We start from the raw sequence: 69,241 nt of genomic DNA, 5'->3' as shown, positions 1-69,241 counted from the left end.
CCCCGGGGGAGTCCCTTTAAAAGGGAAACTGAAACCCTGTCAGCGCCCAGTCCCCCGTCCCACCCCTTCCTCTCCACACTGCTCAGACCCCTCACGTCTCCCATTCAGCCTCTTCCTCCAAATGATCTAGACCCACCTTGCAGCTTTTTGACCTCTCCTCTCACCTGGCCTCCCAATGCACACCCCGTAAAATGAGGACACTGGGTGCCACTTGAGGCTGTGGCCAGGGTTCAGTGGGGTGTTTTGGTGTTGAGACAACCAGTGTGACAAAGCATCATGTCCTAGCTGTGTGGCCGGAGGCCCTCTCAGAGCCTCAGGGTCCTCAGCCCTAAAGTGGTAACGAAAACAGCCAGGTCTCGGGGTAACTGTGAGGCAAGGAGCTAGTGCCAGCAAGTGAAGGCCTTCGACCCCTCACCCGAGGCGCAGAGCACGTGGGAAGCAGCCAGCAGCATTCTCAGGCGCCACCGAGGGAAACGCTGGGCAAGAATGCCGCACCAGCTTGGCCCTCAACGATGTGCCCATCCCCTTCCCGGCCGGGGGGAGAAGGCGGGAGGCCAGGAGCTCCCTGAGATGACATTGCGTCCCCTCCCTCAACGTTCTGGGGTCAGGGGTGGAGGGACTCACCGGGCTGTTCCAAGGATGCTGAATTTTTCAGAGGGAAATTTATTTGGCTCAATCAATTCCTTATGTGGTAAAGGAGTCTGTCTCTCCCCAGAACCCTGAGGATTCTCGCCCTCTCCTCTTGCAACCCCAGAAGTGTCTCACTGGGACCTCCTCTTAGTGACTTTTCCTAGAAAGACATGCTAGCAAGCCCCCTCTAATACATCTGTCTGTCCCCTCCTAGCCTCTCCTCAAACTCTCCTTCCCTCCTGTCTGCACAGGGGGGCCTGATATCCCGGTGACACTCCCTGAGCGCTCCAGGTCCTGCCTCAGGGAGATCAAGCTTGCGGCCTCATCCCCCCCTCTTTTTCTCTGGCTCACTGAATTTTGACTACTGGCTTTTCAGCTCCTTAGAGTGTTGAGCTTCTCCCGCCTCAGGGCCTTTGAACATGCTGTTTCCGCTGCCTAGAATGCCTCTCTCCACTTCTCTACTTTTTGAATTTCTACTCTTCTATCTCTCTCTTTTTTTAAGATTTTATTTATTTATTTGAGACTGAGAGTGAGGGAGAGAGAGAGAGCACGAGCATGGGGGGGTAGTGGGAGGAGCAGAGGGAGAGGGAGAAGCAGACTCCCCTCTGAGCAGGGAGCCGGATGCGGGGCTTGATGCACGGCTTGATGCGGGGCTCCATTTGGGGCTTGATCCCTGGGACTCCGGGATCATGACCTGAGCCCAAGGCAGATGCTTAACTGACTGAGCCACCCAGGCGCCCCTCTACTCTTCTCTTAAAACCCAGATCAAACCACTCCTGAGGACTTCCAGATTCTGCAGGAGGAAGAAAGGCTCTCCCCACCACATAATCCATACCTCTGGGCTTAGGGCTCCCACTACTCTGTAGCCCAAGCCAGGCACCTGACAACCGCCCCCTCCAGCTCATCATCCCCCCTCCTCCACCTCCAGGATGGCGGCCCTTCTCCCCTGTGCCCGGGGCCTACACCACAGCCGCCTTCTCACTTGTCTTCTGCCCCACGTCCAGCCCCTCCACCTGCTCTCCTCTGCCTTGGGGCCACTTTCCAATAGAGGGTGCTCAATAAATATTTATTGGTTGTTGGAATAAATGTGCCAAGGAAGGCACGAAGGAGTGAAAGAAATGTCAAATCGAACATGTCCCCTTGGCTTTAAACCTTGCTGTGGCTTCCTCCTGCCCTCGGGGTATCTGCACCTTCTATTGAAGGTCTTCACCATCTGGTGCCCATGGCACACTCTGGACTGTCCACCAAGCATAACCTTGCCCTCCTTCCTGCTGTTATCAGGCAGTCCCTCTGCCTGGATTGTCCATGCCAGGCAGCACGGAGACACTGGGTCGTTGCAGTCACCCAGGCAAGACACGATGGGGACCTGAACTAAAGGTACAGTGTAAGTGTAGCCCACACCAGCATTTCCAGAGCTGGGCCTGTCCCCGGTGCAGGGGCTTCCAAGTGTAGCTTTGGAGTTAACGTTCGAGATGCCCGTTAGATGCCCCATGGAGATATCAGGCTCGCAGTTAATGGGTCCATGAGCCTGAACTGAAGAGTTTGGGGTGTCCCGAATTTGAACGGGACTTGATGGAATTCACCAGAGAAGGGGTGGCTCAAGAAGATAGCTCCAGGGCGCCTGGGTGGCTCAGTCGTTAAGCGTCTGCCTTCGACTCAGGTCATGAGCCCCGGGTCCTGGGATCGAGCTCCGCATCAGGCTCCCTGCTCGGCAGGAAGTCTGCTTCTCCCTCTCCCACTCCCCCTGCTTGTGTTCCATGTCTTGCTGTCTCTCTCTCTGTTGAAAAAAAAAAAAAAAAAAAGATTCTGGTAGCTTGACTCCAGAGCTCATACTTTAAAAAAAAAAAAAAAGAAGGTAGCTCGAGGGGCTCACCAACATTTTGACTCTGGAAGGGGGGCTAGCAGGGGCATTCAGCTGCCGGCCAGTGAGAAAGGAGGAGGTCCAGGAGCAGGGGTGTCCTGGAGGCTGAGGGAAGCAATGGTTTCCAAAAGGAATGAGTGACCCACCATGTCAAATGCTGCTGAAGGGGGGAGGAAGATAGAAGGAGAGAGGTGTGGGCGGTGTTCAGGGGGCAGTAGGGGTGGAACTTAGGGAAGGACTAAGGACTGAGAGAGTGAGTGTGTGAGGAGGGAGGACTGAGCACAGTGCCCAGGGAGGGTCCAGCTCGGCCAAATGGGGGAAAGGAGGTGCCAAGCTGCACACGGAAGCCTAGAGGAGGAGCGGTGGGTAGGCATGGAAACAGAGAGGTCAGTTTGGGACAGGTTGAGGTGAGATGACTTTGGGATGTCATTAGGATCAATGGGTCTAGAGCAATCTGTGTTGGAGAGGAAGATTGTGTGTGTGTGTGTGTGTGTGTGGGAGAGAGAGAGAGAGAAAGTCTATATGCTGATGACTGAAACCTCTGTCTCTAGCCTAGATCTCTCCAGGACTCCAGAGACCCTTGGAGATAACACTGGATGACCCCCAAGGAACTACGAACACAGGAAAACAGGCCCTGGTGGATTAGAGGGGACAGAGTTGTTGGTGAGAAAATCAGGGAGAGACTGGTCCAGATGAAAGCGATAGTGGCCAGAACTAGGTGAGGCCAGAGGGCAGAGGAGGAGAAGACAACATCCAGAGACAATCAGGGAGCAGAGAGCACCAGAGACAGGGACTGGGTCCCATGTGGAGGGAGAGGGGCTGGAGGTGGAAGGGAGATGGTTCTAGGAGTCTGCTTCTGTGGGGAGCTGGAGTGGGGCTGCCCTGTCCTCACCTGTTATGTGACTGAAGCCCCCACAAAGGGCATGGGATGGTCATACATGGGCCTCATGGGATGGGGAAGGGGGCTGCTGTTGACTGAGTGGATGAGTTAGGGTAGCAGCCCAAAGGCTCCCTCATCCAGCCATCAGCAGCCTCTGCGAGACGTTTGCAGGGAGGCTTGGGCAGGATCCACTCCTGGCCGCAGCCCCAGGTAGAAGCTGGCAGAGTGTGTAAGGGGGGGCACAGGGACAGGTGCCCTGACGCCTTGGACATGGTTGAGGCCCAGAGACTACTCACTGCCCACCAGCATCGATTCTGACACTCCCAGAAGGGCTTTAGGCCTGGAGATGCCATGAAGGGACCATGTCCTACCCTTGCTTTAAACCTGTCCATGGTTCCCAACCTCCTCCTGGAGAATGTCCAACCCCTTGCTTTGGCGTTCAAGGTCTTTGAAGCTCCAGGCCCAGTTAGCCTCATTTTAGGCAGAGCCCCGCTGGCTGCCCGTCTCACAGTTCCCTCAGTGGGCTGAGCATTTCAGCCTGTAAATGACCAAACCTTTCTCTGTGCCCCCCATTCGGCCTGGAGTGCTATTCCCTGTGTGTGCCTACCCAGTGCCTGCCCGCCCGTTAAGATTTAGCCCAAGGAACCTCTCCTGAAGTCTTTCCTGACCTACCAGAGGACTCACTGTGCCCCAAACAAACTAACATCACCCTCCTGTGGCACTTTACTGAGCTGGCCTATGTCTCTGTTTTTCTCTTGCTATGGCACTGTGAGGGCCTGGACAGCAGGAGCCAGGTCTGGTTCCTCCATTCTACCCCACTGAGGGGGCTCGGGGCGGGGGGTGGGGGTGGAGATGGCAGCGGAAGGGCCAGGAGTGACAGCAGATGCCCTCCCAGCCCTGTGGGCTCAGTCTAACCCAGGGTGTGTGAATGGGGAGAATTGAAATGATCACCTCCAAAGTAGAGAGAGCCAGAGAGAGGCAAAAACTGCTTTATTTGGGCAGTGAAGGGCAGAAACATGGAGATCCCAAAGGAGAGGGCAAAGGTGGAGGATCTTCACCCACAGAGAGGGACACAGGATTTTGCGGTGCTCCCAGGACATCTTCCTGCTCATCCTGGCTTGGCTCGAGTCAGCCTCGGGACCATCATGCGATGAACCTGAAGCCTGTCTCTCCAAATCCCTGGAAGACAGACATCTATGACACTCCTCTGGAACCCTGGGGCAGAGGGTGTGTAGCTGGGCACCCCACACTGCCTGGGGTCACACGCAGCTCCGCCACCAACTAGCTGGGTGTCCTTGGGCAAGTCACATAACGGCTCGGAGCCTCAGTCTCCTCCTCTGAGGACACTGGAAATAACAGTGGTACCCACCTCATAGGTTTGTGATAAGTCTTAAAAAAGAAAATGCATGCAAAGTGTTAGCACACTACCTGGCAGAGAGTAAATGAGCAATACATATTAGCTGTCAGGAGATCTGGGTTCTGGTCCCAGTTCTGCCCCATTTTCCTCTCTGGGCCTGCCTGAGTTTCTGTCTATAAAATGGGGTGTTGAAGGACTAAAGGAGAAAATGGATGTGGCAGAGGCTTCTAAGATGAGCGATCACTCTGCCCTTCTCAGGTCCACCTCCCTGCAACCGCAGGGGGGTTATCACTCCCACTCTGTCAGGTCTTTACTGGGCTCTCTGTCCGGGCAGGTCTCCTCTGCCTGGAGGCAGAATGAGAGGAAGGACTGTGGTTAGATAGCATGAAGGACTTCCTGCCTGGCTACAGGATGCTACCCTGGGAAGGAGCCAGAGGTCATGGGACTGAGGCTGCTGGGGAGAGGGCCTGCTTCCAGGGGAATGGCCAGGCCAGGCTAGTGAGGCCAGAGTAGGCCAGGGGGTGAATCAGCTCAGCAGTGACCTCACTTCCAGAGACCCTGGAGGGGCCCTGTTTAAACCTGCCTTTCGATTCCCAAAATCACAGAGACAACAAACAGAACAGAGACACAGCAGCAGGGATACTCCAGGGCAGACAGCCAGAGGCAAGGGGCCATGCAGCAGCCATGGGCTGTTCCCTCCACTCAGAACACTCTTCCCAGGGTCTGGAGCGGCTGCCCCTTCATCCTTCAAGCCTTGATCCAGACTTACCTCCTCAGACAGGACCTACCAACCCATGCATTCATTCAACATTTACTGAACCTCGATTAGGAGTCAGGCACTGTTCTAGACAAGACAAAGTCCCCGCCCCCTCCATATAAAGTAGCACCTGGCCCACCTTGTTCTTCTCAAACCCAGCGCACTATTTATCTCTGACTTCTTTTTATTGTTTCTCTAACCAGAATATAAGCCCCATGAGGGTAGGGACTTCAATAGTTTGTTTTACCAGTGTGAACCCGATGACTCAGAGTATAAACCCGGCACAAACTAAAATAGGCCCTTGATAAGTATTTGTTGAATAAATAAACACACATAGAGATCAGATCAGAGACAGATGGACACCCGGAGAAACAGCCCTGCTCAGAGGCAGATGCAGACATGCAGAGACACACATAGGATGACTGCCAGGACTGTGCCTGCAAGGCCACGCGAGCCTTCCTTTCTCAGGTCATTCAGCTTGGTTGCTAGGCAGGAGCCTTGTTTGGAACTCTTATTTTACATTGTTATTGTTATTATTACTACTACTACTACTACTTTAAAGTAATCTCTGTGGCTAACGTGGGGCTCAAATTCAGGACCCTGAGATCAAGAGTTGCGTACTCTACCGACTGAGCCTGCCTGGCACTCCTCCATTTTACTTTGTTAGGTGCCTTCTGATGAACAGAAATTTTATTATAGTCAAATCTGTCAATCTTGTAAAAACTGTTTCTGGTGGTCAGAGAAAGGAGAGGATGAATAACCCCGCAGAGTCCCACGGCCGGTCCAAGGGGCCCTTCCCACTGTGGCTCAACCCCTCCAGGTCCTGGAGTCAGAGGGGCAGCGGCTGTCGGCGGCCCCACCTGGTGTTTACGCCTCGCCCTCGCCCCACCATCTCCTCTAGGCCCCGCCCCTGGAACTTCGCCCCGCCCCCATCGGCCGCGCCCTCTTTGGGCCCCGACCCCTCACCGGCTCTCACGGGCGCAAGGGAACTAGATGTCTCTTCCTCTTGCCTAGGAATTGGTAGTTAATATTCTGCCATCGGTACTTCCATCTGGAGGGAGGGAAAATTGGGCAGACAGGATGGGGGCAAGGCGCCACCCCTCTCCGGGTCTACGCCCATTTCGCCTAGCCCCGCCCCTTCCTTCCGCGCTCAGCAGCCTCAGGCCCCGCCCTTCAAACCCAGTTCCGCCCCCTCCTCTCGCTCCCAGGCACCGTCAAGCGCAGCCTTATCCAACCCCTGACCGGCTCTGGGCTCTGGGGGTCCGCCCCTCCGCCACAGGCCCGGCCCCGCCCCCTCCAGGGCCTCCGCCCCGCCCCGCGCGCTCACGTGAGGCGCGGGCGCGCGCTGTAGCAGCTGGGCCAGCGCGCCGAGGGTACGTCGGCCAGGCCGGTGGCCCCCGGCAGCAGCAGCAGGTTGCGCGTCGGCCAGCGCCAGGCGGCGCCCGGCGGGCGGCTGCGCTGCGGGCTCAGCCAGTAGTCGCCCAGGCTGCGGCGGGAGGCGGGCGCCGGCAAGGCCGGGCCCCGGCAGCCCCAGAAACACAATTCCTGGTCCAGGCGGTGCGGGGGCGTGGCCCGGGGCCGCCTGCTGGGGAGACGGGGCAGCGGTCACCTCGGAGCACGACGGGCGGGGAGACGGGGGCCGCCTCGGATCCGACACGGCGGGGCCTGCGTCGGAGTCACTCTTGGTCGAGGGACTCTTCAGAGGGACAGGCCCGGACGCCTCCTCCCCCAGCTGCTGGACCAGGCCCCTTTATCCCGCCGGCGCCCTCCCCGGGGCCCCCCTCACCGGGACAGAAGAAAATTCACCACGAAGTGGGCAGTCTCGGTGAATAGCATGGCGTCCAGCCCGCGGCCCGGCTTCGGCCTCTTAAATACCTGCCGGGGAGGAGGGGGGGGGGCCTGAAAGCCCATAGTCCCCCCGGGACGGCTGTTTTTAGCAGGAGGCATCAGCTGGCAGAGCGGGGTGGGGGCAGCACCGGCCCCTCCGGCGGGTGGGGTCTAGTCCATGGTCTGACTTCACCAGCCGCTTTGGTGGGAGGGGGCCAGGCACCAGATTTCCTGAGACACTACTCCCCCCGCCCCCCAGCCCAGGATGGCAAAGGCAGCAAGAGGGGGGCCGAGGACAGTAAGGTCAGCTGCCGGTTAAACCTTCTCCATCCCACCCAGGGGCCTCCAGCCTCTGTTTACAGACAGACCCCTGATGGCATGCTGAGGCAGAACCCACACCTCAAAAGGTGGCCCTGCTCTCCCAGGCATAAGACCCCCCACCTCTGCCCCCCGAGGCCCTCTTGTAAGAGCTTTTTGCCTTGCTCCAGGGCACTTTCAAATGCTAGAGGCAGAAGGCTCCTCGGCCACCTCTAGTTCAGGAGTTCTTATCTGGAGATATTCTATGAATGAACTTTTGGGGATCCAGGACCCCCTAAACTGTGTCAAAGTTCCAAATACACAATATTTCTGGGAAGAATCTAGAAAGGATCCCTGACAGCATGCCCCCCCCCCAAAGAAAAAGTTAAAGGCTCTTGATCTGGTCCAACACCCTCGTTTGGGAGAAGGGGAAACTGAGGTTTAGAGAGTGGTTGAGAAAAGCCAAAAGTAAAATCCAGGTTTCGTACAACTCTGCCTACCCCAACAGGGGGTGAGACAACCCCTCCGTGCCCTTGTTCTGAGCAGAGCATGGGGGTCAGGGCTCAGAGCCCAGGCTGGGCCCTCCTCCCCGACCCCCTGGGGATCCAGAGGAACGTGCTGGCCCAGCTCCCTTTCCCACACGGCCAGTTTGGGCTATTTCCCCCCCAGTGACTCACGCTGGCAGCTGGGGAGAGTGGGCAGCTGTTCCGAGACCCCAGGGCCCAAAGCAGGCCCTGACTTGCCCCCCAATTGTGCAGCCGTATTTGGGGATTTAATCTCTTGTTTTCCCTCCTTAGGGAATCTCCCTCCCCTCCTCCGTTCCTCTTTTCCCTATCTCCAACCTCTCCCTCCCTGATGGCTCCTTCCCAGCAGCAAACAAACAGGCTCTAGTCTTTCCTATCTCTGAAAAAGAAGAAAGCCCTTCTTCAACGCCATGTCCTTCTCCAGCTCCCCTTCACAGCCAACATTCTTGAAAGAGTTTTGTACACACGCTGTTTGCACTTCCTCACTCAGCCCCTGCAATCTGGCTTCCTCCCCCCCATTGCACAGGAATAGCCCTGCTCCTCAAGGTCCCCACTGACCTCCTCGCTGCGAAATCCAAGGGATGGTGGTGAGTCTTTATCTGACTTGACCCCTCAAGCAGTGGCTGACTTCGATACAAATTCTCCTTCCTACTTGAAATACTTTTGTGTCCTTGTTTTTCTGGACACTGTGCACTCTTGATTTTCTCGCCAGGCCATCGTGCTGGCGGCTACCACACGGCAAATTCCTCATCCTTTGCTCACTGCCTAATCATGTCCTAAGGAAATCTCACTGGTTCCCATGCCTGGGGTGTCTGCCTCTGTCAGAGACTCACTTCTCTCTTTCGGCCGTCATCTGTCTTCTCGGCTCCACACCTGTCTCCTGGCACCCCTCCTAACTCCCTCCCCCAGATGTCCCACCTCACAGGAAACGTGCCCCACACCTGCCCTTCCTCCCATCCAGGTTCCCTAGCTTGGCCATTTTATCAGTTGCCAGAACCAAAAATCTGGGTTTTGTCGTGGGATCTTCTCTTTTCATATTCAAGCGGCTATGAAATCCTATCCTCTCCAGGACATTTATTTTTTTTAAAGATTTTATTTATTTTAGAGAGAGAGAGAGAGCAAGCAGAGGGGCTGAGGGAGAGGGAGAGAGAGAATCTCAGGCAGCCTCTCCCCGAGCATGGAGCCAGACTGACTCGGGGCTCTATCCCACCACCCTGAGATCACGACCTGAGCTGAAATCAAGAGTCTGCTGCTTTACCAACTGAGCCACCCAGGCGCCCCCAGGACATTTAAAAAGTCCCATTGCTTCTCTCCATTTCCACTGCGAATGAATGCCTGGTCCAAGGCCCCCTCGCCTTTCACCTGGGGGGCCGCTGCAGCCTCCCGACTTGGCTCCTTGCTGCCGCTCTCTAGCTCTTATGTGGTCTATTCCCACAAAGCAGCCAGGGTTGTCTTTCCAGAACATGAGTTTGTCTCTCTGCACAGTGTCTTCAGCACCAAGTTCACCCTTGGCACCTACCAGTTCCAGTGCCAGGGACATTTCCTCCCCCCATGTCCTTGCCTGGGTCACTGCTGCACGTCTCAGCTCCATTGTCCTTCGGGGAACCCTTCTGGGCCTCCTAGCTGGCTCTGCTGTTCCTTCTCTTCACAGCACTGCGGCCTCTCCTCTGTGGACTTATCAAGCACTTGCTAGCTAGTCTAACCTGCAGACCTTCTACCAACTCCTGAGCCCTGCCACGCTAGGCCCCTGGGATGTCAGGATGAACACGACAGAGGCCCTGCCCTCAGTGAGTCCGTAGTGTAGTGGGGAAGGCAGACATTCGCCAGGGATCAAGGAATAGCTGAGTACACAGTGGAACAAGCAGGTGCCATGAGAGGAGAAGGACAGGTGGTCAGAGGAGCCTTCTGGGAGAAGGGACAATTGGTGGAGATCTGAAGCGTAAGTGGGTTTGGGAGGCAGGCTGTTCCAGGCAGAAGGAACAGCATGCTTAAAGGTGGAAGAATGTTAATGTGAATCGCTGAGGGGTGTCTGGTGCGGCTGGATAAGTGATGTAAAGAAGCCATTGATGAGTCTTAAATAGGAGAATGGGATGGCTGGGTTTGTGGTCTTTATAAATAACTCTGGACTAGAGGCATCAAGGAAGGAAGGAGGGAGTCTGGTTCGGGGGTTGTTTGGGCGATGGTGGGCTCCTGATTCAGGGTGGGGGCAGGGGAACTGGAGCAGAATGGACTGTGGTTGCCTGGACAGAAGGTGAGGGCAGAGACAGGGAATGAGAATGGTGGTGGTGGCCCCACCCCGGAGGGTAGGTGGGGAGAGGCCAGCGGGCAATGTGACACCCATATCCCTGTGTGTCCAACCCACCGACCTAGCTGGTGTCTGGTTGCCTGTTGTCTTCCTGTGGGCCCTCATCCATCCTTTTCCCTAGAAGAGCAGATCGATGCCCAAGAGGCAGAAGGCTGCTGTGAAGGCCTAGGAGGAGGCAGAGGGGAGGAGAAGGGGAAGTTGGGTCAGAGTCCGGATGTGACGAGGTTTCAGGGAAAGTGGCATCTGGGGTTTCCTCAGTCTGGAAATTCCACTCTCTCTGGCTCCACCTTGAGACCCCGCCCTCCAAATTCTGAGATGCTCAAACTCGGGAGCCCAGTCCTTGGAAATCCTCTCTAGGCTCTCTAGGGACTGTGAGTCTATATCCTAAGGTCCACATCCACTGATGGGTCCCTAATGTCAATGCGCACCTCCCAGGAGCTGGCCTGGTGCCCATGACCTGCAGGATCCCATGCAGTCCTCACACTTGCCCTTGGAGGCACGAACTTATTTATCCCCATTGTACAATGAGACTTCCAGGGCTTAAGGAACTTGCTAAAATTCCCACAGCTTAGACGAGGCAGAACAAGGATTTGAACCAACGTTTGACTGACATCAGAGACTGCTTTTAACTCTGTGCTATATTAAGCCTGTCGACCCCCTGGTTGATTGGCTCAGGAAGGGAAGGAGGCTTTGTGGGGTATTTGCTTGTGGTTGGGGTGGCTGCCCCCCCCCATATCAAGCAACAGGAAAGGGTAGTACTGACGTCAATTGTTGCCATGACGATACAGCAACCTTTTCCCTGCCATCTCCATGGTAACCTGGGGGTCCATCTGTACTTCGCCCCCTCCTTCTAAAAGGGGGTCCTTTAGGGAGGGGCTAGCTAATAAGGTGTCTGAGAGGCAAGTGAGGGGAAGCCGTGATTGGAGTATGCCCCTTTCCCCAGGTCCCTCCCTATTCCTTGGGCCCAGAGAATAAGATTGGGATCAGGGGGTCCTGCCTTGGGGTCTGGGGACAGCTTTACCCTCGAGGGTGAGGGAGGCAGCTCTCCCTTTCCCACCTGGGGATTCCCCTGGAAATGCCCCTCAGCCAAGTTCCTAGGCTCGTGAGCAGAACTGCTGGGAAGTTGGCAGAGGGAGGCAAGAGGGATTCCCCAATCCTCTCCAAGGCTGGACATCACCCAGGCCCAGGGGACGTGACTGGCTGGCTCTCGGCTGCCCCCTGAAGCCAGGGGTAGGAACAGCGGCAGCCTCTCTTGCTCGAGTGCGGGCTGTGCCGGAAATTCCCGCCTGGTGTTGTACATGCCTGAAACCTTCCGGCAGGTGTCATTAACCCCATTTTACAGATTTGGGAATGGAGACTCAGAGAGGCTAAGTAACTGGCCCAAGTTTGCGCAGCTAGTAAATGGTAGTCAGGACTCTTTAAGAGTTTAGGCCAGTGACTTTTCCGGGGGGAAAAAGGAAGAAACAGAGAACAGGATGGACAAGGAGAAAAGAAATAGGAGAGTGAGTGACTCAGGTTGGAGCATGTCATACTGTCACCTGTAGAACAAAGCTCAAATTCAAGGCCTTCTTGATCTAGCTTTTCTTCTGTTACATCATCTCCAGATCCCCTGAATTCTGAGCTCTGCAAGGGCCAGGATCTGTCAGATTCAAGCCTAGGTTCTCAGCACCTGGTGTAGCCCAGATAGGTAGGTGTTGGAAGAAGGTGACCGAATTGACTTCCTGGAACGTGCACTGCACTTTCCAGCCTCCGGGCCTTTGCGCACAAGGTTCTGTCCACCCAGTGGAGCTAACTAGCCCCTGGGCTGACCCCTCCAGGCAAGGTGTGCATCTGAAATCTTTGCATCACTCACTATCCAAGCATATGGGGGATGGCTGGCAGTAAGTCTTTTTTTTCTTTTTTAAAAAGATTTTATTTATTTTAGAGAGAGAGCGGGGGGTGGGGGGAGGCGGAGGGGGGAGTGTGGAGCCCTATGCGGGGCTTGATCCCACCACCCTGAGATCATGACCTGAGCCAAAACCAAGAGTCAGACGCTCAACTCAACCAAGTCACCCAGACACCTGTCTTTTTTTTTTTTTTTTAAAGATTTTATTTATTTATTTATCAGAGAGAGAGAGAGAGAGAGCACAAGCAGGGGGGAGCGGCAAGCAGAGGGAGAAGCAGGCTCCCTCCTGAGCAGGGAGCCCGATGCGGGACTCGATCCCAGGACCCTGAGATCATGACCTGAGCCGAAGGCAGAGGCTTAACCAACTGAGCCACCCAGGCGTCCTAGACACCTGTCTTTTTTAAAAAATTAAAGTTTATGTATTTATTTAAGTAAGCTCTATGCCTAATGTGGGGCTCAAACTTACCACCCCGACATCAAGAGTCACATATTCCTCCAACCAAGCCAGCCAGGTGGCCTCCTAATTTTTTTAAACCAGTGAGGAAGGGACTTGCTGGAGTGAGGCCTCCTGCCTGCTAGGCTGTGTGAGTTCCATGAGGGCCAATGCCTATGGTCCTTCAAGTTCACTGCTGAATCCCCAGTGCCTTGCACAGGCCTGGCTGGTGGACTTATATTGACCAAGGCAGGGAAAGAGCCTGAACTAGAACCTGGTGGCCTGACTCCTGGTCACACTGTCCAAGGCTCCTCATTGCCATGGAACAGAGCTCTTACCCTGGCTCCTGCCACTGTCTCTCTCTCAGGGCTTCTTTTCCTCGAGGGATACCCAATCTTTACATAAGCTCTCTCGTCTCCCAGAATGTTTTTTCTCCATCTCTGCCCATTATTTTCTGGTGATGCTGTCTGTCACCCGGCCATGCTTCCACCTCAAGGGTAGGTTCTGCTGGCCCAGAAGGGTAGGTTCTGCTGGATCAATCATAGTCTCGCCTTTCCCTGATGATGGTAATTGGCTGAAAGAGTGCGCAGGTGACTTAAAAGAAGGGTCAATCACTGGCCTTCCCAAGGTCAGGTAAACTGAGAGCGGGAGAAAGCACCTCTCCCATTTGCAGATTTCCAAACTGCCACAGGCATGTTCCCTGCCCAGAGGAGATAATCGGGGATGAGAGATGAACAAAGGGGTAGTCCTGGTGGGGCCCCCCGACACCCTGGTTCCTACAGTTCTTCCTGTAAGTTTATATATCTGGAAAGCTTATATCCTTCCGAGCCACTTGAAACAACGTAAGTTAACTTTAGTTGCTTGCAAAGGAGAGACCTCATCAATACAGAGGCCAATAATTTTTTTCTCTCTAAACTTACAGTGGTCTTCTAAGGAGGGGGTGACTGTTTATAGGGAAGAAGGCCCTTTTCCGGCAGAGCAGCAGCGTGGGTTATGCTGGGTAGGCTTTGCCTGGATGGAGCTCGATGGGGATCAAAACAGCTAGATTACTCCACTTAATAGAGTGAACTGAGAGCCCTGGGGGCTCTCTAGGAATTAAGAGTGGATGAGGAGAGGAGTAAAGACGAGAGGGAAGCCAGCACTGTGGCCTGAAGCCAGGGATTCTTCTGGTGGGTGAAAGGGAAAGAGAGGCATGGGAGGGCTTTCAAGAAAGAGGGTGTTTGGAGGACCAGGCACCGAATGGTCAAGTCTAAAATCCTCACTTCGAAGTAGACCCTTTTTTGGCAAACATCCTCTCCTCCTTTTTTTTTTTTTTTAAAGATTTTATTTATTTATTTGAGAGAGAGATCGTGAGAAGGAAGAGGGTCAGAGGGAGAAGCAGACTCCCCGCCGAGCAGGAAGCCTGATGTGGGACTCGATCCTGGGACTCCTGGATCATGACCTGAGCCGAAGGCAGCCACTTAACCACTGAGCCACCCAGGCGCCCCCCCCCCCTTTTTTTATTGTATTTTTATTTTACTTTTTTAAAGTTTTAAATTCCAGTTAGTTAACATAGTGTAATATTAGTTTCAGGTGTACATTATAGTGACCTCCTCTCCTCTTTTAATAAGTCTCCTACATTTGGGACTGCCTGGGAGAGAATTTATGTGGAAACCGAGAACGGTGGTCCTTTTGGGTGAGTGTGGGATTTTGAAGTACTCTAGGGAGGGCTGGGAATTCTACCCCATGTGGATTAGGGGTGTTAAGTCATTTGCATTTAAATTTCAGGGGACAGGAGACTGAACCTGACCTCTGGGTTATGTGTATTTTTTCCAATATTAAAATAATACAGGCTCATTAAAGCAAAACTGGAAAGTGGAAAATACTTGCTCAGCTAAATGCTATACTTCCAGGCAGCCTTGGGTCATGGATGGATTTTAGAGTATTAAGTCTGAGGACACTGAGGAGTGTGCTAGCCTATCAACCATCAGCTGGGGGGAACCCGGGCAAGTCTTCCAAGGCTCAGTTACCTCACCTGTAAAATAGGAATGAGAAATCAAGGTTTTTCAAAAGACTTCTTGCCCAGTCTTTTTCTGGTCCCTGGGAGGCCCCTAATCCGAGGTGCCCAAGGTCACAGAACAGCAGATAGCAAACGCTAATTCCATTTTGGGAGCATTCACTGGGCTGGTGTGGGTGGCCCGTTCTCTTTATTCTAAGTTGTCAGTCCAGCCGCTCCAGTCCAGAGTTTCTCTGGACCCCCGAATCCAGCACAGCTATGGGAATTGCATTGGGAAACCGAGGAGAGGGATGAGAAGGATGAGGGCAGGGGCCGAGGGGAACGGTAGCCCTGGAAGGGGTCCGGACCAGTAGGGAGTTGTGGGGGGGGGGGGGTTGGCGCGGCGGCGGAGGGCGGGCCTCTAGGGTTGGGTCCAAGGGAGGAGGCAGCCGAGGGAAGGAGCGGAGCAGTTTGCGGGTCGATCGACGGGATAGACATACACGGTCAGCCCGGAGTGGAAAGAACAGTTTATGCTGTGCTTTATTAAAATGTGCATCATTCTTTTATTTTAAAATGTGCATCATTGTCTCGTGCTCGGCGCGCGCGACCTCAGCGTGGTGGCCCGCGGCGGGCCCCGTCCCCGCCCGGCTCCCGGGGAGCCGCCGTGCGCAGGCGCACTCAGGTGGCGCGGGCCCGGGGGCTCCCGCCCATGGCCAGGTAGACGTCGATGGGCACGTGCAGCAGCGTCAGGCAGTGGCAGCCCGGGCAGCGTCGAAGCGGCCTGGGGAAAGCGGGGCCCGGCCCCTGCTGTTGGGAACGCGCCCGGGGAGTGCACCCGGGCCATCCCCCCCACCCCCGGGGTTCGGCGGGGCCCTGACGCGGGGACGCGGTTCTGGGCAGGGAAAGTGGACGCAGGCGGTCCGGAGCCCCGCGCCGCGGGGACGACCGGGGCGGCAGGAGGGGCCGCGGGGAGGGCGCCGGCCTCACCTGACCGGGGTGTGCTCCGTGGCTACCGGCTCCGGGCTGTCCTGGGACTCGGGGGCGGCGGCAAGGCCAGGGGAGTCTCCGGCCTCAATGGGGAACCTTCGACCCTGCGGGGGCTCCTGGGCACTCATGTCCAGGCCCCGGGGCGCTCTGCGCGGGGAGTGACGGTCAGGCCGCTCCCGGGCCGCCGGACGCCCCCTGCCCGCGCCCGCCCCCTGGGTCGTTGCTCACCTGCCGGAGGCCGAGGCCGGTCCCAGGCTGGAAGCAGCTGCCGGACCCCTGGCCGCGGGACGACGCTCCGGTCCAGGCGGAGCCGGGCAGGTGTCTGCGGCGCGCCGCGGCCCGGGCGTCGAGGGGGCGGGCTGCATTGTGACCCGGGCCGCGGCGCGCTGACCTCACAGAGCCCGTTCCTCTCGCCGGGAACTCCCCCCTCGCCGCGTCGGGCCGCCCGGCACTCCGCACGGCCGCGAGCCGGGTCCGGAAGGCTCCGGCCATGGCGCCTCGGTACCGGGCCGGGCAGAGCCCCCCGCCCCCCGCAGCCCGATGGGGGCACAGGCGGCGGCGTCCACGAAAAGGAGCCCGTCATCCCGGGCGGCGCGCAGACGCCCCGGAGCGCCCCGGGGCGGGCTGCGACTCCTTGCCTGGCTGGGGGACGGGGGCGCGGCGGTGACTTAACCCGTGCTGGGTTTGGTGGTGGTGATGGTGAGGGCAGGTAAGGGCACTGACAATTTTGGCCAAGGGTCACACAGCATTTACATCACAATTGGGCCGGAGTTTTAAAATGGCCCTCTCCCTCCCCACCACCCGTGGCTGCTGTGTCCAGACGGAGAATGTTCTAGCGCTGGGGCGGCTGCGCATGAAGTCCTTGGGGGGAAAAGGAGCAGGCCAAGGGCGATGGTGGAGTAGAGCTGCCTCACAGAGGCAGCATGAGCTGAGAGGGTGAGAGGAAGGCGGCGCTAGACAGCATGGAGGACTTTCTGCTCTCCAATGGGTACCAGCTGGGCAAGACCATTGGGGAAGGGACCTACTCAAAAGTCAAAGAAGCATTTTCCAAAAAACACCAAAGAAAAGTGGCAATTAAAATTATAGACAAGATGGGAGGGCCAGAAGGTGAGCTGGGGCCCCTTTGGAGGAAGGGAGGGCTGGCTGAGGTGGGTGGGCACTTCCTCCAGTGGGAAGGATCATCCCCTCCTCCCCTTTCGTCTGGAACCAAGGAGTGCAAGAGAGTTTGTGGCTCTGGGGTAGGTCGTGGGGGGGGGGGGGGGGGGAACCTCGCACCTCTAAAACCCAAGATTAAAGTGGCAGGAGGTAAAGGGCCTCAGAGGCACAACCCCAGCCTGCTGGGCCTTCCTTGTTCCAGGAGGGGGACGGAGATGGGCAGAGAGGCCATGGCCTAGGCTGGCAGAGGGTAGGAGCTGCTGCCAAGGCAGGCAGAAGTGGGAACAAGGAAGACAGGGCTCAAGGGAAGAACCGTGGGGTCAGGAGGCAGGGGTGTGAGGAGCTGCTCACCACGCTGTGGGCAAACCAGGCCTCATAACTGAGATTCAGTGGTTTTGTCTAAAAAATCCCCAAAGCACTTTGATATCCATGGTCTCACAGGTTGCTCACAACAGTCCGAGGGTGGCAGGGAGTTGTTCCTTTGAATAATAAATTAACTACAAAAATAATAGCAGTGGGCATTCTTTGCAACGTCCAAGCAGCTAGACATTTAAGACTGTTAATGGGAACCAAGGCACCAGACCCAGACACGGTGGGCAGACAGAAGCTGGAAGGCGGGAGACAGGAGTGAAGAGTTATGCCCTCCTGGACTTGATACCCCCTGTCTTTTCCCCTTGTTTCCTCAGAATTTATCCAGAGATTCCTGCCTCGGGAGCTCCAGATTGTCCGTACCCTGGACCACAAGAACATCATCCGGGTGTATGAGATGCTGGAGTCTGCCGACGGGAAAATCTACCTGGTGATGGAACTGGCTGAAGGAGGGGATGTCTTTGACTGTGTGCTGAATGGGGGGCCGCTGCCCGAGAGCCGGGCCAAGGCCCTCTTCCGTCAGATGGTCGAGGCCATCCGCTACTGCCATGGCTGCGGTGTGGCCCACCGGGACCTCAAATGTGAGAACGCCTTGTTGCAGGGCTCCAACCTGAAGCTGACCGACTTTGGCTTCGCTAAGGTGCTGCCCAAGTCGCGCCGGGAGCTGAGCCAGACGTTCTGCGGCAGCACAGCGTACGCCGCCCCCGAGGTGCTGCAGGGCGTTCCCCACGACAGCAGGAAGGGGGACGTGTGGAGCATGGGCGTCGTCCTGTACGTCATGCTCTGCGCCAGCCTACCGTTTGACGACACAGACATCCCCAAGATGCTGTGGCAGCAGCAGAAGGGGGTGTCCTTCCCCGCTCACCTGGGCATCTCGGCCGAATGCCAGGACCTGCTCAAGCGGCTCCTGGAACCAGATATGATCCTCCGGCCTTCAATCGAAGAAGTCAGTTGGCACCCGTGGCTAGCAAGCACTTGATAAAAGCAATGGCAAGTCCTCCCCAATAAAGCAGGGGGAGAAAGCAAACCCCAAAACCCGCTTCTAAGATGGTGATATATATTTTACACTTTAAGTTTACTTCTATCCTAAAACTTACCTACACCCTCCCCAAGCCTTACTTCTCTTTCCCTTTAAAGATCTTCATGCAACCAGAGGGCCTCATTCAGACTTCCCTTTTATTACAGCTAACAAGTGATTTTCACACAGGTGTTTAACTCAAATTAATGAAGAAAAAAAAAAAAACAGACCCCAGAATCATACACACACTGGGGGAGGAGAGGGGAAAAGTGACCAAGAGCCACTGGAACCACCGCTGTTGCAACTTCCTTTCCAAATAAAAGCAGAAGCGCTGGGAATGCAGAGACGGCCTCTCGACTCCTTGTCTTGGTGAGAGGCCTGCGGGGGCCCTGTCCCTGCCTCACCCCAGAGTCTAAGCTGAGTCTGAGGTGAGGACAGGGGACTTCCTTGAGCCCCAGACCACCCCTCCCTGCCCCCCCTGCCCCTTCCCCAGGCTCCACGCAGGAAGCCAGCCTGCATACTGTGTCCGTCCTGCCTTGCCTCCAGGGCAGCTGCTGTTGGGGACAAGAATAGACCCCCAGACTTCCAGCTTCTGTTGAATCTCTTTAATGCTATTAACGGCAAGTCTGGAAAAGGTTCAGGACAAAGTTCTTTTTTCTTTTTTTTTAATTACAAAACTAACAGCTGTTAGAATCTTTTTTTTTTTTTTTTTTTCCCTTTTTTCTTTTCCTGGCTACAAAATACTCTGGGGAGATGCATTATAATTTAAAATATATAATATTGCACAAACAACCAAAAGGTTAATTAAACTAAAGAAATAATTACAAAGAGAAAAACCCCATCCCGTCAAAAAAAAAGATTCAACATTCTTTCCATCCCACCCCCCCCCACTGAAGGTTTGAAGTGGAAGGGACCACCACTCTCTTGGCAGACCTGACCACAATCCCTTTACATCACTGGTGAATACACCAGATTATGTACCAGAATCACCAGAGCAGCATCATGAAGCACCAGGGTCTCCAGGAATTCCTGCAGCCCCTCATTCCCCCAAGAGAGGAACAGCTTTACCAGAGTGAAGGGTGAGAGCCACAAAGACTGGGTCAGTCTTCAGGAAGAAGAGCTTTTGCAGAAGCCTGATGAAAGTCTCAAGAAGTTCACCCCCAGCATAGCCCTTCAAGCAGCAGAAGGGCTGAGGTGGAGAAGTTGGGCTCACCGGAGTTGTAAGTACTCGGCTTTGATCGCTGCTCGGTACCGCTGGTACTGGCTTGTGTCCTAAGCTACAGGGGGGTCGAGGTGGGTAGCTGGTCGGACAAGGTATCCCGCCAGGCAATGCACAGAAGGGCCTGAAGAGACCCCCTCCCTTCTTGAGGAGGGGAAGAAATGCAAGAGCAGACTCTTGCAGGTGGCACGGCTGGGCTAAGGACTTGGGTGCATCCGACATGAAGAAGCCCTGGGAGAGGTGTTGGGGACATACCAGCCTGGGCTGGACAGAAGGAAGGAGGTGGGAACTCAGGGTTTGGTCTCTAGATTCGGAACCACAAGGAACCCTTCTGGGAATGGAAAATGCCTGGGAGGGGAAGATCCCCAAGAGAGGCAAGTTTCCCAGAGACGAATGCCTCTTACTCACTAGGCTAGAAACCAGAATGTGCTTGCCATCCCGTCTAGCCAAGGACAGGCGGAATGGCCTTCCTTGCCTGCTTATGGGTGGACAGAGTGTTGTCTCAGCTTCCTCCAAGAGACTGGTGCTTAGTTTCTGTCTACACAGGTAGAAGGGCTAGAATTATCCCTTGGGACTTCCCAGCAAGAGTCCCTAAGAACAGTGGGTGTTCAGCAGAGAAATGTAGGCTCTTCTGGTGAGGAGGGGTAGGTCTCCTCCCCCTTGAGTCATCCTATGGTTGGCACAAGTCAGAGTTCCTGGTTTGGATTTAGTGAGCCCCTTCCCAGATGTGAGCAGAGGCCCAAAGGACCAGCAAGGAGCCACCCAGAATCTGTACCCGAGCTCTGGTTGACAGAGGCCATTGGGGGGACATTCTCAGTCAGTGTCTTCCAGGGCTGGGCTGAGACGAGCGAGGGGGTGGGAGGTTCTGTGGGCAGGGGGAGCTGCACGCTCTGGCTCCCCTCATTCCCAGTCCTCCCACTCTACATCTTCCAGCTGCAGACAGGAGGGGATAATGGAGAGCACAAACACATATTTACTCCTCTGAGTCAAGCCCAGACCCAACCTCCCCTTGCTGCCTCCATTTACGGATAGCCTCCCCTACCCTGCCCAGCCCTGCCTTGGGCCATACCCTCCTGCCCTCTGTTAGAGTGAACCACTGTCTTAAGGAATGTGTCTGGGGAGCAGAGCTATCCTCCGCCTAAGGGGTGGGTCTGCTGCTCTGATCATTCCAGACCCAAAGGAAATGCTTCCACCAGCCAACACTGGATGCCCCTAGGAACTATGTCAGTCAGTCCCTGAAGGAGAACTGGAAGGGGCACTGCCATGAGGGTGCTCACAGGATCTTCCTCAGGGGCTCCAGCACCCTACTCCCCCAGCTGAAGTCTCCCCAGGGAACTTTCTATTGGCCTGCTGTCAGCTGATCCCGGGTATGAGAGGTGGTAGGAGGTGGTAGAATGACGCTGCTTAGGTATACAGCTGTCAGGTTTTACCGAGGGCCGCAGAAACACAGAGGGCATCGAGCCCCTGGGACATGAGAGGGGATCAGGGGCCTTCTCCGCCCCGGGCATAGTGAGGTCACAGGAGCCAAAGACTCTTGGGTAGGTCTCTACCTCTCCCCAGGCTTCAGTTTTCCAATATGAAAACCAAGGCCCTGCCTGTCTCTCTCATCTGTTCACCTCTTTATAGCCAGTTCATGAGCTACATGATGGAAGGAATCATGTGGTTCTTGTGTGACTGTGGAAATAGCATGGACTTGAATCAGACGTCTGGCCTGGAGCCTCAGTCCTGTCACTTAGTAGTTGTGAGAGCTTTTCCCCCTGCCTTCCATTCAAAATGACCCATTCTTGACTCTGGCAGGTAATGAAGCATAAGAGTAGGAAGGCCTCTGAGCTTTCTAGCTGGACGGGTTTTGGGGCAGCTTCAGTAATGTTCACCACCTGCTCCCATGTCCTAGGCACGACGCCTAACACGTCTACATGCATTGTCTATCACAGCTTACAAGCTTCTAGGGCCAGTTCTAGGTTTTCGATTGTGAAACAGAAGCTCAGGTTAAGTGACTTGCCCTAGATCACACTGTCTTTTGCCCCAAGGCCAGGAAATGTGTTCGGGACCATCCCTGGGGACCATGATGTGGGGCAGGGTTTGGAGTACATTTTTTTTTAGTAGTTCCTCAGGTGACTTTCATGCAGAGCTAATGTCAGGAACTCTCCCACCGTCCACCCTGGAACTGAGGGGAAGCAGAGCCTGCTGATGGGAAGTGTTCAGGGCCTGAGTGGGAGGCTCCAGCACCCTTCTGGAAGCTGCCATCTCAGAGAGGAGCAGGCATCCACCCTTAGGGGACGGTTGGGCCTGATGGGGAGAGTCCTCACACACTGGGAGCACTGAGCTTGCTTCCCTGAGGCCAACCAGGCCCACTCACCTCCCCAGAGGCATCCACTTTGGAGAGTGCCATCTGCACTTCCTCTTCGGTCATGTCCAAGTCGAAGTCCTTTTCCCAGTCCTCACTGATGTCCGTGCTTGAGCCTGGAACCAAGATCCACAGTGTGAAAGGCGGGAAGGGGTATGTCCGAACAGTCTGTAGCTGGGGGTGATGGCGCTCTTTAAAAGGGCCTGGCAGGGACGCCTGGGTGGCTCAGTCGTTAAGCATCTGCCTTCGGCTCAGGTCATGATCCCAGGGTCCTGGGATCAAGTCCTGCATCGGGCTCCCTGCTCAGTGGGGAGCCTGCTTCTCTCTCTGCCTGCCGCTTCCTCTGCGTGTGTTCTCTCTCTCTGACAAATGAATAAATAAAATCTTAAAAATAAATAAATAAAAGGGCTTGGCAAATATACAACAAAGGTCTTAACATTCTGTTGTCACTCTGACTCAGTGATTGTACTTTCAGGAATCTATTCTAAGGAAAAACGCTGGATTCAGTCAAAGATTTAGCCAAAAGGATGTTCACTGTAGTGCTGTTTATAGTGATGAAAATTTAAAAAAAACACTTGAGAGTTCACTGATAGGGAATTAAAAAAATAAATAAATGGTGTAGTCACATGATGGAACATTCTGTGACTTTTAAATGTTAGGCTGCAGAACACTTCTACCCGTGGCGACACAGTCTACAACTACTAAGTGGGAGAAAGCAAGTTACTGTAGTGGAGAAAGTGCTCCGGACCAGAGGCTCCCCAAAGCCACAGACCCCTTGCAGAAGACATAAACAATGAACCTCTTCCTCTTCACCTCCTCCACTCTACCTGCGCTGACCTTGCTAGTCCTGAAACACACCAGACACATTCCTGCCTTAGGGCCTTTGCATGGGCTGTTCCTTATACCTAGAACTCTCTCCTCAGACATCCACAGGCCAACTTCCTTGCCTCCTTCACACCCTTGTACAAACCATCCCATCTAAATGTGGCCTACCCCGACTATCCTACTTTATTTTTAAAAGATTTTATTTATTTGAGATAGAGAGTGAGTGAGTAAGAGAGCGTGAGCAGGGCGGGCAGAGGGAGAGGCAGGCTCCCCGCTGAGCAGGGAGCCCAATAAGGGGCTTGATCCCAGGACCCCCAGGACCATGACCCGAGCCTAAGGCAGATGCTTAACCGCTTAACCAACCAGCCACCCAGGCGCCCCCCCAAACCATCCTACCTTATACTTGAAACCCGCCCACTCCCCTCACTCTGCTCTACTTGTTCTGTGTGTCCACTGTATTTATCAACTTCCGAATTCATCACATCACGAGACTTAGTTTGCTTATTTCTAACAGAGGTACTGGAATGTGCGCTCCCTGAGGGCAGGGATCTTTGTTTTCGCCAAGTGCCTTGAATACAGAGTTTGTGCTCAATGAATATACGTGGGACCCTTTTCTAAAGCAGGGTCGGTGGACTACAGCGCGGGGACCAAATCCAGCTTACTGCTTGCTTTGGGAAGTGAAATTTTGGAGCACAGCCATTGCCATTTGTTTCCATACTGCCCATGGTGGCGGCTTTCCTGCAACGGCAGCAGGCCCAAGGCGTCCCGTCAGCCCGCAATATTTGTGATCTGGCCCTAGAGAGAAAAAGCCTACTGATCCCTGCTGTCGGTGATTCTGGGGTCTGCTAAGTTTGGCAATCACTGCTCTAAATATTCACATTTGGGCATGACTTCTTATAGGCAACGTAAAAAAAATGTACACATGACAGTTATTATAAGAAAACGACAAAAATAGTTTAAAAAAAGTATATGTGGAAAAAAGTATATGCAGTATGATTCTATTAAAAAAATATGCTAAGATGCTTGTACACATAGAGAAAAGATGCATAACATTCCCATAAAAATACTAACAATAGTTACCTTTAGGTGATGAGGTCAGGGGGTAATTTTCCCATTCTTTTTTTTTTTTCGCCCCTAAAATGAACACATACTACTTTGTATTTTTTTCCTGTCTATTAAAAGCACCTTCAAAAAGAGTAGGTCCCTGATCTCTCAGTGGCATGACCTATACACATGTCCTTGCTTTTGCTTGCTCAGCTTGCTCCTCACCAGGCACCCAGACTCTGACACCAACTCCCCCCCCCACGCGCCCCTACATTCCTTATAAGGGGTCTTGCACTGTGCTCCTTCCTAGCCACCTGGCTAGCCACCAGCATCCTTGTAAGATCATTCATGGTCAGGGGCGCCTGGGTGGCCCAGTCGTTATCTGCCTTCGGCTCAGGTCATGAGCCCAGGGTCCTGGGATCGAGCCCCGCATCGGGCTCCCTGCTCCGTGGGAAGCCTGCTTCTCCCTCTCCCACTCCCCCTGCTTGTGTTCCCTCTCTCGCTGTGTCTCTGTCAAATAAATACATAAAATCTTTAAAAAAAAAAAAAAAAAAGGATCATGCAAGGTCTCTGGAGCCAAGCAGACCTGGGTGGAATCCCTACCTTTTTATCTATTGTGTAGTCTTGGGTAAGTTATTTTGGGCTTCAGTCTATTTATGAAATAAGGATAAAACCACCCTCTGTAGAGAACCGCACGCACGGATTATAATGCAGATGCCTGTCTCCCCACCCCCCTCATTCAGCTTCCGCAGGTCCAGGTAGTGACCCAGAATTCTGCATTATAAATAGGTACCCGGGTGATTCCTTGTAGGCCTGGGCCTGCAGTTCTGAGATACATCAGTGCTAAGAGTAGAGGTGTCAACGTGAAGTGCATGTAACATGTACGCACAGTGGGAATTTAACAGACGGGGCTGTCAGTGGCACCGTCTCCGAGGTAAGTCATTTTGTGTGTGGCCCCGGGACTGGCCAGGGCAGAACGGCGACCGAGACCCAGCTCTTCACACGCCACGTCCCAGTCTCCCTAGGCCTCCGGGACCCTCTGGTGACACACACGTGGCTGTCAGCGCAGGCTTCCTGGGGGTTAGAAGCCGGACTCCTGCCTGTTCCTCATCTCAGAGCTGGGGCTGTGGCCGTGGCAGCTTTCCCTGACCTCAGGTTGCCCTTCAGGAATGTGAAACTCTCTTTTTCAGGCTTTAAATTCGAGGGCAGCCCTTCCAGGGGTGGAAAACAGAGCATCAGCTTACCGTTTTGAGGCACTTCACCTCTGAGGCGGGTATTAACAGTCCCAATTTACAGAGGACGAGATGAAGGCTTCGAGTGGCAGAGATGAGAATCGGGGCTTTCCTTCCCATGTGCCTCCTCCCCCCTTCCTGTCCTGTCACACGACAAGAGTACTAAGAGCTCCCTGACACTGTGCGCATGGCAGAGAACAGAGTTAGGCCAAAACAATTTTAAGCTTTCATGGAGTTTTACTGTTGTTGTTTTAAGAAAGGGGAGTTTTCGGGTGATTACTAACCTCCCAGTGCTGTCATTCAGCTCATTTTATTCTGTTAACTACAACTCTGTTTCCCCAGAGAAGAAATGGGAGGCAAAAGCCACTCCTAGCTCAGTCATTGGGGAAGGAGGGCCTTGAGCCCAAGGGCTTCTTCTAGTTCCGCAGGCCACAGGCCTGTCCCTGTCTCTCCTCCCCCTTCCTGCTGAGGGAACCTGAGCAGGGTAAGTCCAGTCTCTTAGATTAAATGGATCTTGGGACAAAGTGCAGGTGGGAAGCAGCTCTGCAACGACAGTAACTGCCCCGGTACCTTGGTGAGGCCACCCCAGGAAACTGCTGCATGCAAGGACCAAGCTCTTCTATGTCATCTAAGGATATGGACGTAAGAGGGAAAAGGAGTCACTGTCTCCAAGCCTTCATTCTTTTAAGATTCATTCTCTCTACTCTGTTCCCACTATGCCCCCCTAGTCCAAGACCCCGGCTTCCCCTAAGTGACAACTGCTTCTGGTGGGTCTTCTGCAGCGACTCCCCAGGCCTCTTGCATCCCCCCCGAGTGTGTCAGAGGCAGGAGAGCAGAGCGATGAAGAGCTCGTGCTGCAGCTTCCCCTAATCTCATTTCGTCCCATTTCAACCCACCACTCATTTTTCTAATCCCGCTCTCCCATGGCCCAATTCCCCACAACCGCTACCTCAAACGGCCCTTCGTACCACCCGGCCAGCAACCCCCCACCGCCTTTTGGGTCCATCACCTACTCTTCACCTCCTAAAGTACTATTTTACACTTTTCTAAATACTTAGTGGGTGGGTGATTGATCTCTGTTTCCTTCCAGTAAGTAAAAAAATGGGGAAAATTACCCAGATCTCTTGGGCTTCTGTGAAGACTGAATGATACGCATATCCAGTGCTTAGCACAGAGCTATACAGACATATAGAAAGTGCTCAGAGATGGTTTCTTATTATCATTTCCCCAAAGCAGGGCTCTACTCAGATTTCTTCCCTGAGGACCTATCATGAAAGTTACCCCCAATTTATAGAGGAATAAATGGGGCTTAGAGAAAATCAATAACTTTTCTGAAGTCACATGGCTTAGGAGCAAGGTTGGGATTTGAACCCAGAACTGTCTGAACCCCAGAGCCTGAGCCCTCATCCTCTACACGTAGAGCTCTCCGGACCAGTCAGGCATATAATGTGAGCAGCGTGCCCTGCTGCTTTATGGCACCAAGTCCAACCTTCCAAGTTCGGCTTAAGGCTAAGCTCTTAAGTTCTACTTCTGAGCTAACCCATCCACCCTTCTTGTTCCTCCCTCTCCTGGGAGATAATACAACAAAGTGGGCTTTCGCCCCCGCCCCCTGGGTGCCCCGTGGCCTCTGCTATCGGGACTTGGTGGGCCCCTCAGCCGGACTACCAGTCCCCCGCACCTGCCCAAACTCTCCACCTCTCCTCTACAACGCCTGTCTCCTCGGTCAAACAACCGCCGGTGCCCCGAGGTTCCTTCTTTCTCTGAACTTCTCCGGCACCACGCCTGTCCCATACTGCTTCCCGCTTCATCATAAAGCCTGCTGCTTTTGCCCCTCCCTCCTCAGTGTCTCATAAAGAGCGGGTAGGAGCTCAATGGATGACCTCACTGAATCAGAGCCAGAAGGGAAGCATTGTGTTGGAAACTGGAAACCCTACCGTTTCCATCAGGGAGCAGGGTAGGGGTGGGGTGGGGCCAGTTTCCCTCCCACTGCAGCAAACCAGTCTCTCACTGCACCAGTAGGCGTGGGCTCACCTGCTGGGCAACTTTTGTGGCTGACTGGTACCGTGTGTCAGCAGAGATTGCGTGTGTGTGTGTGTGTGTGTGTGTGTAGAGAGGCCTTGCTGACAATCGGCTGTCTCTGAAGAGGTATTCTGGATGTGGCAAAAAAGTCAACACCAGAGCTATCATTGTCCTTTAATTCCAGGAATTAGAGAGGTTCCCCTTTGACAAGAAGTCAGTCTCCAGTCTAAAATTCCATTATACAGATAAGAAACTAAGCTTTATTATTTAAGCTGGGTCACAACAAGTTCATGAGTATTCATTTTATTCTTTTTTCAACTGTACGGAAGTGTTGTTTATATGTTTCATACTCATAATAATGCAGTAAGCTTAGGGAAGCTAAATGACTTTTCTGAGGTCACCCCGGGGAGAAGACCTCTGTCATCAATCAATGCCACAGGGATTTCCAACCCAGCACAAGGCTGCATCGTCCAAATGCATGGAAACTGGCGCAGTGTGGTAGCTAAGGGCATGGGCTCCGAGTCCGAGAGACCCGGGTCTGAATCTGGGCCTGCTACTTCCTGGTCATGTGAATCTGAGCAAGTTACTTAATATTTCTGAGCTTCACTTTCTTCATCTATAAAAGTGGACAATAATACTGACCTCACTGTGCTGTGAGATGTAATGAGAAACTAAGTGCAATATAACACATTAACCTGGCACAAACCTTATTTTGTTGAACCTAAGACCCCAACGATTGTTAAGATGCACCCTTATTTCAGAAAACAGGTACATTTTGGCGTGCCTGGGTGGCTCAGTCGTTAAGCATCTGCCTTCAGCTCAGGTCATGATCCCAGGGTCCTGGGATCGAGCCCCACGTGGGGCTCCCTGCTCAGTGGGGATTCTGCGTCTCCCTCTCCCTCTGCCTCTCACCCTGCTTGTGCTCTCTCTGTCTCTCTCTCAAATTAATAAAATCTTAAAAAAAAAAAAGAAAACAGGTACATTTTAAATGGATGAAATACGGTAACAACTACTTAATAGATAGCAGCTGTCATCACCATCAGTATCACAAATGAAGGAGAACTGCTGCTGGGACCCTCCCAAGGGATGAGGACACAAGTCTGCCTTATGGGGTAGCAACGCTTGCCTGCCCCTCCCCCCCACCCACTGGGCTTTGGCCTTGACTTACCTTTCTTTCCATTGTTAGAGGGTGTAGACTTTCCACTGTCCGAGTTCAGCTCAAACACCCGTAAGTCTGTGAGTACCTCCTCCCTCAGAGTCTCTACTCTGGCTGGAGGCCTGGGCTCCGGGCCGCTAGGGCGGCCAGCAGGGGGCTGGGGCTTGAACGGAGCCGGGGGCGGGGGTCCAGTCTCACCCACATCTACAGTCAGGCCATGTTCCTCCAAAGATGCCTCGAGAAGCTTCTGGGACAGGTCCTTGGGCGGCACCGGTGCCTCGGCAGCAGCGGCAGCCTTGACCATCTGCGTTACGACGGAAACGCTCTCGCTGCTCTCTGACGGAGTCACCTCTGTAGGAGGCTCAGCGGGAGCCACCGGATTCTCTTCACAGGGGCTCAGGGGGCCAGGTCCTCCTTCAGGGGATGGGGAAGTCTGGGCCACAGGAACCTTTGCCTCTTTCGGAGATGTGGGTGAAATGCTCACAAGTTCCTCTGTCGAGAGAGAAGAGGAAAGAGGGCTATGTGCGCTGGTCAGCCCCAAGACAACCTTGGGGCGCTCTGAAGACAGACCTCAGGTTCCTGCCAAAGCTGCTCTGATCAGGACTGAAGGGTGCCAGTGTCCTCACCCTCTCCCCAGCATGGTTCATCCGCAGATACCCCCTGTCGGTCAAAGGCTCTCCTACCCACAAGGCCTAGCGTATGTCTGGCGGACACTCAGCTTCTGGCAACACAGCCCAAGACAGTATTATAGGTTAGAAAGTTAAGATTTGACAGTGAATCAGTTCTGGGTTTAGGACAGGCTCTGCTATATTTGCAGTGTATGATCTTGGATAAGACACTTAACTTTCCTTAATAAAGAAAATAATAAAGAAAACAATAAATGTGTTAATGGCATGCAGGTGGCTCTAACATACTATCCTAAGCTGAGCTACCAGACAGAGGATGCTCGGCTACCACCTTAAGCCAACAGTTCCCAAACCTGGCTAAGCCATGAACTTTACCAGGGGAGCTTGTTAAAAATACAAGTTTGGGGGTGCCTGGGTGGCTCAGCTGGTTAAGCATCTGACTCTCGACCTCAGCTCAGGTCTTGATCTCAGGGTCATGAGTTCAAGCCCCGCGTTGAGCTCCCGTGCTGGGTGTGAAGCAAAAAACAGGCTCGGCCACATCCCCACAGAGTCTCATTTAGAATGGGGGGAAGGGAATCTGGAATTCCAATAAGCATCCCAGGTGACTCTGAAGGGGCTGGTCCATGGGCTGGCCGGGGAATCTGCTGCTCCTGACACACATGATTTCTGTACCTAAACCAGGAATTCCACCAGCCCAGGCAAACATTTCCTTGTTAGTTCAGTCTATCCTCAGCATGTGCAGACGCGGTATACATGTCCTGTACTTCCCTGGCTGCCAGGTCTCTCCAGTGCTCACAGAATGGCCAGACGGTCCCCAGAGGCACGACAGGACCTATTACTGTCTTTTACCTTCTTCCTCCTCCCAGCCAGGCTCTTCAGAGATGCTCTGTTCTGCCCGTTGCTTCAGGGCATCCCTCCGGGCCTGCTCCTGAGTGTGGGGGGAAAAGATGGCCAGCAGCAGTCAGGGCAAGCTCTTTCCAGACCCTGGCCCTGATCCCAGAGCTCTTGGTACCCTGTGCCCCTTCTTCCCTCAACAAAATCCAGCCTACTTCCCCAAGGGCTGCGTGGAGGACCTCCCCAGGCCAGGCCAGCATACCTGCTCTAGTTGATGGACTTTATAGAAATACCGATGCCAGAATTCTGAATGGGAAACAGCTGCTGGGACCTGGAGGGAGGGGACAGTGGAGATGAGACTTTGGGAGTGGTTGTGTAGGGTCTGTGTCCCCAGCCTTATCAGCCTGCCCCCAGCTGCCCTGGATTTCAGATGTGGTTAAGTGGCTGAGCAGTTTTTCTTAGAGCACTTACACCCTCCACCCCCAGACCCACGTTCCTGGCCCAACTTGGCCAAGGAGGGAGAACAGAATTCCCATCAGGCCTTGCTGGCCCTTCCATTTCTCACATGACTGCCAGAAACCAAGTGGCTCCGACTGCTCTCTCAGGCTTTTGTGATTTTCCTCCCACCTTTCCAGTTGTTCCTTCTGAGTCTTCAGTGGGCTCCTCTTTTCCTTTCCTTATCTCTTCTCATTCTCCTTTATCTCCTAAGGCCAGGTGACTCTGCAAGGACTCTAGATATGTCCCTCCCACCTCCCGACACCTGAAACCGAAGCTGGGTAAGGTCCTGCCCTCTGGGCCCTCACCATCTTGGTGTAGAGGGCCCGGATGGAGGGGCTGCCTGCAAGGAGCTCTGAGATCTCCCCCTTCTTCTCCTCTAGGCAGAACTGGGAAAGCCAGGCATCAAACAATTCCGGGGGCCCTGCAGAGGGACAGACACTGATGGTCAGTTTCCTAGGTCTGGAGTGAGAACATTGGGCCTACAGAAAACACACCTAAGTGTGGACAAGGACAGTGAGGAAAGCTCAAGGTTTTTTTCAAAGCCATTTGGGCAAAGGTGGGGGGTCAGGAAGAGTGATGGGGTAGGTAGGCCTCACTGGTATCATGGCAAGGAACTGAAAAGTGATCTCTAGAATGGGCTGCAGTCTGCATGTTCTCACACACCTGCTCGCTTTTTAGCCCACTACACTTGGCTACTGAACCCCCTTCTCTCTGAAACCGCTATTCTCAGGTCCCCAGGGGCCCCATGTTTCCAGTCTAAAGGCTACTTCTCTGCCCTCCCTCATGTGACCAATCCATCTTCTGATCCTGGGAGCCACTTGTCCTTGTGAATGCCCTCTTCTCTCCTGGCTTCTTGGGCTTTTGTGATTTTCCTCCCACCTTTCCAGTTGTTCCTTCTGAGTCTTCAGTGGGCTCCTCTTTTCCTTTCCTTATCTCTTCTCATTCTCTTTTATCTCCTAAGATAAGCTCCACTAAACCACAAGTTTCCACCTCTCCCTCCCCTGACAACTCTTCAGTCGCTCTTTGCAGCCCCACCTACCCTTCTGGGCTCCAGATCTAGGGGTCCAGGTGTCCCCTGGACACTTCTGCCTGCTCAAGTGCAGCAAACCCTATGTGTGCTCATTTTCTTCCCTCCCAAGCTGTCCCACCTAGTTGTCCACCAGAGCCCTGGGTGCCCTCCTGGACTCCTCCTTTATTGATCACTCTGGATTCCACTTCCTCAGTGTCTTCTGTATGCACACTGTCCTCTTCATTCCACCTGCCACTCCCTAGGTTCTGGCCTTACCTCTGATGTGGGGATTCCTACCAAGCCTCCTACCCAGTCTGCCCATCTTCTATCTTTCTCTATTTTATCCTTTACAACCATGCTTGATGACTCTTCTATAAAATGCAAAATCTACTCACCCAGGCCTCAAAACCCTTTAGGAGTTTTCTAGGGAGGGTTTTTAATTTATTTTTATTTTATTATTATTATTACTTTTTTATTAAGTAAACTCTTATGCCCAACATGGGGCTGAAACTCATGACCCTGAGAACAAGAGTTGCATGCTCCACTGACTGAGTCAGGCAGGTACCCCTCTAGGGAGGGCTTTTTCTTTTTTTTTTAAGATTTATTTATTTTATAGAGAAAGCGTGAGCAAGTGAGTGAGGCGGGGGAGGGACTACAGGGAGGGAGAGGGATAAGCAGACTCCTCTTTGAGTCTTTGATCTCAGGACCGTGATCTCACAACCCTGAGCCAAAACCAAGAGTAGGAGGCTCAACCGACTGAGCCACCCAGGTACCCCTAGGGAGGGCTTTTTAAGCTAGGATCCAAGGATGGGCTTCAGAGGGTCAAAGAATTCCCCTATTGCGTTATAAAATTTTGTGGAGAGAGGGTTTATCACTATCAACAGATTTTTAAAGACCTTTGTGACTAAAACAAGGTTAAGAACTACTTGAGGCATTTAGAACAAAATTCAAACTGCTTAGTCTGGCACCCAAAGCCCTTCCGATTTGGCCCCCACCAGGCCCCCACCAGCAACTCTCACTGCCTCCTTCCCTCACATGCCCCTCTTCAGCCTTCCCCAGTGCAGAAGCTTCAAATGTCCTGTTGCCACGCTTGAACGCCCTTCCCCTACTGCTAAAAGTAAAATTAGTTTACTTCTTTTTTCTTTTTTAAGTAGGCTCCATGCCCAATGTGGGCCTTGAACTCAGCACCCTGAGATCAAGAGTCGCATGCTCCACTGACTGAGTCAGCCAGGTGCCCCAAAATTAGTTTACTTCTAATTCATCCTTAAAACCTCAATCTGAGTGTCACCTCCTAGGTTCCCCAGGTTGGGCTGCGTGCTTCCCCTCTGGGTTCCCGTCTGGGGAAGCAGCACTCCATCCCTACTATCGTTGCTTTATCCACAGTTTCCCGTTTCTCTTTCCTAATATACATTCCCAGAGGTCTGGACTGGGGTGAGGGCTTGACTCATTTCTGAGCTCCAGTTCCCAGCCTGGGGCGTGCTGCATGGCAGGGGCTCGGCAAACAAACACCCAAGAGAAGGCAGGCAGGGCAGCAGGGTTGGGATGGGGCCTGAGTGGAGGCTGAGGGAGTGGAGCGAAGTCTCTGCAGACCGGGATGAACACAGTCCAGGCTCAGGGAGGAAAAGGGACTGACAACCCATCCTACCACACGTAAGGTGCACTCTAGCCCCACTCTGGTCCCGCCACACAGAGGGTGCCAGGCCAATGCTATCAGAGACAAAGAGGGTGCTCATCCCAGAGCCCCTAAAGCCTGCCCCCTCACAGCTACCCCCTCACCATCTGGTTCATTGCAGTAGGTTGCCGGCTCTGACTGCAGACTGTAGAGGCGGGCCTGGAAGAAACAAAGAATGGAAATTCTGGAGTGCTAGGTGCAGAAAACATCTCCTCTCTGACAGCATACCCTACCACTGTTGTTAATTTAGGTGCTTTGAAGATGTCCCTCCCCTATACATTTAGTCCCATAGGAAGTCAACCTCAACCCAGCTTCTCCCCTGCTGGCTGCCAGACCCACAGGGCACTTGTCAGGTCACCCTATGGCTAGAGAGTGGAGCACTGGGCTAGGAGTACAAAATTGGGGCTTCCAGAAAAATGGTCTTTCCCCTAGTATTCTACCTTGGGAACTAAGAAAATACAGTGTAAGCAGACTACAAAATTGTATGTATAAAAGGCTTTTGAATTATGTGAAACTTGAAAAATGTTAGTTCAAATATATTATTAAAGTACAGATTTATGGGCAAATTTTGAAGTAGCTCCCCCAAATTAAAACCATTCATCAAGAATTTCTTAATTTTTTTTTTTCTTTTTTTAAAAGCTTTTATTTAGGGGCACCTGGGTGGCTCAGTCAGTTAAGCGTCTGCCTTCGGCTCAGGTCATGATCCCAGGGTCCTGGGATCGAGCTCCGCATCGGGCTCCCTGCTCCGCGGGAGGCCTGCTTCTCCCTCTTCCACTCCCCCTGCTTGTGTTCCTTCTCTCACTGTGTCTCTCTCTGTCAAATAAATAAATAAAATCTTTAAGAAAAAAAAAGATTTTGTTTATTTATTTATTTGAGAGGGAGACAGCACAAGCGGTGGGGAGGGGCAGAGGCAGAGGGGGAAGCAGACTCCCGACCGAGCAGGGAGCCCGACGCACGGTTCGATCTCAGCCAAAGGTAGATGCTTAACTGACTGAGCTACTCAAGTGCCCCAAGAATTTCTTAATTTCACAGCCAGTCTGCCAAATGAATTATCTGCTGTGTTCCTGTTAAGGCCACAGGAGTGACAAACAGAAAACCTCACCTTCCTTCCTCAGTATCACGTGAAGCAAGGGCTGGCTGTCTAAATCAGAACTTCAGCAAGGGGCTTTGTGATTCACTGCTGTTATAATTTAAAATCCTACAATTTAAGAAATTTCACACTTCCACTCAAATGGTCACTAAGTGGTGGTATTAATACTAGTGCTGAAAGATAATGCTTGAAAAAATCATTATGTTTGGAATGGAAACTCAATGTGGTAAAATGTTGCGAAGGCCAGACTGCTGTGACATCACACTGTGAATTTAGGAGAAAATACCCCATGAACCATAAGAAGTAACGCTGAGGAGATAAAATGTGTAAGAAATATCCTGCCACTGTTGTTGATCTAGGTGCTTTGAAGACATCCTCCCCCCATGCATTTATTCCCGCTAGAAATCAACCTTCACCCCAATGCTGAGAGTATCATGCCCATACAGGATTCCTTATTACGGCTGAAAGCTGAAGGGAATCCAAATGTGCAACACTAGGGAAATGACTGAATAATGACGCTACCTTCACTTGCAAGAATTTAAAGACATTAAAATGATGATGATTAAGAAAGGTGCTAATATTTTTTATACATTTTTTTCAGCAGGTTACAAAATTGCAGGTATTAAGTGCCTTTCTGGTTAAAAAGAAAAAATCCAAACTATCTTTACCAATGCTAGTAAACAAAAAGAAATGACAGGTTAGACGCCAACGAGAAATCAGTGATTCTCTCTGAGGGATGGGATTATGGATTTAGGAATCATCACCTTCTTGCTTACTAGTATTTTCCAATTTAGTTACATACATGTATTTATTTTCTGGCCTGAACATGTATTGCTTTTGTGAGTGCACACAGGAAGCTAGAACCCAGCACTGTTAGGCACCTGCGGGGGGGGGGCTGCTAATGAATACCTTGGTGCCATCATAGGGCTCAGCTGTGCCAGAGGGTGTGCCCATCAGGGTGATGACATCGCAGTCTATGGTTTTGTCCGGTGAGGGAGCAAAGGTGTCGGAGATCACTCCTAGGAAGTCAGACAACCCCTTCTTCATTTTCTCTGTTGCCCCCGAGGAGCCTTCAGTCTGCAGAGAGAAGCGGGCAGAGGAAACAGGTGGCCCAGGAGCAGGCTGCAATCTAGGGGATGGGGTACTGAGGGGTGAAGCATCAGGGGCAAGAGTGTGCTCTATGTGTGGGGACCAGGGAAGTGCTCACGGCCTCTCACCCTATCTCTGCGGTTGGAGAAGGACAGAGGTAGCCAGGGTTCCCCCGGACACCAGATGGGGGTGTGGAACAGGGCTCCCGTAGGCCTGGGTAAGTCAGAGCAGAACTCTCTGACTGGCTGTTTCATAAAAATTTCAAGACCAGTCAGGCTGATCAAAAACTGGCAGGAGAGGGGGCGCCTGGGTGGCTCAGTCGGTTAAGCGGCTGCCTTCGGCTCAGGTCCTGGGGTCCTGTGATCGAGCCCCACATCTGGCTCCCGGCTCAGCGGAGAGCCTGCTTCTCCCTCTCCCTCTGCTTGCCACTCTGCCTACTTGTGCTATCTCTGTCAAATAAATAAATAAAATCTTAAAAAAAAAAAAAATTGGCAGGAGAGGATGCATGTCATACACACTCAGTGGGGAAGAGGACCCACAGGTAGAGTGGTGGGAAAGGTACTAGTTTTGGAGACCTAAACCTCTCTGAGTCAGTTTCATGATCTGTAAAATGTGGGTAAACAGACTTCCTTCAGAGGGCTGCTGCGACAAATAAAAGATAAGGCATGTACAATGCCTGGCATACAACAAACTTTTACCTAACAGCAGTATTGTAATATTACAATTTCATCACCATCATTCAGGAAGTAGAACATTTTGTATGAAAGGTTGGGGAAATATGGGCAGGATGAGAACAGATATCCCTGCCTAGAGGCAAACCTGGGACCAGCTGAGGGCCAATGTATGGATCATCTAGAAGGGGCAAGTGGGACACCGAGCTTGAGCCACACTGGTCAGAATGGCCTCGAAGCAAAGCAGAGATGGGATGCTGATAGGGCCAGGCTCTAAACCTCATGGAAACCATAATATTTACTCCTGATGAGGCTATCCAGGCATTTTACAGAGTGCTGGCACATGCTAGCACAGATATACAATCAATGAATGAAGAAAAGGAATGAATGAATGGAAGAAACGAGTGGCACGTGTGCTACTGGCTGGACTCTAGCAGATCAGCAGGGTTACTCCTTGTCATCCATGCTCATCAGCAGCTGTGACTAGCAGGCAGACAGTATTTTACAAGAAGAGTCAACCAAATAAGGTTGGCGGAAAGAACTCCAAAACATGTTTCTCATAACATGGCCTCTAGTCACAAGGCAACTGGTTCAGCTGGTGCTCGAATGAAGAAAGTGCAATTGTCCCAATACTAAAGGAGAAACTGTTCATACAAAACCTGTATGTTATACTTCATCAGAAGCTTGAGATTTGCAGGGATAGCCAACCATACACAGCTTTCACTTTTCACACTAACTTTAGAATCTAACTCCTATCTCACAAGAAGATTCGGCTACACATTTTTGATTAATAAAAACAGGGACAGTAAGAATATAAGTTGGCACAACCTTTCTGGAGGGTAGTTTTGCAATAAATATTAAAAGGCCTAAAACTGTACTCACCCTATGATCCTTTCCAGTATTTTATTATAAAGAAAATATGAAGGGCAAAGATTTAGCAATCGGAATGTTCACTGTGGGTCTGTTTATAGTATCAGAAAAAAAATGCAATAGGAAACTAGGAACTGGTTGAACCTACAGAACAAAATAACAGGCCATTTATGATGCTGGAGAGTGAGGTTTGCAATGATTAAGTCAGAAAGTAGGTTACAAAACATGATATTCATTGATTCCAGTTTTGAAAAAGAAAGTGGACATAAGAAACATACCCCCAAATATTAACAGTCATTCTCTCCGGGAGATGGAATTATGGGTGTCTCTAGGTCTTTCTTTTTCTTTTACTTACATGTATTTTCTAAATTGTCTACAATGAATGACTTTGCTAACAGGATAGCATTTGCTAAAACAATACAGAAATGGGAAAGCCTATTAATACTTATTCTATGTAGCTTGTTTGCCCGACAGACACAATTCTTTCAAAGTGGGAGCCTCTGGGGAGAAACAATCACTTAGCAGTGGAAAGGCTGGGGCGTCCCCACCAGGGGCCCAGGGCAGGTCCGGCTGTGAGGGCCAGGCACTCAGAGGGGAGAGGCAGTACTCACGGCTAGCTTCTCCTTGACCACGCTGGCCGTGGCCACAATAGTGCAGGCCGCGTCATGCTGCACCACCTGGGTGAACTCCGTCAGGTCTCGCTTCATGAACTCCAAGGCTTCGGAGGACTACAGGAAGACAAGAGAGGGATGACAGAGCCAGCTGGCTCCACTACCCTTTGTTCCTGTTCCCTGGACTTCTTCCGTCCCAGACAGACACACGGAAAACTGAGGTGACGCGCGAAGTCTAGGCACAGAAACCATGCTTGCTTGTCCCGGGTCCCTGACCTGGGATTACCAAATAGCAGCGTACAGAGGGACTACCTGCCGTTCTGAGAATGGGGACGACTCTTAGCCCTGGCGCTGAGAAGCTCTGTGGCCACAAGTAACTCTCACCTAGGCTCGGTTTTCTGTAAAATGAGGGAGGCAGCCCAGGTCAGTGGTTCAAGAGCAGGCTGGGGAAGGGGGCGCTTGTCGTCCGGGAACAAAACAGAGTCTGATGCGTTGCTTTAAGTCATGACGTTTGTTTCAAATTTCAAATAACATGAAGAAAAGGTGTGTGATTTTTTTTATCAAAGGGAAGTGTTTCTACTTTTAGGGGTTTTTTTGTTACAGGGAGATTCAGTTGAAATAGGAGGCAGTATGTGAAATTATTTGTCTGAAAAGTTTAATGAACATGTCTCATTAGTTTAGAAAGCATTTATGAGTGATTCTTGACATTTAATACCAGTAAAAAGGTGTGTGATTTTTACATTCAACAAAGGGGATACTGAGAGAAATACTGGACTGGATTATCTCTGAGGGGTTCTTGGTTCTATCACTCCAGGATTCTGTTCATCTGTAGAGCAGAATGGATATTTGCTTCTGTTGGACTGACCTGCTGCTCAGACGGCATGAGACAGCAGGCCCTCAGCTCTGGTCCAAGTCTTGCCCTGCTTTGTTTCACCCTTACCCACTGTACCTTCCCAGACTACCTCTGTGTTCGCCCTGGCAAGCCTTCTCATTTTACACATGGATAATCAGCTGCATTGTGTGTGTGTGTGTGTGCGTGTGTGTGTGTTAGCATTTTTGAGGGTTTTTCTTTGGGGAAGGGCCTGCCTAGTTTTCATCAGCCTGGGACGTCTCTGAATGGGGCAGTGTTGTCTATCGGCCAGAAGCTTCTGTGGGAGTGGGAATCATGTCTCCATTTCAGACCCGGGGCTCCTTAATTGGAGCGGAGGGGTCATTTTTTTTTTTTTTTGGAGGGGTCATTTATTAACACGCTCTCTCTGTCCACTCTGCCATTGCCTTGGTCTAGGCCAACCTGCTCTTTCAAATGCACTCCTTAGAGGGTGCCTCAGAGACCTCTACTACACTGTCCCTGTGCCACCGCCGGGAGTTTCGGAAGTCAGAGCGGTCAGAGCAGACCAGGTTGTCCCCGCTTTACACTCTTCAGTGCTTACACAGTATCCTATGAGCAAGGATAAAATCTTGACCTTCACTTCCAAAGCCCATCTCATCTCACCTCTGGCAGACTCTTAGCCCCTACCACTGTGTCCCTCACTGAGCTCTAGCTGGCTTTCCGCAAGTTTCTCAAATGCTCTAGCATCCTCCCTACCTTTAGGGTGTCTGAACAAATGATTCTAACTCTTTGAAACACATAAGTGAACAAACACAATGAATGAACCCCCTCACCTAGTTAACTCTGATTCTTCCTTCAGATCTACACTTAAATGTCACTTCCCTAGAGAAGCTTCCCTGATGCCACCTCAGATTAGCTTGGTTCCCTGCTTCCCAGGGCACCTACATGAACATTTGTCATGCTGTAGACTTATGATTGCCCGTTCAGTATCTAGCTTCCTGGATAAACGGAGTTCTGTGAACATACAGCCCATGTTTTTTGCTCACTGATGTTTTCCCAGTATGTGACATAGAACCTGGCATAGAGTAGGTGCTCAAAGAAAGTTTGCTTGTTAAATTTACATGTACCAGGGCAAATTTTAATTATATAACCACTGCCATGGTGATGTGATGAATGGCTGTCTGCCTCACTAGACTGAGCTCTGAGGGGACCAGAACGAACCGACATGGTGCCTGCCCTCAAGAAGGTCATCGTCTAGGGACGCCTGGGTGGCTCAGTCGGTTAAGCGGCTGCCTTCGGCCTGGGTCATGATCCCAGGGTCCTGGGATCAAGTCCCACATCGGGCTCCTTGCTCAGCAGGGAGACTGCTTCTCTCTCTCTCTCTCCCCCTCTGTGCTCTGTCAAATAAATAAAATCTTTGGGGGAAAAAAAAAAAAAGGTCATCGTCTACCGGGCAAAATGCTCACATAATAGTGTCAGTATACAAGAGCAGAGTGGCGACCAGTGTTTTATCAGGAAGTTGGAAAGGCTTGGTGAAGGGAAGCCTGGACTGAGCACCTAAAAGAATGAGCAGGAGTCAGTAAAGGAAGCCGGGGCACTGCAGGGCACCGGGTTTACTGAGGCCTCTGAGCATTTCAGTCCTAATGAACATTCAAGGTAAAGCAGAAGTAGTTGGGAAGAAAGCTGGAGAGGCTGCCAAGGGCAACTATGGTGGGCTGGTCAGCCCTGTGGGTGATGGGGAGCCACCAAGAGTTTGAAGGAGGTGGGACACGATGACATCTGCATTTTGCATAGGTCACTCCAGGGACTGGCCTGGAGTGCCATGGATCGGTCCAAAAGCGACAAGATTAGAAGACAGAGGAGAACCAGTCAGGAGGCTGCTGTAATAGTTCAGAAAAGAAAATAAAAGAATATGAATAAGGATAAGTGCTGGGCAGGATGAAAGGATGGGACTGATTCAAGAAATATTAGGTAGACAAAGGTAGATTTAGGGATTAAATAGATGTGTTGAGCGAGGGCAAGAGAGAGTCACGGAAGAGCCACTGGCTGCTAGCCTAGGCGACGGGGTAGATGCAGCGCTGCCAGCTAGAGAGGAAATGTGGAAGGGGGAGCAGGCTTAGAAAGAAGACGATGACAGTGATTCTGGTCATGTAGCGTGTGTGATGACAGTGGGCTATCTGGGACAGTTGTCCAGCAGGAGCGATTCTCAAACACTAAAGCTCAGAGAAAAGGACTAGAAATCACACTATTATGAAAATGGAGGAGGTCACCCAGGAAGAGTTTGTAGAGACAACAGAGCAGTGCGCTGAGGACAAGACCCCTCAAACACCACACCTTTAAGGGGCAGGAAGGGAAAGTCATGAAACAGGAAAGAAAAGCCTGGAGATGTGGAGAATTGAGAGCGCATGCCACAAAGCCAAAGGAGTAGAGTTGCAAGAAAGAGGGAGTGATCACTAGTATCAAATGCAGCCGAAAGGACCAGGAAGATAGCTGAAAACCACCCGATGGATTTGGCAAGTGGAAGGTGAAGCTGAGTGTGTTTACAGATAAGCTTACACGTGAAGGCTGCAGGGATGGGGAGGGAGTTGCAGGGATGGGGAGGGAGTTACGAGAGATCATGTTGTTGACCTCAAATAAAAGTAGGAGGCGAGGGTGTCTCTTAGAGGTAAAAGAGGAAGTAGCTGAACAGAGCACTTGAGGGAAGAGTTAGGTTTGGGGAAAGTTTCAGAAGATAAGGGGAAGAAAAGCAAATCAGAGACTGAAAAAGCTTGCTGGGGGGAGGGGGAGTGTTCAGGCCTAAGTAAGTGTGGGGAATCTGTGGTTGGACCAAGGAGCAATGACTTTCTTTATCAGTGTCTGTGGGTAAATGCAAACACGCATATACACTATAGGAGGAGGTAAGGAGCAGAGGAAGAGAGATTACAGCACCATCTCAGAACTGTAGTCTCTAGGGCAATGTATGCTAAGGGGTGCAAGGGAATTGAGGGTCCTGGGAACTGAGTAGTCTAGATGGAGCTGGGATGGGAAGGCAAGGGGGCAGGGGCAAGGCCAGGAAAGCACTGAAAGACCAAGGGGAAAATGGAAGTAAAAATGAACTGGTGGTGTTTAAGAGGTTTCCCCAGCACACTCCTCAGCACTTAATAAAAATAACTGATGCTTATATGCTACTTACGGTGTGCTAAGTATTGTTCCTGGTGTTTTACACACATTATTATTTAATCCTCACAACAGTACTATCAGGTAGGTGTTATTAGTACTCCCATCTTGCAGATGAGGGACTGAGGCCTAGAGAGGTTAAATAACATGTCCAAGTTCATATAACGGTAACTAGCTGAGAGGGAAATTTAAGTCCCCTCTTTCTGAATGGGGAACTGTCAAAGGCAGAAACAACACCCACAACCTTGCTTCAAACAGGGAGCTCCCCAAGAACGAAGATGGAAAGCTAACCAACTATTTTTCATGAGTTATGGTAAGACCAGCCTTGAGGGAAACACACAGGAAGTCCTTGCCCAATACTTGCTGAATGCATGTCAGACTCTCCTTCCAGGAGATCGCTCAACAGCTGAGGTCTTTTGAAGTCTTTTCAATTAAACTTCAGTGGGAAATTCTCTTAGTCCTCATAACAACATAAACAACTCAGGGCATATTCTCAGATTTGCTAGGCTGTAGCTGAGAGGGCTGAACAGGAGCATGCAGGCTAAAGGAGGTATTAAAATGCTCCCAGAAGAGAGGACTGATTTAACCGAGATCAGAAGCCTCCTGGAGTCTGCCCTGAAGCAGGACTCGCCCCAATTTCTTGAAGTAAACAGTAATTAACTTTTCCTCCACAATTCACTTGGGCTGGTTTTGACAAACTAGTATGGAGTGGAACAGAAACACACAACAGCCTTGTCCATTGGCAGAGCCAAGGCTCATGCACCCCACAGGAATTGCTGCCTCCCCACTAGACTATGAGCTTTGTGAGGCCCAGGATAGCACCTGTACCCTCAGGACCTGTCAGAGAGTGCTAGCTGTGGCATTCTAGTATTTGAATGACTATAGTAATAAGTTTCTATTGCAGAACTCTTCCTCAAGGCCTAGATCAAAGGTTCTCTCTTCTACGAAGCTGTGAATTTCCTGCGCTGGAATAAACTGCTCTTCCTATGGATTCCTACAAAAGGGCCGCTCCGGCCTTTAAAACAATCTGTATTTCACAGTGGCTAGTGTCACAGTGGTCTGAGTCGGGGGTCAGTCCTCCCTGAGACCAACAGGGGATAACCGCAGGGCCCGGGTGCGCCTCATCTCTGAGGCCCAGCGCCCACACTGGTCGGGCGGGGCCGCTCGGACCTGCTTGCATGAGGCGGCGCGAGGCCCCGGCGGAGGAAGGGCGCCGGCCCGGCTTACCTTCTCCTTGACTGCCTGGTAGCTCTGCTGCAGCCAGCTCCGCCACCAGCCCACGTCCTCCCTGTGAAGACAGACATATGTGGCGGCCCTGCGGTGCGACTCTTGCCCGCGCATGATCGAGTCTCAGTTTCTCCCTGAGATGTGGTCGGCGGGCTGAGACTTGGCAGACCGCTTCCCCACCCCCTCACACTGAGACTCCACCCCGCCCTTTCAGCTCCGTCCACTCCCGGGCTGGCCTCCTGTTCCCCACGAGGACCCTGGCCCAGCACCCCGACCCTGGGAGAATTCAGGCCCCAACGCCCGAGAGCTGGATGACGGGCTCACCCTTCCGCCATCTTGCCTGCATGACATCACCACTATTTACTGACCTCTGACTTCCGACACGGCACCGCCCCCCCCAAGCACCGCCCCAGAGCGCTCGGCCCAATCCTCGCGCTGACACCGCCCTCAGCCCAATCTCCGCCCCGGTCCGTCACCAGGCCCCGCCTCCTCGTGCTCGGTCCACTCTCTGTCTAGAGTTCGCTCTTAAACTCCGCCCCTGAACTCTCGGCCCAATCCTCACTCAATTCGGTTCTCGGGTCCACCCCCAAGCGTTAGCCCTACCCCCACCAACAACTACTTTTTAATCAACGGACTTCGGATACGGTGGCTGCCGGGGGCCACGTTCGCGGGCCTGGTCCGCGGAGGTGTGGGAGCAGGGGGGAGGAAGGAAGGGAGCCGGCCTGGAGCTCGAAAGTCTGGGTCCTAGAGCGCAGGGCTAGGACCACCCCCCTTTATGAAACAAGCCGCGTAGCCGCTGCTTGGGGTCTCTTCGGGCTAATTCAACAAGTGCAGAGCGGGGTCCTGGGCCAGGGTCTGCAGGTGTATGGAGAAGAATTCTTCATCGAAGTTGACTTCGACGCAGCCTCTGGAAGGGCTCTGAGGATACTGTGGAGACAGACACACATTCAACTACCTCAACTCTTGGCAGCCCAAACCAGAATTTCGCGAGCTGGAGCTGGACATGGATTGACTTGTGAAAGGGAGACAGAGACTTTCTGGATCTGCTACCCATCAAATTCCATCGCCTCTTGTCTGTTTAGTGGCAGAGCTTTAGTTTGTTCCTGTCATACCCGCTGTCTTTCCCATCTTAAAAGCATGGAAACCCTCTCCTGACCCGACACCCTTTCCCTAATCCCCTTTACAGCAAAACTTCTGTAAGACTTGGCTATACTCACTGTCTCCAACTCCCATCTCTTCCCATTCTTTATTGAATTCACTTCAGTCAGGTTTTTGCCTCCCCACAATCCGTTGAAATAACTTTTATTGGGATGCTAAGAGCAATGACCAATTTTCAATCTTTATTTGGACCATCAGCATCTTACTTGACACAGTTGGTCACTTTCCTCCTTTTAAAAAAAACACTTTCTTCACTTGGCTTCCAGGACACCAATGCCCTTCTGACTCTCCTACCTCACTGGCATCTCCTTCTCACTGTTCTCTACTGTTTTTTCATTGACCTCTTGTTGCTGGAATGTCCAAGGCTCAGCTCTCTCTCTTTTTGTGCCTGTAATCATTCACCAGATGATCTCATCCAGTCTTATGATTTTAAATGCCTTCTATACACTGGCTTCTCTCAAATTTTCTCTTTAACCCACACGTCTTTGAATACCAGGATCATTATCTCTATTTGGTTGTATAATAGGCATATTAAACTTAACATGTCCCCCAACTCCTGATGTATCAACCTCAACTTCCTGCAAACTTCCCCAAAGCTGTAAATGGCAACCTCATTCCTCCACTTCCTCAAGCCAAAAGCGGGGGGGGGGGGGGGGGGGGGGGGGGGGGGGGGCGGACATTTTTTATCTCTGTCCTTCTTTCTTACTCCAAAGCTAATTCCTCGGCAAATCTATTGGTTCTACCATTTATTTATTTATTTATTTATTTAGAGGGAAAGGGCAGGGAGGAGCAGAGGGAAAAGGAGAGAGAGAATCTTAAGCAGGCTCCACACGCAGCCTGGAGCCCGACACAGGGATCGATCTCACAACCCTGAGATCATGACCTGAGCCAAAAATCAAGAGTTGACCCTTAACTGACTGTGTTGGCTATACCTTTAAAACAAAACCAGAATCTGATCACTTCTTACTATCTCCCCTGCTACTATGTAAATCCCAGCCACTATGTGTCTCACTTAGATAAACTCGAGAGCCTTTTAACTGGTATCTCTGTCCCACTCTTGCCTTCCTATAGTATAGTCTTAATTCATCCTGAAAGTAATATCTTGAAAAACATAAGAGAATGGGCATGTAAAATGGTGCAGCTGCTGTGGAAAACAATATGGTGATTCCTCCAAAAACTGAATGTAGAATTACCATATGATCCAGCAATTCCACTCCTTGGTATATGCCCAAAAGAATTGAAAGCGGGATTTTTAAAAAAGATTTTGTTTATTTATTTGAGAGAGAGAGAATGAGTGAGAGAGAGAGAAAGAGGAGCATGGGAAGGGGCAGAAGCAAACTCCCCGCTGAGCAGGGAACCTGACATGGGGCTCGATCCCGGACTCGGGATCGTGACCTGAGCTGAAGGCAGATGCCTAACTAACTGAGCCACCCAGGTGCCCCGAAAGCAGGAATTCTAACATATTTCTACACCCATGTTCATCGCTGCATTTTCTCAATAGCCAAGAGGTGTGAGAAACCCAAGTGTCCGTTGACGGATGAATGGATAAACAAAATGTGGTATATACATACAGTGGAATATTTTTAAGCCTTAAAAAGTAAGGAAATTCTGACACAAGCTACGATGTGGATGAATCTTGAAGACATTATGTCAAGTGAAATAAGCCAGTCACAAAAGGATAAATATTATATGATTCCATTTATATGACATACCTGGAGTAGTCAAAATTCATAGAGACAAAAAGTAGAGTGGTGGATACAAGGGGCTAGAGGGAGGAGGAAATGGGGAATTATTGTTTAATAATGCATTTGGAGTTTCAGTTTGGTATGATGAAAAAATTCTGGAGATGGTTGATGGTTTTGGCTATACAACAATGTGAATGCACTTACTGCTACTGAACTGTATAGTTGAAAATAGTGAAATTGTAAGTTTCATGTTCTATTTTATCACATTAAAAATTTTATAAATCAGATCACAATCCTCCTCTGCTCCAAATTCTCCAATGTCTACTTATTTCACTGAGGGAAAAGCTGCTGAGTCCTCACAATCTCCTTTAAGGTTCTATGTAGTTGGACTGACCTCAAACTACTGGTCCCTTTAGTCACTCTGTTCCAGCTGTATTGGCCATTTTGATGTTCCTTGAAAGTTGCCAGCACTCCCCTCTGACTCAGGGACTTTGAACTTGTTCGCTCTGCTTAGAGTGCTCTTACCCCAGATATCAATGTGCTTCAAACCTTTTCCTCCTTCAAATCTCGACTCGAATATTGTATTTTACCCACTCTGAACACATTATTTAAAATTGCAAGTTGCATCCCTGCATTCCCATTCCTCTGTCCTGCTTAATTTTTTCTCCACACCACTTACCATCATCTGATATACTATACATTTTTACTTTAAAAAAACAGAAAAAAACTGTCTGCCTCTCTGACTAGAATGTGACCTCCACGAAGACAGGGATTTTTTTTTTAAAAGATATTCTTATCACTAGAGATAGGGATTTTATTTTATTTAGTATTTTTTAAGTAAGCTCTACATCCAACGTGGGACTTGAACTCACAACCCCAAGATCAAGAGTCCCAGGCTCCACCGACTGAGCCAGCCAGGTGCTGCTGGAGGCAGGGATTTTTGTTTGTCTTGTTTACTTGTCTACCCCTAGCACCTGGAACAGTGCCTGGGGCATAACAGACACTCAATATTTGTTGAGCAAATGAAAGAATAAATGTAAGGAGGGTAAGGACAAAGGCAGGACTAATTTGGAGCAAGCTGGGGTGGCCAACATGAGAAGGGAAAAGAGGAGGATAGAGGTGAAGTTGTAAAGGTCATTAGCATCTAGATTCCTGAGATCCTTGGATGCAGGGCTAAAAATTCAAACCTAGTCCATAGACAGAGGAGAGTCACCAAAGGTTTATGATTGTAGAACTGGCTTGTGCTGTGAAGGTGTTGTGACCAAGTGACCAGGCTCTACTGTTAATAGGTCTGATGGTGTTATTTATTAAAAAACAGGTGAGCATTTTACACAGTGTACCTTGTGTGATCTTCCCAGTAACCCTACGAGGTAGAAACTATTTTTAATCTCCATTTTGAGGAAGCTGAGATTGAGAGAGATGGAGTGACTTTCCCAAGGCTGATTTGAACCCCAGGCTGTCTAATCAAGTTTCAGCACATCTCATATGTCTTAACTTCGTCCAGCCTCCTGTCCTGCTTTCCACCCAGACGATAAGCTGCGGACAGGCAAGGACTGCAAACTACCCTTTGTTTTGTTTGCATTATCCCAGTCCCTGACCCCAGGCCTAGCACAGTGCTTGCCCATGAGGTCCTCAGTGTGTGTGGACTGAGTGGGACCCTTTGCTTGGATCTCTGGTCCTCCTCATCTGCTCGTCCCCTCACCTTGTCCTTTGGCTCTCTTCACCGCCAGCCAGTAGATCTGGGTTCAAATCCCAGCTTAGTTGCTTCTCAGCCATGGGGACTTGGGCAAGTTAACGTCTCCTGGCTTTACTGTCTTCATCATTAAAATAGGAATACTACTCCTGGTTGTTGCAGGGATTAAGTAAAGTAAGTAAAACAACACATCATATGACAAAGTCCTTAATGTGGTAATTATTACTGTCTTATCCCCTTACCCCTGTCCTCAGAGTCTAACACAGTGTTAGTCACTGGTAGAGGGTTTATAATCATCTGTTTAATTAAACAATATTTTGCAAAAACACTGGATTATGATTAGCAGAGGTACGTTTTAATCCTGGGTTATGGGTATTGGTCACTTTGTCTCTCTGGAACTGTTTTTTCACCATCCTTGGGATCTCTACATTTTCTCCTAGCTCTTAGATGAAGTATAAATGTATAAATTTGGCCCATCCCTGGCCCTCAGACCGTCCTTTAATTGACATCTCCCCTCCCGCCCCGCTGGACCCCTCTTGGCAGATGATTCTTGCCCCAGGATCTTCCTGGTTTGGGCTCCCAGGGAGGCCTGACATCCCGGTGCCACCAGGTGGTGCTATGGCCTCGTTCAGGTGAAGCTGGTTCCCAGTCTCCAGGCTGAGCTGGTGGGAGCAGTCCTACGATGCCCTCCGGCTCCCCTAGAGAAGCTTGGCTTCCTCCGTGGAAGGCAGCTAGCCCTGGGATGATCCTGGGAGGTGAAGTCTCCAAAACCCACCCTGGTTCTGCTGTGGAGATTCCTGCACAGTGCTGGCAGCAGGACCCACTGTATTTGTGGGACTCTGTGCGAACAAAATAAGAATGCCTAAGTGGCTGGTAGAGGCAGCATAGGACGTGCCTAAAAGCCTGCAGAATGGTTCTAGTTCAGCCTTCTAGAGCTGACTCAAAATTTTAGGAATTTTATGAGCTGATTGTTGAACACAGCCATTATAAAAATTTAAATTATATAAAAATTATATGAAATAAATTATATAAAAACAAAGGTAATAAATACCCCAAACTCATCACTATATAATTATTTTTACACATTTCATGATCATCTATGCCTTTGAAGTGGCTTACGTTTATTGTGCCTATTTGCTTCACATCTCTTGCCTGCTCTGCATTCAGTGATGTCACGCTGGTAGTTTAAAATCGAGGAAGGCTGGAGTGTTGACATCATCAAAATCTACAAACACCACAAATCGTGTCCTGCCCCCACCCCGCCCCAAAGGCCAGTTAAACTTTTACCAGTACACCCCGGGTCCTGGTTGTACTCCTAATGTGTACAGCAAAGCTCTCTTCCCTCCGGCCACCCATACATTTGTGTATCACTTTATAATTTGTAAAAGGGAACATTTTTGTGTGTGCTGGGCACTGTTGTCTCATGTAACTCTTACAACCACACAGGAGGTAGAGTATTGTGGTACAGAGAACAAGAACAAAGCATGTTGCCACAGCAGAGCTGATGACTTTGGCTCCTGGGGTGGCTGTCACCAAGACTCCCAGAAGGTGGCGCTGTGGTCTGACTCAGGGAAGCAAGCCACGTTCCCTTTCTGTGCTTTTGTCTCATATTGAGAAAATGTTAAATAATAATAATAATAATGATGATGATGATGGCTTTCCAGCAGCCTCCAGCATTGTTCTTGGGACTCCACCAGAAGCCTGCTCCCTAGCTATACCTAAGACTAGGTAGAGGAAAGATCTAGCTCCCTGTGCACCTGTAGGAAACAGCTGTAGATGAAAGCTGGCATTTCCTTCCTACTAGAACATCAGACAATGAGGGTCTCCCCCAAAAGGGAGACTGGGGTTGGATCCTTTAGGAATTCAGGAAATGCCAGCACAAAATATGATGCTTTGGTATACTGATTATTTTGAGCCTTGCACCTGAAAAAACAGCAAATTGGGGGAGAGGCTTTCTCTGAATTCACCCTATCTATCTGCTCAATGACAGATCCTTCAAAAGGAACTCAATTGTCTTAAATCCCCTCCCTGGAGCTTCATCAACCAGGGAAGATTGACTTTATCACAGGAGAGACTAGAAGTCGACACCACGCCCAGACACACTTTGCCACAAACCGTCATATCCCCCCTGTCTTCTTCTAAGGGCCCTTAATTTACTCTCTCCCCTAGTGGCCTACATCTCCCCACCCCTTCCCCTATTAAAATGCTATATAAGCTCTCAAATCCCATTGCTTTTGGGGGGTATTTCCTTTTTTCCTCCCTCCGATCCCGACTTGCACGTAATACTAAAAGTGAATAAATTTGGGGCGCCTGGGTGGCTCAGTTGGTTAAGTGACTGCCTTCGGCTCAGGTCATGATCCTGGAGTCCCTGGACTCCCTGCATCGGGCTCCCTGCTCGGCAGGGAGTCTGCTTCTCCCTCTGACCCTCCCCCCTCTCATGCTCTCTCTCTCTCATTCTCTCTCTCTCAAATAAATAAATAAAATCTTAAAAAAAAAAGTGAATAAATTTGTATTCATTTTCTCCTATTAATCTGCCTGTTATCAGTGCATTTCAAAGACCCAGCTATGGAACCTAGGAGGGTTGAGGGAAAGTTTTTCCTCCCCTGTAATGTGGGGGGCCCAAACATTAACAGTCCTATATACCCCACTTGCTGCCAAACACATACACCCTATGTCCCAAACTTACATTTGCTTCCTAAGTAGCAGAAAGCAGCTATGACTGCTATAATTAAAAACACCCTTACTCCCCAAGGAAGGAACCGCAATGCCTTGATGTTCCTCCTCTAGATTTCTCAAAATCCTTTCTCAAAAATCTGCAATCTGTGACTAACTGGTAAGGTTGATCTCTGTACACAAGGGCCTAGAGACCATGGTAGGGGAAAGGGAGAGGAAGGAGAAGTATCTAACACATGTACATGTACATGTACACATCAAGGACTGAAGTTCAAGTAGAGGTTATAATCCTCACCTCCATAACCCATTTTAAGGCTGATCTTGTGGGGTGCCTGGGTAGCACACTCTGTTAAAAGTTTGGCTGGGATCGTGATCTCAGGGTCATGAGATGGGGCCCGGCTTTGGGCTCTGCACTCGGCGTGGAGTCTGCTTGAGGTTCTCTCTCCTTCTCCCTCTGCCCCTCCCTCTTCTCTCTCTCTGTAAAATAATAAATAAATCTTTTTTTTTTTTTTAAAGGCTGATCTTGTACTTATGACTTTCCTTCTTCACTCTACCTCTTCCAGGTTTCTTCTGCCTGGACAGCTAAGTTCTTAGCCCACAGAAGAGACCCAAGCTTTCATTCCTGAGAGATCTGTGCCCTAGGGGATCCTCTTGTATAGAACTGCGGCAGTCTTGCAGTGACTGTGATTACAGATTTGGACTAGGAATAGGATCATTAGAGCATACAGTTAAGTTTTTTTTTTTTTTAAGGATTTATTTATTTGAGAGAGTGAGTGAGAGAGCACACAAACAGGGGCAGAGGGAGAAGCAGACTCCCCTGCTGAGCAGGGAGTCCGACATGGGGCTCAATCGGGATCATGACCTGAGCCGAGGGCAGGTGCTTAATGACTGAGCCAGCCAGGCACCCCCAGTTAAGTCTTTCACTGAGCCTCCTTGCCCTGACTGTGTGGTAACAACTTATTTCCCCTTGATAGCCAGACATTTTGACCCCCGAAAATACTTTGATTTCTCCTTTGGTTGTCTGTTCAGTGGCGTGAGGTGTTCAAAATGACTGAGTGGTAGTTTCAATTTCCAGTTCGGTGGGAAAACTGTCACCTGGTGAAGGCATTCCTCCCTAGGACACTACAAGTTTTTTAACACACCTCTCTTCTCTATAGTCTCATGAGGCCAAGAAGCGGGTAGTATTTGAGTGTGTCAAGAAGTTTCATTGTAGGGCGCCTGGGTGGCTCAGTTGGTTAAGCGACTGCCTTCGGCTCAGGTCATGATCCTGGAGTCCCAGGATCGAGTCCCGCATCGGGCTCCCTGCTCAGTGGGGAGTCTGCTTCTCCCTCTGACCCTCTCCCTTCTCATGCTCTCTCTCACTCTCTCTCTCTCTCAAATAAATAAATAAAATATTTTTTAAAAAAAGAAGTTTCATTGTGAGGGGCACCTGGGTGGCTCAGTCGTTAGGTGTCTGCCTTCGGCTCAGGTCATGGTCCCAAGGTCCTGGGATCGAGCCCCACATCCGGCTCCCTGCTCCGCGGGAAGCCTGCTTCTCCCTCTCCCACTCCCCCTGCTTGTGTTCCCTCTCTCGCTGTGTCTCTCTCTGTCAAATAAGTAAATATAATCTTTTAAAAAAATTTAGTTTGAGGGGAGCCTGGGTGGCTCAGTCATTGAGCGTCTGCCTTCGGCTCAGGTCATGGTCCCAGGGTCCTAGGATCGAGCCCCGCATCGGGCTCCCTGCTGGGCGGGAAGCCTGCTTCTCCCTCTCTCACTCCCCCTGCTTGTGTTCCCTCTCTTGCTGTGTCTCTCTCTGTCAAATAAATAAATAAAATCTTAAAAAAAAAAAGTTTCACCGTGAGAGGAGCCACTCCTACATCCAGCCCCTTGGCTCTTGAGCTGCTATCCGGCTGAAGGAGAAACAGTGCGTGCCCTGGTTCAGAGCATTCCTGTACCCCGTGGATGGCCCTCTGGTTCACAGAGTGTGCTCTAAGAGCTGGCACCTTACTTGGGCCTTCAGTAGGCCTTCTTGCCATTCTAGAATGCTGACTAATGGAGCACATGGTAAGCCCAGTGAATCCTGCGGGTGTCAGCTCAGTATCTCACGTCTTTTCTTGTGAAGTGACTTCCATTCAGAAACAACATCTTGTGAGGTAATGAGACTGTGTATGAAGTGCACAGATGGAGCTTCTGGCAGAGGCATGCAAGGCAGGAAAAGCAAATTCAAATCCAGAGTAAGCACCTCTTCTAGTGAGACAAATTCCCCATAAAGGACAGGGTCCTATGTCATCCATCTGCCACAAGGTAGTTGGCTCGATTCCTCAAGGTCTGACACCAAATCAAGGGTCCAGCGCTGGGTGCTGCTGTGGGCAAACTGGGTGTCAGTACTGGCTACCAGGTTGGCTTTGGTGAGGGGATGGCCCTCTTCCTCTTCTTCTTTTTTTAAAGATTAATTTATTTGAGAGACAGAGAGAAAGAGAGAGAGAGAGAGCGTGCACAAGTGGGGGGGAGGGGCAGAGGGAGAGGGAGAGAGAACCTCCAGCAGAGTTCCCGCTGAGCACAGATTGACGTGGGGCTTGATCTCAGGACCCCTGAGATCCCGACCTGAGCTGAAATCAAGAGTCGGACGCTCAACCCACAGAGCCACACAGGGGCCCCTGGACGTCCCTCTTCTTGAGCCCACTGAACAAGAGCTGGACTGGCTGGAGGAAAAGGCCATCTACTTAACATCCACAGATCATTCTATTTGCTGACTATTAAAAGCTTCCCCCAGGGGCGCCTGGGTGGCTCAGTCAGTTAAGTGTCTGCCTTCGGCTCAGGTCATGATCTCAGGGTCCTGGAATCGAGCCCCACATTGGGCTCCGTGCTCAGCGAGGAGTCTGCTTCTCCCTCTCCCTCTGCCTCTCCCCCCTGCTCATGCTCTCTCTCTCTCTCTCTCAAATAAATAAATAAAAATAATAATAATAATAAAAAAAAAGCTTCCCCCACAGTAGAGGTCTATGATGAGCATTTGTATGGCATACCTGCTGTCTCATGATCAGGGACCATTCTAAGAAATCTATCTTTCCCAAACCTCTTTGTCATGAACTTCCAATCTTGCAAGACTCTCGGCTGCTCAAATCATTAGTCACTGCCCATGAACTGGTATAGATCCTGACCTCAGGCCATCTCTCCTTCCAGGCAAAGTGGGTAATGAGACATGCTGCTTACAGTTCAGCTTGCTGAGGGATTTTCTTCCCCACTATCCTTTGGGGCCACTTAACCATTTCCATAAAGCTATTTCTTGCTGTTTCAGAATCTGTCATCAGAAAACCAGGCTCTGATATTTTTTCCTTTACAGTGGAGCCTTGTTGCAATCACTCACCTAGCTCGGAACTACCGGCCTGGGCCTATTTCAGCAGGTCTATCCTTGCTCCTCTGTCCCCAACCTTTTGTTCCCAAGTCCCTTCAGTAGTTTCCTCCAGTAGCCACTGCCTAGGATTCAGTGTTGATCCTAAATTCAGGCCATCTCTCCTTCCAGACAAAGTGGAAACCCACATGCCCCACTCCCTCCAAGTTCTGCCACCAGGACTAGTTCCTTCTGCTGCTCTCCTTCAGAGTCATCCTGAGAGGGCTGCTCAAGCCACAACAGTTCATTTCTGGCTGGTGCCAGGACACGCATGAAGTCATTCCACATTTCTTTCCTCCCAGTCACCTGGGTTGAAGTCACTGTGGCAGCTCGGCAGGAATGGACACACTGGGAGTGAGAACACCCTGCCCATTGCCCATTCGGGGCTGTTGAGGCCAGGTTCTATTGGGACCATTTCCCCTTGAGGACTGCTGGGCATAGGGATCGGGTGCCCATCGGATCAATGGGCAGCTCAGGATACAAGGTCACCTGGGGTGCCCTTGGTCAGGTGTGCAGTCCACAGGAGCCCAGCAAAAACCCAGGAGCTATTTCTCAAAAGAAAAATACTCACTTATGAAGGAAGCATGGCCTTTTACAGAGGGTTCTCAGTGTCTATGGTCGGCCCCATAGAGTGCCCTGATTCGCCTCAGGCGCTCTGAGCCATGGTCTGTTCAGTCACGAGGGCCAAAAGGCTGAACTCCGTGCACGGTGTGGCCTGGATCAGGTAGGGAGGCCTCTTTTGCCCTCTCTGGCTCTGTGCCTTATTCAAAGCTGGAGACTGGCTAAAGGGTAGGAGCAGTGCACTGGGATGCTCTATGTTGCCTCCAAAATCCAAAGAGACCCATCAAGCCCTAGGGCTCCTTCTAAGAGGAAAGAAATCCAAAGTGCGGCAACCTGTCCTTTGCTTGGGAGGGAATGTCCCGAAGGGTCTCAGAACATGTGACACTCAGAATTTTAATGAAGTGGCAGGGTGCTGTATTTTTATTGGATTTATCTTCCATTCTTTGGCACCTGCTATTCTCTTTCTTGGGTTCTTTTTTTTTTTTTTTTTTTAAGTTTTTTTTTTTTTTTTTAAAGAGGAGAGACACAGCAAGAGAGGGAACACAAGCAGGGGGAATGTGAGAGGGAGAAGCAGGCTTCCCACCGAGCAGGGAGCCTGATGTGGGGCTCGATCCCAGGACCCTGGGATCATGACCTGAGCCGAAAGCAGCCGCTTAACGACTGAGCCACCCAGGTGCCCCCTCTTTCTTGGGTTCTATCAGCATGGGGCCACCAATGTGACAGCCTGTGGGATGAAGGGACAGATACCTGGATTGAGTCTTGACCTCTAGTCCGTCCTCCTTCCACTTGAGGACTTGTAAAACTAAGACCATGTCCCAGTCTCCCTTAGAGCTAAGGTTCTGGATGTAAATTCAGTTCCTTCAAGTAGATGCACCCACGTGAGATTTGGGAAAAAACAGAAGTAAGGCAGATGTCATCTCTCTGTAGCAGAGGCTACTGGCAAGCAAGATCTGCTTGAAATACCTGGAGCAGTTTCTGTTTTACAGACGGTGGTAGGGTCAGGCTCCGACAGACTAAATTAGGGCATTCCGCAGCAGGGTTGGCTTTTCTTTGAGGCAGGATTATAAGCTATTTGCTTCTTACGTATTCTTTGTCATAGTGGAGAAAAATGCATTCGCCTGATCAAGTTCTGGGGGTGGTCCTGATATACGGCCCCCCAAAAGTTACAGTTGGAACAGTATTTGCATTTGGGGGGGGTCACCATTTGATTAAATTTACAATATTCTTCTGCCTTCTTCAAGACTATCTGTCTTTTCCACTTTCCAAACAGACGTGGATATAAATGTGACAGAAATCACCACCTCTGCCTATTTTAAGTCTTTCATGGTGGCATTAATCTCTGTGATGCTCTCAGGATCTTTTATTTTAATTTATGTTTTAATGGGAATGAGGCACTTCAATGACTTGTAGTTTGTTTTTCCTATCCTAAAAGCTGCTGACCTATGGCCTGGGAGCTGGTGTAGGATTCTGCTAGTAGTTTAAGGTATTTATTCTAATTATACAAATGAGGAAAAACTAGCAGATGGATTTGGGGGCCACATTTATCCTTGAGTGGACTTTGGTCAAAACTCCATTCATTACCTCTCTATGCTTCATATTGTCCCTTGGTACGGAGCCTCTCACCTGTCCCTCTGTGATCTTCCCTGGACTGAGGCCCAGAAGCCTGCAAACTACATTTCCTAGACTGCATCGATAGCTGGGTCCCAGTTAGGTTCTGCCAATGGGAGGCATTTGGTTATCTTTAAAGGTGGGAAGAAGGGAGAAACCTTTCTGCTTCAGGAGGTACCTTAGCTGTGGCAGCAGTGGGTCCTCCAGCATTGTGAGTAGTGAGTGTGGGGTTGTAGGCTTCAGCCCAAGAGCAGTATCAATTTCCTGGGCTCTGGAAAGACGCCATCTCTCTCCCTCACTCTACAGCATTTCTAGTATCCTTGTGACCAAATCCCTTCATTAAATTCCTCCCTGCTTGAAATATGTAGGGTGGTCTCTGTTTTCCTGACTGGACACTGATTCATACATTTCCGTAAAGCCCACACTCTAGTGCAGTTCAGAAGCATTGTGGGCATTCAGGAATTAGTGTGGCCATTGTCTGATTGTTCCCAAAAGGTCTGAATATTTGTGCACAAGTTCTTTGCAGAAAGACAGGAGAATGACTCATGGTAGGGTCCTGCAGTGTTATTGTTGGATCTTCCCTTGAGGGTCTTTAACTTTCTTTTTCTTCAGTGGTCTAGGTACCTGAACTGACTCAGGTGTGGGAATTGGATGAATGATCAAAATTGTCTATTGTATCAAGATAGGCCTTTGTTCACTGATCATGGAAAAAAATTTTTTTTCTGTTACTCTTATAAAAATTAAGGGCAACCCTCTCGGTTCCCCTCCCTCTTCGGGAGCTTTGTACTATCACTTTGCTATTGCTCAATAAACTTTGCTTTGCTGCCCACAAAAATAAATAAATAAATAAATTAGGTGGGAATTCAGTAGGCTGTCCATGATCAGTTAGTTGTTTCCAAAGATCTCTGTGGATCAAACACCCCACTTCCTATTTGTTAGGTAACTGCTACCACCTGCCCAGTATCACTCCAGAGTCCTTCCATCCTCCTTGAGATGAGAGTGCATTTCAATTATAGACCCACCCGCTATCATTCCTGGCTAGAAATCCTGGCTTAGAAATCATGGTCAGTCAAGTGCTTTTTAATGATTTTGGCACCCCCCTTGTCAATTGTCCTTGAGCTTTGGTAAAGGAGGTGAATTCGGGGCCTTTTCAAGGAATATAATTTTTGGGTTGGTCAGCAAGATGCATTTACAGATTCAATAAATCATCCTGACTCCTGAGATCGTTGAATTTATTCCTCTGGTTTATGACAAGAGATTTCCACTGTCGTTCAAATTAATGACAGGTCGGTATTGTATGTAGGTTTGCATAAATCAACACTTCAAATTACTAGAATAACAGCTACCAGCTGTCAGGGCAAGCACCTGGATGCAGAGTCTCCAGTGAGTACACTCAAACTAAGAAATTCATTTTGATCTGAAGTTATATTTGGGCTTTTCTTAGTTAAGTATCCTTCAAATTCACCTCCATAAGAAATCACCTGTTTTTTTCATGCAATTAAATAGCAGATTCCTGCGATTGTTTTTTTTGGGCAGAGCTCCTTTTTTCCCTAGTTTTTTATCTGCTTCTCATCCTCCAGGACATGTTATGTTTGGACTTTGGTTCTGGCCAAGGGTCAAGAAGGGACTTAAGTGTTCTTTAGCATTGAGGGTTCAATCTTATCAATTAAGGAAGGATCAAATTCTTCAGGTAAGGGAGGAGCTGAAAACTTCCTCGGAGCTGAGGAGACAACAAACACTCTACACTCTTGCTAAGAAATTTAATCCAGTCTCACAGTCTAGATTAAATATATTAGAAGACTTTCTCTTAATTGACCTCCACTTAACTGACTTGCTGAATTAATAATACTCTCTGTGACTGCTTTTTCTCCACACCTTTTTTTAAAATTAAGGTAAAATCCACCTAAAATACAATTAACCATTTAATAGTGTACAATTCAGTGGCAGTTAGTGTATTCACGATGTTGTACAACCACCAGCTCTTTCTAGTTTCAAGCGTGGGGCTTTTCTGAGTGCAGAGCTCAGTTTGCTCAGGTGGCACACCCATTAAACTGGTCTGCCTGTCACCCACCCCCTCACCCCAGGGGCCATCCTCCTGTTTTTAGGAACGTACCAATCTGTTTTTAGAGCCTTCCTACCAGTTCTTCCCCTGCCTGGAATGCTCTTCTGTTTAACCTTAACATGGCTCACTCCCCATTAGAGTCTCCGCTGAATGGTCGCCAACTGAGAGGCCATCCTTGACCCTTGACCTAACATAGCCACCAAATCAAATCACTTTGTTAGATCACCAACCATTTATTTATTTATTTTTTAATGAACACATAATGTTTTATTTGTTTCAGGGATACAGGTCTGTGATTCATCAGTCTTACACAACACCAAGTGCTCCCCATAGCACATACCCTCCCCAATGTCCATCACCCAGCCACCCCATCCCCCCACTCCTCCAGCAATCCTCAGTTTGTTTCCTAAGATTAAGAGTCTCTTATGGTTTCTCTCCCTCTCTGGTTTCGTCTTGTTTCATTTTTTCCTCTCTCCCCCTATGATCCTCTGCCTTGTTTCTTAAATTCCGTATATCAGTGAGATCATATGATAATTGTCTTTCTCTGTGATTTATTTCGCTTAGCATAATACCCTCTAGTTCCACTCATGTCCTTGCAAGTGGCAAGATTTTGTTTTTTGATGGCTGCATAATATTCCACCACACACACACACACACACACACACACACACACACACACATCTTCTTTATCCATTCATCTGTCGATGGACATCTGGGCTCTTTCCATAGTTTGGCTATTGTGGACATTGTTGCTATAAACAATGCAGTGCAGGTGCCCCTTCGGATTACTACATTTGTATCTTTGGGGTAAATACCCAGTAGTGCAATTGCTGGGTCATAGGATAGCTCTATTTTCAACTTTTTGAGGAACCTCCCTACTGTTTTCCAGAGTGGCTGCACCCAGCTTGCATTCCCACCAACAGTGTAGGAGGGTTCCCCTTTCTCCGCATCCTTGCCACCATCTGTTGTTTCCTGATTTGTTAATTTTAGCCATTCTGACTGGTGTGAGGGGGTATCTCATTGAGGTTTTGATTGGTATTTCCCTGAAGCCAGGTGATGTTGAGCACTTTTTCATGGATTACCAACTTGTTTTAATTCTTTGCCATGCACTTCATTTATTCCCTTTTTTTAGTTGTTTGTTTATTGGCCATCTCCCCTAGTTATGGGTTGAAACACGCTCCCCCCCATTCCTGTGTTGAAGTCTTAACCCCCAACACCTCAGAATGTGATATTATTTGGAAAACAGGATTGTTGCAAATGTAATAATTAGTACGAGGTTGTACTAAGGATGCCTGGGTGGCTTAGTCGGTGAAGCATCTGCCTTCAGCTCAGGTCATGATCCTGGGGTCCTGGGATCAAGTCCCACATCAGGCTCCCTGTTCAGCTGGGAGCCTGCTTCTCCCTCTCCCTCTGCTGCTCTCCCCACTTGTGCTATCTCTCTGACAAATAAATAAAAATCTTACAAAAAAAAAAAAAAAGACAAGGTTGTACTAGAGTAGAGAGAACCCCTAATCCAATACGACTGGTGACTTTATATAAAGGGAAATCTACACACAGAGATATATACAGGGAGAAACCTTGTGGGCATGAAGACCGCCATCTACAGGCCCGGGAGAGAGGGCTGGAACAGATCCTCCCCTCAGGGCCCTCAGAAGGAACCAACCCTACCCCCACACCTTGACTTCTTCTTGTTCTTTTTTTTTTTTTTAAGATTTTATTTATTTATTTGACAGAGAGAGAGAGAGCGAGAGCAGGAACAGAAGCAGGGGGAGTGGGAGAGGGAGAGGGAGAAGCAGGCTTCCCGCGGAGCAGGGAGCCCGATGTGGGGCTGGATCCCAACACCCTGGGATCATGACCTGAGCCGAAGGCAGACGCTTAACAACTGAGCCACCCAGGCGCCCCCACACCTTGACTTCTACTAACCTCCAGGGCTGCGAGACAATGAATTTCTGCTGTTTAAGCCAGTTTGTAGTATTTTTGATACAGCAGCCCCAGGAAATTGATACACCCCCTAAGAGAACTCAGCTCCCCGTGGATGGCAAGCTGGTTTGTCTGGTTCACAGCTGTCCCACAACAGGCTTGCGTTGTTACTGAGCACCAGGTACACCGCTATCTAACCGTTTCACTTGTATTCGTGAACCTGAAAGCTTTTCAAGGGAAGAGAGTGTTGCGGTGTTCAATAAAAACCTGTTGAGTGGATGAAACCATTTCCCTCATTTCCAGAATTTCTGCGGAGCGCCGCCAGTGAAATGTGTGCGGACTGATAGGTCAGAGCTCTTATTCTCCAGGCCGCTTTAATGTGCACAACGTGCTTTCAGCTCTCCGGACAAAGACACCGATACTTCGCAGGTCCCTCAAGTGGGACTCAGAGGACCCAACCGAGCTCCAGCCTTCTGCAAGCGCCCGTCCTTGGTATCTCGGTACTTGTAGTTTTGTCCACTATATCTTTGCCCGAGCAACGGACGCTGAGACCACAACTCCCGTCACCGCGCGAGCCTGGCGCCGTCAGAGCGCAGCCTCCGGAGGGGGCGCGGGCGCCATTGACTAACCTGCTGGCCGAAGGGCCCGCCTTCCTAAGCCCAGGAGCCCCTGTGATTGGTCAGCTGTCTCGCCTCTCACGGAGGGGGCGACAGGTGAATGAAAGGGGGGCGTGTCGGTGCGCGGAGCTCGGCGGCAGCGCGGCTGGATCCCGCTAAAAGGTGAGAGCTGAGAAGCGGGTTCGCGCTGCAGCTTTCATGGGTTTGGGGAGGATTCGGGGCTCCCCAGGAGGTCGGCCTTGGATGGGGGGAGCGGGCAGGGAACTCCCCTCTCGGTGGGCCTCCTTTGGACCTCCCGGCCCTGGCTACTCCCGAGACCCCCGCCGCGCGAACCTGAGCTGGATGACCGACCCTCCCTCCCCTCCAGCGTGGGGAGGGGTGGCGTGGCGCGGCGGCAGCTGTCCCCCCTTCCCTGGCATTGGACTGTCCCCCCGCGTCGTCCAGCTGGGTGGTCCTGGCGCCCGCCGATTGCGATGGTGCCGGTGGGCGAGGGCTCGGCCAGGCTGGGGCAGTGCTCACCAAAGTGATGGTCACTTTGTCCGCAGGAGGCCACGGGAGGGGCAAGGCCCCAGTTCCCCACCCTCAGGAGCCAAAGACCGGTCCAATAACTAGTTCCCGTGATCTCTGCAGGGTCGTCTGGCTCTGGAAGTGGGCGGGGGGAATCCCCTTGTCTTGGGAGCAGTTTACAGGTGAACCGAAGATGCAGTTGACCCCGAAATTCTTTCGGTGGAATTGGAAACTCTTCTCCTGTGTCGTTTCCCTCCACTCCATGCGTTGGGAGAGGAGTGACTTCCCCAACCCTTCGGGGAGTCAGGTTGGCATAGTGGTTAGCATGTCAACTATGGAATCAAACCAATTTTGGTTCCAATCCCAGCTTGGGCGTGTTAGCTATAAATTTGGGAACCTCAATTTCCTCCCCTGAAAAAGAGAGTACAACGATTATATCTACTGCATTGGGTTATTGTGAGATAAAACTTAATGCTTGTAAAGTACTTCTTACAGTGCTTCATGAGGAGAGGTGTTCAGTAAATGCTAGCAATTGAGGAGCAGGTTTTTGTTTTTGTTTTTGTTTTAAAGATTTTATTGATTTAATTTAGAGAGAGAGAGAGAGAGCGAGAGAGCGCATGAGCAGCGAGGAGGAGCAGAAGGGGAGGAAGTGGCAGGGGGCAAGAATCTCAGGCTCACTCTGTGCTGAACACTGAGTGGAGCTGGACCAGGGGCTCCATTGATCTCACCACCCTGAAATCATGACCTGAGCCGGAAACCAGTAGTCTAACGCTTAACCAACTGAGCCACTCAGATGTGCACCCCCACCTTTTTTTTTTTTTTTTTGATGATCAGGTTTTCATTATTCTCAAGTTGGTAAGACTGAAAGAGTCTTGTCAGAGTTAGTGGGTGGAATTCAAGGCTGGTTTTGGTGCCTGAGTGAAGACAGTTGTGGGATTTGGGTAGGAATCCCTGGGGAATGCGCCAGTGTGTTGCAGGTGGTAGTGTTGGCATCTGCTCTCTCCTGGAGGACATGCACTGTACTTGGTTCATTTTTCTATTCCTGGCATCTTCCTTGTATGTAGCTAGTCATTGTTGAATTTAATTGGAACAGTGAGAGGGCTTGGGGGAGGGGGGTCCCTGCCAGAGTGTGGATAAATGTACTTCTGACAGCAGTATACCCAAAGAGCTTCTTTCCAAGGAGAAATAGCGTCCCAGGGATGCAGGACACTGATCAAGTGATATGAATAATGATTTCCACAGTATATGACAAGTATAGGCTTGGGGACAGACTTGCAAAGTTAGGGAGTATTAATATGACCCAATAGAATCTAGATTATTTGCAGCGAGAAAGCCAAAGATGGGTTTTGAGTACTATTGCTGGAAAGGAGCATCTTCCAGTGAAAGATAGAAGTGCCCTGGGAGGGGCGACTGGGTGGCTCAGTCGTTCGTTAAGCATCTGCCTTCAGCTCTGGTCATGATCCCAGGGTCCTGGGATCAAGCCCCGCATCCAGCTCCTTGCTCAGCAGGGAGCCTGCTTCTCCCTCTCCCGCTCCCCCTGTTTGTGTTCCCTCTCTAGCTGTCTCTCTCTCTCTCTGTCAAATAAATAAATAAAATTAAAAAAAAAAAAGAAGTGCCCTGGGAGAAGGCCCTGTAGATAAAACCATTCTTCAGGCTAAGAGTTGTTGTGCCTACACTGGTTTATCTTCCTGGTTTGCCAACTACCTTATCCCTCTGCCCCTCTTCCTTTCCCCCCTTTGTTTAAAAAGAAAAAAATGAAAGCAGTACATACGCGTAGTAAAACACCCTAACAGTACAGAAAGTTTGAAAATGAAAAGTGAAAGTCCCTCTACATACCTCTTACCCTTAATCCTTCTTCTCAAGTATATCTGCTATTAACTCTTGCTTGTATAACCTTATGGGGGAAAAATCATGCATATGTGGACGGCATCATACAGTACATTTTGTTTTGCATCTTGCCTTTTCCTCTTAATATATCTTGGTGACCTTTCCATAATGAACACATACAACTCTAGCTCATTAAAAACATGGTTGCATAGTATTCACCTGTGCGATTGTACCTCATTGACTTAACTTGTCCCCTGTTGGTGGACATTCAGATCACTTTTACTTTTGCACTAGTACAAAAACCTGGTGAATGGACATCTCTGAACTTGTAATTTGGTGTTTTTTGACAACACATCCGAAAGGGTAAATTTTTACGTTGAAATTTCTGGGAAAAAGAAGTGTGTATTTTTAAAAATTTTACATTTAATATTTAAAATTTTTTTTAATTTTTGAGAGAGAGAGAGAGCATGCACATGAGCGGGGAGGGGAGCAGGGGCAGAGGGAGAAGGAGAGAGAGAGAATCTTAAGCAGGCTCCACTCCAGAGCCAACTAGGGGCGTGATGCATGGCTTGATCTCAGAACCCTGAGATCATGACCTGAGCCAAAATCAAGAGTGGATACTTAACCGACTGAGCCACCCAGGCGCCCCAAAAGAAATGTGCATTTTAGGTTTTAATAAATATTGCCAAATTCCTCTCTAAAATGGTATTCCAGATTATATCCACATCAACATTGGATTTTAGCACATTGAAAAATGTGATTTTACCAGTCTGATAGGTTTTCTTTTAGTTCTTTTTTTTTTTTTTTAAGATTTTATTTATCTGAGAGAGAGAGAGAGAGAATGAACAGGATGGGGAGGAGCAGAGGGAGAGGGAGAAGCAGACTTTCCGCTGAGCAGGGAGCCTGACCCCAGGACCCTGGGATCATGACCTGAGCCTAAGGCAGATGCTTAACCCCTTAACCAACTAAGCCACCCAGGCGCCCCTTTCTTTCAGTTCTAAAGAAAAGTAGAGTGTGATATTGAAATGTTGCATTTTCCTCTATCTCATTTTTCCCTTCATATTTTGATAGCCAAAGGCAATGGCAGGAACTGCCTAGAAGGCTTGGTTAGAGCAGTCAGAAGAGGTGGGAATGACAGTGAAACCTTAGCTCTGTGACAACTTTCAGGGTTGATATTTTTGGGAATTGTGCAGATATCTGACAGGTCTCTTCCTTTCTGAACCGAATGTTAATTTTAACTACTTTGGATAAAAAAAATTCCTGAAATTATGACATAACTTCCTTGACTTTAAAATGAATATAAACAGATAAGAATCATCTTGATGACTTAGGCCCATCAATGATAGCCCCAGGCTATAATTTATTGCTGTCCTTAGGCCATTTTGAATATGTAGGAGCATCTAATATGCTTAGCTACATGGCCTCAGGCTGAAATTTTGAAAAAATTCCTGGGTCTGTTTTTTAAGTAACTTTTTTACCTTTTCCTAGCTGTCAGTTCTCACCTTTGTCAGTTGACTTGCTTAGAGACACTTCTTCACTTCTCTCCCTAATTGGTTGTCTAGTTTCTAAACTTAATGCATCACTTGCTATAAGTACGTAGAAAGTAGGTGTGGACAGCCACTTAATAAGGTTGTTGAGGGTCTTCAATGAATCTAGTCTGTGCAGTTAGTACATAGACCTTGGGGCGTCTATTTTGCCAGTGGAAGGGCCCTTTTTGTGGGTAGGGAATGTCTGATTTCTGGCTGGGTGAGGTATTGTTGTGTTGCATTTGTAGAAAGGAAGAGTGCTAAGGAGTTGGTTGTGGTTGGTAGCTCTAACTAGGCCTTTTGTGATTCCAGTAGAGGGAGATGATGTACTTGGTTGTAGAAACTTATCTGTGCTCCATGGGTTAGTATGGAAAAGGGGTAGTGGATGGATTGTTACCGAAACCCAAGTTCGGCTGCTTGTTGCTCAAGAGGCCAATACTGAAGAGAGGAGCCCAGCCACCCGGGGAGAAGGCAGACTCTTGTCCAAAAGCCAACTCCGAGGTTTCTGCCTGGCCCAGGGATTTTTAAAGGGGTTTAATCAGTTAAGGGAGTACGGTGGGCTTTGACATTTCTTGATGATGTGCGGCTCAATGATGCTAGCTACAGAATTATCTCAGCACACAGAGGTTGTGCAAGAAGGTCTGGCTCCTGGCTACCCCGGGGTTGTGCAAGAGTACTCTGATCTTTCTGCAAAGGAGGGCAAGGTTTACAGATGCGCAAAGGGAGGTCAGTAGAGTCATTTGCGTGACCTTAAAAAAGAAAAATGTTTTGTTAAAAGATTGCCAGGCTAATCAGAGAGCCGAGGCAGCTTCAAACAGACTTGCTGGCCTCTGTGGCCTGGGAAAGTTCTGGTCCTTCATTTTCCAAGGCCAGTGGTCTGCAAATCTCAAAGAAAGCAAATTAGTTCGGTTACAGATCAAGGGCCTTAGGTCAGTAAGCAAGGAGTTGTGTTAACTTGAAGCAAGTTAACCCTTAAGACCAGCTGCAGTGCGGTCAGAGGACGGCTCTGTGGTTTGTGTGATGGGAAAAGATTGAGGCGAGAGCTCAGAGAAGAAGGTCGGCATCTGTCTTTCTCACCAGCAGAAGGTTTTAAACTTGATTTATACCTGTTCTACTTAGCAGTTAAGAAAGGAGTCTTCCTTTGCCCTTAGCCAACCTACCTTGTCCAAAGCACTCTGCCAGGTGCTACGGAGGGTAGCAGATGAGATAAGGCATGGCTCATGCCTTCAAAGGCTTGGAGTCCACTGACAGACAAGGGCCAGGACATAAAATTCGAGGGAGTGAACCAAGGGTAGTGGAGTCCATCAGTTGGGAGTCTCTCATTTGCAAGAGATAGAAAACCCAACTCAGACCAGCTAAGGCAAAAAGAGACTTAATTGGCTTCTGGCCCAGCATGAACTGGGGCGCAGAGGGTGTCCCTGGGCTCCATTTGTTCCTCCTGCCTGAGCCAGACTGTCATCTTTGTCAGGCTGGTTCCCCTGGTGCTGAGACAGCATCTCTGACATCGCACATGCTCACAGAGTAGACAGTGCTCTTTTCTGGAACCTTCACTAAACCTGTATTGCTTTTCATTGCTCTGACCAAGCCACGTGGCCATTTCTGAGCTAATCACTGCACTCAGAAGGTGGGATGCCTTGATTGTGTTATATCTGTTTATATCTAGAGCCTGGGGATGGCGCCAGCTTGATGCAAAACACGTTGGCCAAGAATGGGGGAAGGGTGGATCTCTCAAAGCCAGAATGGGGCCTAAAAACCATAAGAACGATGACTGTATGCAGGCTAGCCCAAGAATCCACCGTGCTTCCATGAAGGCATGATAATAGGGGTGTGCCGAGACAGGTGAGTACAGTCTCCAAGGTCTGTGTCAGGATTGAGCTCTAAGTATTAGATTTGGGTATTATCTATATTCTGAGTCTTGAAGAAAGTATAGTGTAGGCATAAAAGCAGGAACTCCAGGGGATAACTGACCTGGTTTTGAGTCCTGGCTGTTATAGCTGGGTCATCTCCTACCTTCTCTAAGTCTCAATTTCCTTATCAGAAAAATGGGGACAGTTTTATCATCGGATTTTTATAAAAATGTATTGAGAGCTTCCATGTAAAACACTATGTACTGTGCCACATGCAGCTTGTTCTGGTTATTTTTGTTGTTTTTCATAAATTAACCCCGTTGGACCACCTCTGATTTTTGTTAGATCCCAAAATAGCCTATATCATAAAGACACTACTGAACCGGTGTTTGGGGAAGAATGAAAAAGAAAAATTAAAACTGAACATCTTATTTGTAAGGTTGGGATCGGTGAATTAACTGGAAAAAAAAAAAATCTTGGCAGAGAGACAGGCCACTCCAGAGAAGCAGCAGCTGGTGGAGAAATGGAGATGCAATCCTATTATGCCAAGCTCTTGGGGGAGTTGAATGAACAGCGAAAGAGGGACTTTTTCTGTGACTGCAGCATCATTGTGGAAGGGCGGATCTTCAAGGCCCACAGGAACATTCTGTTTGCCAACAGCGGCTACTTCCGCGCCCTGCTCATTCACTACATCCAGGACAGCGGGCGGCCCAGCACCGCCTCGCTGGACATCGTCACGTCCGATGCCTTCTCCACCATCTTAGACTTCCTGTACTCTGGGAAGCTGGATCTGTGCGGGGAGAACGTGATTGAAGTTATGTCAGCGGCCAGCTACCTGCAGATGAACGACGTGGTGAACTTCTGCAAGACGTACATCAGGTCATCCCTCGATATCTGCCGGAAGATGGAGAAGGAGGCGGCGGCGGCGGCGGTGGCCGTGGGGGCTCATCAGGTTGACGGTGGAAGCCCCAGTTCAGGCAGGGAAGGGACCTCCTGTGATACCAAGAGCTTGGTCTCCTCGGCAGCCGAGGGAGAGGAGAGTGTGGACTGTCCGAGAGAGTCCCCTTGCGGTGACTGCCAGGGCTGCCACCCGCTGGGACTGGTGGTGAAGGACCGCCAGGGCTGTGGCCCAGCTGACGGTGACCTCTCTATTCTGCCCAAACAGATAGAGCCCAAGGTGGAGTTTGAGGCCGACGAGGTGGAGGTGGAGGGTGGTGAGCCGCTGCAGCCTTATGCCGCCCCACTCAGCCTGGCCCGCGTGGCCGAGGCTTTGCCCGGTGGCCAGGCTGTGGACTTGGCTTACGGTAACTACCACGTGAAGCAATTCCTGGAGGCACTTCTGCGCAACAGTGCTGTCCCCAGCAAAGGCGATGCGGACCATCACTTTTCTCGGAGTTTGGAGGGAAGACCAGATGGTGCAGGAGGACCCATGAGTTCCATGATGGATGTCCAGACTGACTGGTATGGAGAGGACTCAGGTGAGCTCCACGAGCATTCAGCATCTCTGCCGGTCCTTTAGCACGCACACCTGGGCCTCTTCGGCTCCTGTCATCATGATCATTGTCATGGTCACTGCCATTACCGTCATTGTCATCACCACCATCATTACCACCACATTACCACCACTCCCACCAAGCGATGGTCATTGAGCACCTGCTGTGTGCGGGCCATTGTCTCTTCCTCTGTGGTAGTATTTTACCTCTACAACTAGAGTGTAAGCATGCTGAGGGCAGTCTGAAGACATGGAAAGAACCTACTGTCTTCTACTAATAAGCAGTGGGACTTGGGTTAAATCAGTCAGTCTCTTTGAAGCCATTTTGTTCAGGAGATAATCATCCCTGCCTTGCCTTTATCACAGGGTTGAGGACCAAACGAGAAGGTTCTCAGAATTTTTTCTCATGTATGATCACATATTCCAGACAGGTAAGAAATCGATACTTCTCTTTGTCAGCCATGGTGCCTGGCACATGGTCGACAGGCACTTAGCGTGTCATGGTCAATGGTGCTATCTACGTGACAATATCTAAAATGAGTTGGCATTTGGCTTTATGTGAGTAGGTTTCTTATATCCTTTGGTAGGCTTTTTTTTTTCTTTTAATAATTAATGTTGATAACTCCAAAGACATTTGTGTTTTAATTAAATCATCACCCTTAAACTAGCTTTTATATCAAATATTTTCCTTTGGTAGGCTTTTGCGTTTTTTTGTTTTTTTTTTTATTTTTTTTATTGTTATGTTAATCCCCATACATTACATCATTAGTTTTAGATATAGTGTTCCATGATTCATTGTTTGTGCATAACACCCAGTGCTCCATGCAGAATGTGCCCTCCTCAATACCCATCACCAGGCTAACCCATCCTCCCAACCCCCTCCCCTCTAGAACCCTCAGTTTGTTTTTCAGAGTCCATCGTCTCTCATGGTTCTTCTCCCCCTCCGATTTCCCCCCCTTCATTCTTCCCCTCCTGCTACATTCTTCTTCTTCTTTTTTTCTTTCTTAACATATATTGCATTATTTGTTTCAGAGGTACAGATCTGAGATTCAACAGTCTTGCACAATTCACAGCGCTTACCAGAACACATACCCTCCCCAGTGTCCATCACCCAGTCACCCCATCCCTCCCACCCCACCCCCCACTCCAGCAACCCTCAGTTTGTTTCCTGAGATTAAGAATTCCTCATATCAGTGAGGTCATATGATACATGTCTTTCTCTGTTTGACTTATTTCGCTCAGCATAATACCCTCCAGTTCCATCCACGTCGTTGCAAATGGCAAGATCTTATTCCTTTTGATGGCTGCATAATATTCCATTGTATATATATACCACATCTTCTTTAGCCATTCATCTGTTGATGGACATCTTGGCTCTTTCCACAGTTTGGCTATTGTGGACATTGCTGCTATAAACATCGGGGTGCACGTAGCCTTTCGGGTCCCTACTTTTGTATCTTTGGGGTAAATACCCAGTAGTGCAATTGCTGGATCATATGGTAGCTCTATTTTCAACTTTTTGAGGAACCTCCATACTGTTTTCCAGAGTGGCTGCACCAGCTTGCATTCCCACCAACAGTGTAGGAGGGTTCCCCTTTCTCCGCATCCCCGCCAACATCTGTCATTTCCTGACTTGTTAATTTTAGGTAGGCTTTTGCGTTTTAAGAGAACTTGGTTGTTTCCCTGAACAACTCTGAGAGATGAGTTGACATGACTAACTCCTCTTAACAGGTGGGGTAATTGTGTTGTAAAATGTCTTGTCAGAGATTGAAATAGACTTGGCTGCCACCTTGCTGATGAAAGTACCCTATAGCTTCCAGAACCTCAAGCCAAGAAATTAATGAATCCCAATTTAAATTCACCCTTCAATACTGGGCAGTGAAAGTATTTTAGATAAGGGAGATCAGCCACTTTTATTCATTACTAAATGGCTGTCTTGAGACATTTAATTTCATTTTTTAAAGCAAGAACACTCTGTATGTCTGATTAAAACTAGGCTTGAAAACTCGAAAATGCTGTTTCCGATCCTCAGGACACTGGCTTAACCAGCATTTAGAAGGTAGTGGCTGTTTTCATGAACACACTGTGGGAACGGGTTGAAATCTCATTTCCGTGCATAATAGCACTTCACAGACGGTGACCACCCTTTCACACCCATTAGACCCTCATGAGTTTGGCAGGAGAGTGTGGAGAAACTGAGACCCACAAGGGTTTGGTGAATTTCCTAAGAATGCAGAGCTGGTAAGTGGCAGAGCTAAAGCGAGAAACCTGGGCTGGCTTCATTTCATTCAAACAAACTGTGCAGGCAGCACAAATGAATAGAGGATTTCAGTGCCATGATTTTATCTTTCAACCCCTCTGCCTGTAACCACAAGCATCAAGAAATAATAATGCAGCCCTACTCCGTCTTCATT

General features: G+C 50.1%; 4 protein-coding genes across 7 annotated transcripts in view; 2 read left to right on the top strand and 2 right to left on the bottom strand.

Moving 5' to 3' along the window:
* Window positions 1–15,409: 15,409 nt before the first annotated feature.
* On the bottom strand, window positions 15,410–16,083 carry FAM229A (family with sequence similarity 229 member A). The gene is made up of 3 exons (XM_032417617.1): window positions 15,947–16,083; window positions 15,719–15,865; window positions 15,410–15,512 (listed from the first exon to the last, which is right to left on the bottom strand). The coding sequence occupies exons 1-3, from the start codon at window positions 16,081–16,083 to the stop codon at window positions 15,410–15,412; spliced, it is 387 nt and encodes a 128-aa protein (XP_032273508.1).
* An 87-nt stretch (window positions 16,084–16,170) lies between these two features.
* Window positions 16,171–18,746, top strand: TSSK3 (testis specific serine kinase 3). The gene is made up of 2 exons (XM_032388946.1): window positions 16,171–16,825; window positions 17,560–18,746. Exons 1-2 carry the CDS (start codon window positions 16,681–16,683, stop codon window positions 18,219–18,221), a joined length of 807 nt encoding a protein of 268 aa, XP_032244837.1. The 5' UTR covers window positions 16,171–16,680; the 3' UTR covers window positions 18,222–18,746.
* Window positions 18,747–18,850: 104 nt separating this feature from the next.
* Window positions 18,851–42,651, bottom strand: BSDC1 (BSD domain containing 1). Of its 2 annotated transcripts, XM_032388929.1 has the most exons (12): window positions 42,609–42,651; window positions 42,285–42,345; window positions 37,073–37,189; window positions 34,741–34,908; window positions 32,846–32,900; window positions 30,366–30,481; window positions 29,825–29,893; window positions 29,578–29,656; window positions 28,115–28,594; window positions 23,732–23,785; window positions 21,839–21,942; window positions 18,851–20,412 (listed from the first exon to the last, which is right to left on the bottom strand). In XM_032388929.1, the coding sequence occupies exons 1-12, from the start codon at window positions 42,617–42,619 to the stop codon at window positions 20,380–20,382; spliced, it is 1,347 nt and encodes a 448-aa protein (XP_032244820.1). In that variant the 5' UTR covers window positions 42,620–42,651; the 3' UTR covers window positions 18,851–20,379. The 2 variants fall into 2 exon arrangements, with proteins under 2 accessions (XP_032244820.1, XP_032244827.1); XM_032388936.1 differs by lacking the exon at window positions 23,732–23,785.
* A 17,067-nt stretch (window positions 42,652–59,718) lies between these two features.
* Window positions 59,719–69,241, top strand: part of ZBTB8B (zinc finger and BTB domain containing 8B) — a 24,824-nt gene continuing 15,301 nt past the window's right edge. The window contains exons 1-2 of one of the 3 annotated variants that reach the window (XM_032388904.1): window positions 59,719–59,790; window positions 65,819–66,813. In XM_032388904.1, the coding sequence (XP_032244795.1) occupies window positions 59,729–59,790; window positions 65,819–66,813 (1,057 nt within the window). In that variant the 5' untranslated portion in view covers window positions 59,719–59,728. Of the gene's footprint in view, window positions 59,791–65,680; window positions 66,814–69,241 lie in introns of all 3 variants that reach the window. The other 2 variants (XM_032388912.1, XM_032388920.1) reach the window with 2 other exon arrangements.

Source organism: Phoca vitulina, unplaced genomic scaffold (assembly GCF_004348235.1).
Source record: "Phoca vitulina isolate PV1807 unplaced genomic scaffold, GSC_HSeal_1.0 scaffold2, whole genome shotgun sequence".
NCBI lineage: Eukaryota > Metazoa > Chordata > Mammalia > Carnivora > Phocidae > Phoca > Phoca vitulina.
The sequence above is the reverse complement of the archived record's forward strand: the minus strand, read 5'-3'. Positions and strand labels throughout refer to the sequence as shown.

What these genes read in the sequence shown, in the direction of transcription:
- FAM229A (XM_032417617.1), bottom strand. Translation starts at nt 16,083, where the DNA reads ATGCAGCCCGCCCCCTCGACGCCCGGGCCGCGGCGCGCCGCAGACACC. An exon ending in CCGGCCTCGGCCTCCGGCAG is followed by an intron (nt 15,866 to 15,946) that starts GTGAGCAACGAC and finishes CTCCCCGCGCAG; the next exon opens with AGCGCCCCGGGGCCTGGACA. An exon ending in ACGGAGCACACCCCGGTCAG is followed by an intron (nt 15,513 to 15,718) that starts GTGAGGCCGGCG and finishes CGCTTTCCCCAG; the next exon opens with GCCGCTTCGACGCTGCCCGG.
- TSSK3 (XM_032388946.1), top strand. Translation starts at nt 16,681, where the DNA reads ATGGAGGACTTTCTGCTCTCCAATGGGTACCAGCTGGGCAAGACCATT. An exon ending in CAAGATGGGAGGGCCAGAAG is followed by an intron (nt 16,826 to 17,559) that starts GTGAGCTGGGGC and finishes TTGTTTCCTCAG; the next exon opens with AATTTATCCAGAGATTCCTG.
- BSDC1 (XM_032388929.1), bottom strand. An exon ending in TGGTCAAGGAGAAGCTAGCC is followed by an intron (nt 34,909 to 37,072) that starts GTGAGTACTGCC and finishes TTCTCTCTGCAG; the next exon opens with ACTGAAGGCTCCTCGGGGGC. An exon ending in AGCCCTATGATGGCACCAAG is followed by an intron (nt 32,901 to 34,740) that starts GTATTCATTAGC and finishes TGTTTCTTCCAG; the next exon opens with GCCCGCCTCTACAGTCTGCA.